General features: G+C 41.9%; 1 protein-coding gene across 1 annotated transcript; it reads right to left on the bottom strand.

Annotated features, from left to right (window-relative positions):
- Positions 1-914: 914 nt before the first annotated feature.
- On the bottom strand, positions 915-32,885 carry LOC310822295 (cholinesterase-like; the record flags this gene model as incomplete). Its single annotated transcript, XM_083694640.1, has 9 exons — positions 915-922; positions 29,899-30,056; positions 30,462-30,671; positions 30,832-31,142; positions 31,257-31,443; positions 31,532-31,683; positions 31,785-31,917; positions 32,136-32,352; positions 32,579-32,885. 9 exons carry the CDS (start codon positions 32,883-32,885, stop codon positions 915-917), a joined length of 1,683 nt encoding a protein of 560 aa, XP_083550766.1.
- Positions 32,886-72,089: the final 39,204 nt, after the last annotated feature.

The raw sequence follows: 72,089 nt of genomic DNA on the forward strand, positions 1-72,089 counted from the left end.
ATACACATTGTCATCTCAGTTGCTCCTGGGCAGATCGTAGTTGTGAAGACATGTGAAGTAATGCCAAAAGCCACCACAAGGTAAAAGAAAGAGCTGTGAAGGATGTTTGAAAAGGTCCATCCTTCTGTGGTGGAAACAGTGCTGACATTGCTGACATTGCAGACATTTGTGTACCCTCCTTATAACAAAATAATCACAAAAATTAAAATGAGAGGGAATGGTTTGTGATTGCAGAGTTTTGCTTAATCAGCTTACTAGATAGATTTCCACCTTGCACAGATTACAGAATATCTCCTATATTTGGCCAAACAGAGTTTATTAGATAGCAGATCAGATCATCAATTACAGGGGGATGAAGAGTGGAAATTGTTTAAATATCAAATTATCTTAATGGGAATAACTTGTGTTTTAGTCATCTACTCTCATACTTTTTTTTGTTTTTTTGTTGTATTTTTTGTTGTATTCATCACACATACTCTCATATGCACAGCAACATGTGACAGTGTGGTAAAGCAGCGGAAATGTTACAAGATTAAATAGAATAATTCTCATATTTGTGGCTCTATTCAAATGTATTTGATAGGCTGTGTGTTATTGTGTCACTTACACAAATGTACATTGAATGATTGCTTTCAAATAGTAATCCTTGGGCTGCTGATCAATCAGTTGTGCGCACAACTGAATTTTTTTCTGGGTGCTTTGCAACATTTTCTTCTGCACTATACTAGGTTTGTATTAGACTTCCCTTCTATGTTATTTGATGTGATTAATTAAATTAAATTAAATAGCATAGGTTAAAATGTGTCATCTTTCATCATTGTTTTATTGTGTTTTCATCGTGTGTTTGACATTTAAAACTGAATCAAACTTTAATCTCTTGTAAATGTCTATTCTCAATATCTCAGAATAGATCATCAGTAGCCTAGAGAAGATGATAAATTCGCTGAGATACATGATCACACCTTCCCCCCACACTGTAGGCTCAATCGCTGCTCATTACAGACCGATTCCTTAGAGGGAATTTAAGTGGGTTTGTAGAAATTACGGCTTTACATTCCTTTACATTCCTTATTTGTATAGCCCGCTTTAACACGTTCCATGTTTTAACGAAAAGTCTAGATACTGGTGATAGGCATAGTTGATGTCAACTCTAGCAAACAAAAATTGCATATCAGTGAACATTAAGCAACACATTTGACTTGTGCACACTCCCTTCTTCCTACCTCTGATAATAGCACATCTAATAATGGAACATCAAAACTCCCATTGTCACACTTAATTATCGACATGTCTAAATACAACTATAGAAGTCAAAGTGTATGACTGCTAATAGCCTACATATTCGTTGTATTAAGAGTTGCAGCCTTTTCTCATCCACACTAATGTAAAACTGCTTTCTCACAAAATTGGCGGCATGATTTGATATTTGGGTGATATGAAATAAAAGTGTACCAGCCAGTGATAACTGACAAATTGTCTTGACAGTTGAAGTTTATTTTTCATACTTTTTGACTCGTCATCTGTCAAACAGCAGAGAGATGCATTTACAAAACTGGTCAGCGACCAGTAACTAACTATCTAAACCAGCTAACAGTAAGGTTTGCAATAAACATGAGGCAAGTTTCTCAGTAACTATAACTAGCTATCTACCTTACTCAACATGACATGGAAAGAAACATGCTAGCTGGCCAAGTGGTTTGATATATCTCAACTATTGTAGTGGAGATTTGACTAACATTATGTATGGTGACCGTATGGTGACTGTACCCCACAGATTGCAAAAACGTCCAGCTCATTTAGCCTCATGTGTCATTGATTATATATAGTTGAATTTATGTGTAGAGAGGCCAATGTAAATGTAAAAAATCGACCAATAGCTTCTGTAGGTATCGGAAATCTGTTCTAACTGCCCTCGACCATATTACATAAGATAATGGTTATTTTATTTGATATAAACCACTTAATAATCATAACTATCAGCTCGAAGGACAGCCTGCCCTCCAGCTGACAAATGGAATGTTCACACAGCCTATTGTGACACCTAATGATACCAACCTATACCAACACCCAAAAACAGCAAGGTTCCAATCAGAAAACCAAAAATGATCACTCCCATATGCAGTACATTTAATCATAATTTATAAATGAGTCTATAATTGGTTCTGTAGTAGTAGCCTAGTAGCAAAAAACATTGGTAAAGGAGACAAATGCAGTAGGATTGCTACGAGAAAAAAACACCTCTTTACTGTGGGCATAAATTACTCACGTTGGTTATAACCACAGGAGTAGGCTATACATATAATGTGTTATATAGGCTATACATATAATAATATATTTATATAATACAGTATGCTGACATCTTCCCTTGCACATTTTCTAACACAATGTTAAAGACTTCAGTGTGTCATTGAGGTACAGCAAGCCTATCCAAAAGATGCCTACTGCTGGTTGTTTTGCCAAGGTGTAATACCGCCCAAAAATGTATGAAAATGGCACGTAAACCAAGCTCTGCCATCGTTGACAATTTCATATGTTAAACAGTGACCTACTGTATGGAGATCTCTGCATAGTGGATCACAAGTGTATTTTTGTTAGAACCTATTATTTTATAATAATAGGGAAATGTATGGTGTTTTGAAATTATGTAGATACTGTACCAGTGTTTCTCCTCAATCAATAACTGAAAGAATGACGTAAGACAAGTTTGCAGTGATACATAATGTTCCCCTCCTTCGTTAATACATCCTCACATCCCTCTCTCTTTCCCCTACCTCTCTCTCTTTACCATTCTTCTAACTTTATGGGAGATTAAACCTGCAGGACAGAACTCTGACGCAAGAACTCTGTGCCCTACAAGGGTTCACAAGATTAAGTTTCATATGGAAGGACACTCTTCCTACTGTAGTCTACAGAAAGTGGTGTAAAAGTAGAAATGCCAGAGATGTCTGGGCCTAGATTCAAGCCTGAACTTAGCCAGGCCGACAGGAAACAGAGGAGGTCTTCCTCTGTGTGTCAAGTGATATTCTAAATGCTCCCTGTAGGAATTGTTTGTGTGGTTTGTGAAAGCGGTAAACACATTAGGACCGCGGCGGCTCTGACGACTAGCTTTTTTTTAAACACAAGAAAACATGAACCAGGGATGGATGGTAGGGAGAGGAAAGAGAGAGGGAAGTCAGGCGGAGAGAATAGAATGTGAATTGCAAAACAAAATCACTTTTCTGCTTAAAGAGACTGCCCTTTAAGTGAATTCAGACCATTTTGTAAGCATTGTTTCTAGCATGAATGCTTCCATTCTATTTATATTACTAATCTAACTCTCACAGATAATATGCATTGTTGCTCTCATCTCTCCCTCACACACACACACACTCTCTCGCACGCACGAACACACACACACACACACACACACACACACACACACACACACACACACACACACACACTCTTTCTCCTCATCTCATTTTGACAGTGCATATTCACACAGCATTGAGTAATTTTGCATCTAACAGAGAGAAAAGCAAACACCTCACACCTCATACTAAAGCATCAGTGTTACAGTAGGAATCAAACAGCCCTTTCCTTGGGAAAAAAAACACTTTAACCATTCTTAAACACCTCCATCTGTTTTCTATGAGCTCATATGAGTGAGAGGTTGGCTGAACTGGCAGTGACCCGTATTACTCTGGCAACCACATGAGACAGATCTGTCTGATGGTATGTTTGTGTGTGTGCGTGTGTGAGCATTATGTTTATGTGGGGGCGTGGGGGTGTGTGTGTGTGTGGGGGGGTACTGATGAGGGAGTTACATTGTTAAAAATTATGTGAATGTTTGTGTGTGTGTGTGTGTGAGAGAGAGAGAGAGAGAGAGAGAGAGAGAGAGAGAGAGCTTGCCTCTGTGTGTTTGTTACACTGACTAAAGAGGAGCTGTATCAGAGGTGATCGAGGGGACACGTTTTTAAAAGGGTTGTGTGCCCTCTATCAATCATCTCTCACTCTGGCATGTCTGTCTGTCTGTGTGTGTGTGTGTGTGTGTGTGTGGGGGGGGGGGGGGGGGTGGGTGGGGGGGGTAGGGGTTAGCTTTTTACCTTTCTCCTTTCCTTCCTCTACTCCCCTCACTTCCTTTTCCTCCTCTTGTCCTTTTACCTTTCATCCTCCCCTGACTCTCTCTCTCTCTCTCTATCTATCTATCTATTCTCTGTGCATCCAGTCATGTTTGGGTTGAGGGCACCTTGTGTTAGTGGACAAAGCCCAGTACTGTTCTCTTTGTGGTTTCTCTTATGTTTCTCTGTAGTAAAGGTGGTAGAGCGGAAAAACAGCCCAGTGCAATTTCACAGAGGTGTTTAGATAATAATGTGTGTGTGTGTGTGTGTGTGTGTGTGTGTGTGTGTGTGTGTGTGTGGGTGTGTGTGTGTGTGTGTGGGTGTGTGTGTGTGTGTGCTTGTGTGGGTGTAATTCCTCTTCAATAGGAGTGTTTAATTCCCCCAGACATTGCTGTGATAGGCTGATTAATGACCCAGAGCCTGACTTAAAACAGCAAGAGACAGGATGAGGGCACAGCCCCCCCCCCCTCTGTCTTTCCATACCTTGTTGTCATAGTGTCATAGTGTCAACTAATTTTGGTCCTGGGCTGCATTGGACCAAATGCAACGTCACGTGGGCCGGAAAAAAAGAATACAACTAAACAAATGTCCACTGTTGTGCGCACCGGCGCCTCATATTATGACAATACTTGATATTACACTATACCCAGCTTACAATCAATGCCTCATTTCCACAGAGCTCAATATTACAGTGTCACAGTAGCTTTCTCAAAGTTAGATGAATGCCTCATTTTCAAGATGGGTTTATCTGTGGGCATCTGGAGGTTGGAACTAAAAATATAATTAATAATTAATTGTCCTCCACCGATGAAATCAGAGAGGGGACTATGATTCGGCCTCTGTCAACACAAAGCTGTTAGAAGCAAGACTGGTGACATTTGTGTTTGAAGTATAGGTATCTTATATCACTACAAAGTTAGTACAATCGTAGCCTAATGGCACCCAAGTCATTTTTCTCTTTGGTCACAGAAGGTGACCGCACCAAAAGAAAAGCCTTCCCTGTGGGGCGTTACATCATTCGTGGGGGACAAAATGTTTACTGTACACTTGTTTATATTTATATTTATAACCAATATATATAGAAATCCATTACAAGCTATAATAAGAAACTATAGACAGATATATACTGTATATTTATATTTGTATATTACATGTACCAAGTGCAATAAATAGCTGTAAGTAGGAGTCTTACTTTTTTTGTATGTCCTCTAATCAGGGGAGGGGGTGGTAGGTTAAAATAAAATAAAAAAGGAAAAGACATTATGCAAGCAATGGTTTCTGATATCACTTAATTGCTGTCCCATTTCAAAGCTGATCTATCCTTAAAAAATCAATGTTTTTTTTTTCACCCACTGGCCTGTTTAGACCTGACGGGCTGTATCTTTGGCACCCCTGTTCTGGGCGGATATATCAGTTGCCTTTGAGGTTTGTGATTTGTGGTAATTCACAGCCAATCATCAGATTAACTCTTTCCTATATTTGTTTTTACATTTCACAGCCATAATAGTTAAACTAGTCGCCAATCGGCCACCCAAAGTACATAAATGAAAATAATATATAAATAAATATACAAATAACTAAACAGGCCTCTCGTCCTGACAACTCTAATGTATTGAAAATAAATGGGGTGTTTTCTGTGTAAGGCGTCTGATAAACCCTGTTTTGGCCACTGGCGGAGGCTGCAGTGTGTGTGAGTGTGTGTGTTAGTGGGCAAGAGGCCGGTGAGGCGTCGCCAGGATAACCACTCCTGGCAGTTTGTGATTACCGATCCGCTCTCCCACTCCATCCTCTTTACTTCTCTGCTCCCCCACTCCATGACACACACACACACACACACACAAAAACCTCACAAACAGTCCTCTTAACCAAACTGCTCAGTCCTATATGGCGAACCCACGCCAGACCCAGGACAGAGAGAGAGAGAGTGTGTGTGTCTGTGTGTGTGTGTGTGTCCGTGTGTCCATGTGTGTGTGTGTGTGTGTGTGTGTGTGTGTGTGTGTGTGTGTATGTGTGAGTGAGAGAGAAGCCCAGGAGACCGGTCCACGGCCTGATGTATCGCTCCCCCAATCACTCAACTCTTACAGCCACTTTAACCTGCACTGTGTGGCTAATATTAGCCCCTCGGGGGCTGGACATGAACTAGCTTAATAGTACTATGGAGCATTATGAGGATGCATTAGGGCTAACCTGGAGCCTTGCAGGAATACAACCATGGATATTATGTTAGGGCTAACTTGGCACAACCGACAGGGTATATGTTTAAATCACATACGACATAACCGTAAGTCCCTTGTTATCACCAAGATCTCACCTCATCTTTCCTTTTTTATTTATTTTTAAGAGCAAGGATGTAGGCAGGGAAAGGGGGTAAATCTACCTTAGAGTCCACAATGAATCTCCCATTTCAAGAAACGCATGGAGCAATTAAGACCCAAAGGTCACACACACATAGGTTTCTATGCAGATCCATAGACACTCAGATGAGCACACAGCAAACACATGCAAACATACACACACACACACACACACACACACACACACACACACACACACACACACACTCACACACATTGTCTCAGCAAGACACACACACACACGTTATACACTCCTCTGATTGAGTGCATGTGTGTGAGTGTATGTGGACCCGTGTGTGTGTGTCAGCGGACATGTACGTGTTTTTGCTGTGTACTCATCTGAGTGTCTTTGGATCTGGACAGGGCAGTTATGTAAACTGCGGTGAATGTGTTGACTGTGAATATGTTGACGGGGTGAATAATTTCAAAAATGTACCATGGCAAAGTCATAAGCATGAGACTAGCCTGCAGCCACAGCCATAGCCATCCTCTCCATCCCCACTGTGGTCTGTGTTGGTGGGAGAGCATAGTATCACAACCATCCTATAATGTCTCATCCTACATTAACACACTGAAAACTCAACACTTACACAGGTGACTTTATTTTTTTTAACACAAACACTCTTGCAGAGTATGTGTCTTGCTGAGGCTTCAGAGAGAGAGAGAGAGAGAATGAGAGAAAGAAATTGAGAAATTGTGTGAGAGAAAAAGTTGTAGAAAGAATGAAAGGTATAGAGGGAGGGAGAGAGAGATTTTGGATGCCATTTCTCAGAGTGCTCTGTAGCGTGACACAGCCTCTCTACCGTCTAACCAGGCTTGGGTTCATGCATATGGATGAGCTACTGTACAAGGTAGTGAATTGCATGTTCGTTTGATTGCTGACTCCTTTTAAATTATTAACAAGGCAGTTTAAAAAATGGGAGCGTCACTCTGGCCCTAATAGGCCAGGATTCTCATTACTGATACTGCATATTCAATAGCCAGACCCACTGATAGGATTTTCGGCAGTGATATTTCTTGATTTATTTCTTGATTTATTTAATTTTAATTAATTTCTTAGCATTTATCCACCTTTTTCCTACCAATACATCCCTGGTATAAGGCCTTGTCCTGTAGTCTTGTCCAGGGCATGGCCTCAGAGTAGAGACAGGGGTTTCTGTAACAGGCCTTCTCTTGAGCCAGAGGGTGGACTATCAATACAACCACCCGTGCGTGTATGCGTGCAAACGAGCATGTGTGTGTGTGTGTGTGTGAGCGTGTGTGTGAACGTGAGTGTGTGTGTGTGTGTGTGTGTGTGTGTGTGTGTGTGTGTCTGTGTGTCTGTGTGTGCACACAGCATTATCATCATTGAGGTATTACACAACTTTGGTTAAAGCAACATGACCACTGTAAAATGGCACAGTGGGACTGTGGTCCAAACCACAGGACAACAATGAGGCTTATTGTACACGTCAACACCATTTTGCTCCCCTGTAAATCCTCCCTAGATCATTGTCAAAATTAGAATAGGTACTCAGTAGGCATGTCATGATTAATAAAAAACATGATAGAAAGAGTTGTTGACTCACAAATGGTTTAAATTAATACGTTTCCAGCATGGACCCTGAGAAATGAGGTGATGTCATACATTGTAATTTTTGATTTAAATAAATCAAGACAGACAATGCCATGGTTATGTAAATAATTGCAGCTTTAAGCTTACTGTAATAACAAAAGGGCAATTATCTCATTGACTAGTGAATCAATAGCCATTAAAACCATGTGCAGTCACATTGATAGGCCAAGCATGCATGTCAGAAAATCACACACACACACACACACACACACACACACACAGGTAGGGCTGAATATGTACCAGAATACACATGCCATAGACTTCTTCCTGTTTTCTCCTCTCCATAAACACACTCCGACCTTCCCAGTTCTCTCTAATCCAATTTATGTCCAGGGAATGAAATAAGAATGGATTTGCCTTGGCCCACTGTTTGTGTGTGTGTGTGTGTGTGTGTGTGTGTGTGTGTATATATATATATATATATATATATATATATAGAGAGAGAGAGGGAGAGGGAGAGAGAGAGAGAGGGAGAGGGAGAGGGAGGGAGATGTAGATACACAGTACATTACATTAATGTAATACAAGGGGGAGCAGAAACATTGCTTGTCAACCCTCCCTCCCCTCCCTTCATTCCCCATCTCTTTGACTCCTCTCCACATTGATCGCAAACCATTAGGTCTCTTATCCGTCTGCTCAGCAGCAGAGGTCCAAACCCCCATTCCATATCAAGTGTTCTCCCAGATCTGGGATGGGAGCTGATTCTTTCTATCCATTTTGTTACTTGTCCAGTTATGCTACTGCGTTTAAGCATTATTCATCTAGATTTCAGGTCTCATTGAAATCAAGAAAGGCCTGGCTGCAGTTTAGAAAATCCATTTCAAAAAGCAATTATAGCACAAACTACCGTATTCAATCCAAAATTCCAAAAACAAATATGACTTGATTTATTCAATCTTTCTTTCATTTTAAAGACTAAAAAAAAAAGAGTTAAAAGGGGAGTGGGGCAGTTCCCATGCCCTCTTCAAAGCATCCCTCCATCCTTCCCGAGAGAGAGGAGGAATACATAAATAAAAAACAAATATGTGTTTGTGTGTCCATTGCTCCAGCCCTCCTCCTTTCACTCCCTCCCTCTGCCAAGCTCCTTAACTGTGAGCTGCTCTCTCTTTTCAATATCGCTGATTAAAAATGTCTGATGCATCAACACGACTAAGCTGATTATAGATTTAGTTTTCCTAAGCAAAGGTTTCCAAAGAGAGGGGAAAAGTGAATGGGGAGGAAGAGAAACTCAGATCTTCAGAACTGCACTCTGTGGTTTGTTCTGAATGTGTGTGTGTGTGTGTGTGTGTGTGTGTGTGTGTGTGCAGCTCGATCTGTATGTTTGGGGATCTGGAGAACTGGGTATTAAGAAATCAACATCAAAACGTTTTGAAAGAGAGAGTGGGCCACGTGAAGGAGGTGTGAGTCTATGTGTTTGTGTATGTGTGTGAGTGAGTGTGTGAGCGAGCGAGCGAGCGTGCGTGTGTGTGTGCATGCGTGCATGCGTGCGTGCGTGTGTTATTGACAGTGCGTGTCTGCTTGCTAGGGACACTGGCTCAGCTGAGAGCCCAGTTCCTGGGGATAAGGAGGGCTCAGACTCTGAGCCAAGACACGCTTTGATCACACGTTTCTGTATTTCTTATGTCTCTTCCTCTCTTCCCTCTCTCTCTATCTTACCCTGGAAGTGCCGTGCGTACGCACATGCACGCGTGCAGAATGCAGAAAACATAAACTAGCTAGCCATAGCCACACCCACCCGCAGTGCAATCTGGGTTTTTTTACCTCTCAAAAATGTCCAGTACATTATAATATTATAATATTTTTGGGGGTGTTGATCGCTGTTGGCCCAAGAATTGGAACAGACGATGTATCATCTGATAGAAACCATCTGTGGGTAGAGACCAGGTAATAACATCCCCTCTTATGTCCCCTCCCCTCTACTGTTCATCAGAGATAGAGGATATGTATCAGAATTTGTCCCTGAGATACACAGACAGACAGATATGTTAATTTATTATTATCCTCAGTCTCTCCATCTCCCATCCCCTTCAATGACATACAGCTTCATCTAGTTATCAATCGAGAGCTGGGAACAAAATAAAGCCACCAACCATTCTCACTCTCTCTTTCTCATCCTCCTTGCTCTCATTTCTTTCCCTTTCTCCCTCTCCAGTGAAGAGAGCCAGAGCCATGAGGTCATTGGGTTATTTTGAGTCATAGACAATCTCCCGTTGTCAAAAGAACGAGATGGCATTGCCCATCAGACTCTTAAATATGAGTCAGTGAACTGTAGGGGTGGGGATGGGAGATGAAAGCATGTGTGTGTGTGTGTGTGTGTGTGTGTGTGTGTGTGTGTGTGTGTGTGTGTTCACAGGGTGGTGTGATGTGCCTAATGCAGTCATCCTCGATAGCTCTGTTGTATGCTAGCTTGCTAATTGCTCTGTTGCATGTCCACTGCTTGCTGTTCCTCGCCTTCAGGTGCTGCCGCTGGCAAGCTCTTCTGAGCTATGGAGAGCCGAGTGCGTAAGTCTTTCCTAACAGGACATAGCCTCTCCATTACCAATACTTCTGCTGTGCCAATCATGGTTGCACACAGTAACTGGGTGCCTTGTGGCACCAGGCTATACAGCAGGGCATCTCAGAGCAGCAGTGGGCCCCAGTGTGCCCAGAGTTTGTGGATATGCCCTGACTTCCACCATCCACTGTCCCACTGCCTAGTGGGTTAACCTTTCTGAGCTGACATGGCTTCGGCAGTAAGCCCCTAAGAAAAACCTGTGGTGAAGACCTGCATCATGCGGGCATCAATAGGCCGATGTCCTGGCAGTATTATGCAGAAGGTCATCATGAGCATATCATGCCACTGGAGAACGCAGGGTGGAGCCAAGACAATAAGCCAAAACAACCCATAGATCAGCTTGGATAAGGGTGGAACAATTGGCCCTTCGCTTGGGACAATAAGTCCCTGCGCAAGGGGAATTGCCTAGGGGTGCATAGAGTAGCTGAGCTATCTGTGACCTCCAAGGTTTCCCGGGCCAATCAGGAGGTACATGAGCAGTCCTGAGGGACAGCCGACATTCACTGCTCTATGTCAACAACCTTCCTGTCACTGACCGAATTGAAGAGAGCGTGACCCTCCTCTGCGATTGACATACGCCACGGTGGACATAACTGTTGTCACAACCAGTTGCTCGAGGACTCTCCCCATGGGGAAAGAGTCTCTCCACCACACCAGTGCTGCCAGACATCATGTGGAGATGAGCACTTGTCATTGCTGAGACGGATCCCAGTGGAGTGAGAACACCCATCGCTGGGAGTCTCGCACGTGGAGAAGGCCCAGCCGAATGACCTCAATCGATGGAGCCATTAGACCCAGGAGCCTCATAGGGTAAGATACCCCTGTAGCTGGGTGGAACACCTGCAGACACCCGTTTAGTGCCATGTGTCTGACTGGACACAGCTCTGAACAAGACTCTGAACAAGACTCCATGGTCAGATCTAAGAAGGTCACCGTTTGGCTGGGAATGAGCAAGCTTTTGACACAAGCCCCAGTGTTGGACCCGCAAGCTGTAGTCGGATTGAAGGGGTCCTCATCCTTCAAGCCGGCACATTAACGTTCTTTCTCTCTTTTTCGGCCAGCTTACTTTATTTTGCAATAGTAGTAGTAGTAGCAAACCCCAATTGTTGTGTCTTCCTGCTATCCTCAATGATCAATGTCTCTCCTCACCACCTCCACATCTCCACTCTCAGTGATGAGCCATCTCGTACACTCTCAGATCTCTACCTACACTGACAAGCCACAATCGGCGGCAGCCAGGCAGCCATCTCTCCACACTGTTTACAAATCTGCCATTCACCCCATGTATGCCCTTGTCACTACCATCTATACAGATCTGAGTTCAGTGTTACAGTTACAAACATTCCAGAGACCTAGAAACTCCCACACAGGGCAACAGAACAGTCTGTAGACACTGTCACCAAGTGAGTGGTAGTACACAAACTAAAGATACTCACTCACTACCTGTTTGAAATCTCACTTCAAAGAGACGGCAACAGCTCCGTCAGAGTCTGCAGTCCCCAAATACACAAGCTGTAAATATACCAAAGAGAGACATGGGGGAGGAGGGAGTTGGGGGGGGGGGGGGGGGGGGACTTTGGGGAGAGAGTTTTGAGTTTGTCTGGTACTCTAGGGTCTACTATATGATTAACTACGGCTCTTGTACTATACACAACTCACACTACTCACACTACTTACACACTACTATACAACCTCCAACACTAATAGAATGCAGGTAACTAGAATACAGATATAGGGGTAGGCCACTACAGATATAGGGTTGTGGACACAGGGACAATGACAGCTGTAAAAGATTGCTGTGTGTGTGATACAGTACTAGTGTGAAACAGTTTAATTGCAACTGAGGAAGAAAGAAAGCAAGAAAGCATAATGTATAAGAAAGAGGTGAAATTAATGTGAATACATGAAAGAGGTATATACAGCACTCCAAGACACACAGGAGGCGTGCATGAATCAATCTACCTATACACACAAAAGTAATAACATTTGCCCCTCCATTTCAAACAATTATCTCCCCAGCCATCGCAAAACTACAATGTATGCATAAAAACATGAGCTTGGAGAATTGTTACAAAACTTGTCCAATCATTCTAAAATGAATTATATTTTTGAGCTTTTACTCGTCATAAGCTATATACATTTCTCTTCTATCCTTCTGTTGTTCAATGTCAAGAATTCCCTGCTCACTTTGAAAGTCTTCTCATGTTTCATTTATTTTGTCTCTCTCTGCCCCTCTTATCCCCTTTCTCTCTCTAACCCACTCGCCTCCCTACATTTCTCCCTACCCTATTTTCTCTCTCTCTCTCTCTCTCTCTCTCTCTCTCTCTCTCTTTAATCTTCTGTCTTATTTGAATGATGTGTCTCTCCATCTCTGCTGACAGCATAGGTCATATCCGTTCTCACGTTGCCATGGTATTTATTCTGTGGCATTTTATGATTCCTTCTGAAGGGCCAACCAGATCAACCATCTCTGGGAATTAATGCAAACTGGGGGTGGGGACTGCCTGCCCAGTCTGCTGCTTGAAGGTGATTTCATCTTGTGAGGATGATGAATAATGTGGTGCTGAATCAATGCTGAATGCAGAAGTAGTGACTTAGCAGCTGCGAGGCCAGAGGATCTTCCTGATCACATTATGTGATCTGGAAAAGTGCCGGCCACTAGTTATAGCAGAAACAAGGGCTCAGAGTTTTCCCAGGTCACCCCTTCTCTTCCTTTACAACTGAAATCGTACCTGCAAAAAAGGTGGCATATTCACCAGCACAGACCAGCATGTTTATTGATTCTATCTTTCTGTCTACCTCTCTCTGTCGCTCTATCTTCTCCCTACATTTGCTCCTGAAATACTGCCAGAAAGTGTGCCAGCATGTGTCAAACCCCTGTTGATAACTCTCTCTGGCCAACCAAGGGATAACAGAGGAACAAAAGAAAGACAGGGAAAGAAAAAAAATAAGAGAAAAACAAAAAAATCATGGTCTAAAATTATCTCGGTTTTGGATTACAATTAGAGTAGGTCAGAGTTTAAAAGGTTCATGGTTGAGCGACGGTAGTGCGGTGATACCGCCATGGCAGTAGCAAGTAAACTTTTTCCACATTTTATTATACAGTGCATTCGGAAAGTATTCAGATTTAGATTTTCAGTATTCCACATTTTGTTATGTTACAGCCTTATTCTAAAATGGATAAATGTTTTTCCCTCATCTATCTACACACAATACACCATAATGACAAAGCCAAAATGGGTTTTTAGAAATGTTTGCTAATTTATTAAAAATAAAAAACTGAAATATCACATTAACATACATATTCAGACCCTTTACTCAGTACTTTGTTGAAGCACCTTTGGCAGCAATTATAGCCTCAAGTCTTCTTGGGTATGATGCTACAAGCTTGGCCCACCTGTATGTGGGGAGTTTCTCCCATTCTTCTCTGCAGATCCTCTCAAGCTCTGTCAGGTTGGATGGGGAGTGTCTGTGCAAAACTATTTTCAGGTCTCTCCAGAGGTGTTTGATCGGGTTCAAATCCAGGCTCTGGCTGGGCCACTCAAAGACATTCAGAGACTTGTCCCGAAGCCACTCCTGCATTGTCTTGGCTGTGTGCTTACGGTCATTGTCCTGTTGGAAGGTGAAACTTTGCCCCAGTCTGAGGTTCTGAGCGCTCTGGAGCAAGTTTTCATCAAGGATCTCTCTCTGTACTTTGCTCCATTCATCTTTCCCTTGATCCTGACTAGTCTCCCAGTCCCTGACACTAAAAAACATCCCCACAGCATGATGCTGCCACCACCATGCTTCACCATAGGGATGGTATTGGCCAGGTGATGAGTGGTGCCTGATTTCCTCCAAATGTGACGCTTGGCATTCAGGCCAAAGAGTTCAATCTTGCTTTCATCAGACCAGAGAATCTGGTTTCTCATGGTCTGAGAGTCCTTTAGGTGCCTTTTGGCAAACTCCAAGTGGGCTGTCATGTGCTTTTTACTAAAGAATGGCTTCCATCTGTCCACTCTACCATAAAGGCCTGATTGGTAGAGTGCTGCAGAGATGATTGTCCTTCTGGAAGGTTCTCCAGTCTCCACAAAGGAACTCATGTCTGAAGGATGATCAATGGAAACAGGATGCACCTGAGCTCAATTTCGAGTGTCATAGCAAATGGTCTGAATACTTATGTAAATGTGATATTTCAGTTTTTTATTTGTAATAAATTAGCAAACATTTATAAAAACAGTTTTCACTTTGTCGTTATGGGGTACTATGTGTAGATCGATGAGGAAAAATAATTAATTGGATCCATTTTAGAATAAGGCCGTAACACAATGTGGAAAACGTGAAGGGGTCTGAATTCACTGTAGGTATTTCATCTTGGAAAAACAACCACCAGGGGGCATAGTTGAACAATTCTAATGGATAGGCTTACAATGTGTTATAGGCCCCTTTTAGTTTTTACAGTCTATGGGCTGTAGTAAACTAAATTAACTATAGGCTGTCCTGATAGCAAACTCCATATATACGTCTGGGTACCCTCTATTGTTACACAATACAGTGAAGCATTTTTAGTTGGTGTTATTTAATTTGTGGAGCTAAGAGCTAGAGTATATAAAATATATTGAACTGACCCTGTCATTGCGACTGTTGTCACGGTTAGTCGGTTAGTCGGTTAGTAGTGCAAAAATAGTAGTGCATATTTTACAGTATAGCCTTTCATTCTTTTAAAATGGAACCCGTCCTACAGTATGGAAGGTAAAAAATCATTGGATCTGAAAGGCCATGGCACTGTCACAAAGTGGGAATTCAGACAGTGGCAGTGGTAATGAACAACCTTCCAAAGATGTCATGTCTTTCTAAGAATAGCCTCCATTTTTCCTCCTGTCCTGTTCATCCCATCTCTTCAATAGGCAATAGGCTCGCATGTGGGCTTAAAAAAATCTCCATCATAGGCCTAATGCAACCAATATCTACTATTGTAATCCAAAATAGTCTTTGAGTTCCAAAATTAGGAGCATTAAAAATATCATTCTGCACATAAGAACAGGAGTCTATCCCCCTCCATCCCAGAGCCTTGCATCGAAAATAAATTACGCGCAGGGGATCAAATCGAAAGTTTCCGGTATAAGCTCATGTTTGTAGACTAGGCCTACATTGTAGCCTAGTGCTGCTTTCGTGTAGATTAATGAATTTCCTTTGCTTTATTTGATAGCATTATTTAAAAGCAGCACACAGATTTGGGTTAGTTGGGAGCAGGTTTGGAGTCATGATAAACAAAAGAATGAGAGGTGCGTAGTTTGTGCGAGGTAGGCTACTGTTCAAAACCAGTGCTTAGTGCCATGAGGAAAATGTGCCAAAGTTTTGTTTCCAAAGGAAGCCCTATCAGACATTTTCCCGCCTCCCTTCCTGTCCTGTCTCTCGCTATGTAAGGGTTGTTGCCTCTCAAGGGCCATGTTGTAGTGTTTATTTGATTCATTAGGGCATGGTATGTTTGGCAAGCATCAATCAGAGTCTGGCACCTATCCTGTCCCAGTTAACCCACATTAGGCGCGCTATAAAGCTTTGATGATTTACATGAGTGATTCTTCGATTTGTGTGGTTAATTCATATAGTTACTAGAGAATTAACCTTGCTTTATTTAATAGCATTATTTGAAATCAGACCAGAGATTTGGGTCAGATGGGAGTCATGATGACAGCACAGTTTGTGCGAGTCAGGTTACTATATTCGTAGTCCAAGTTATAGTAGCGCCTGTTTAATTCAGTATCAACCTTGAAAGGAATCCCACTTAGCCTAAGCATTTCAGGGTTAGTTGTTCCCCATGATGAAATTGGGAGGGGACTATGGATCAGTCTCTTTCTGTTCGTATGTCACATGCTTTATCTCCGACACCACTGGAACAATTTTGACAAAACTTGATGAATGATGCGTTTTGCCATAGAGATTGTTTAGGAGTTTTGAGGTGATGCCAATTCATCTCATGATGGTGCGGCTAAGGTGATAGACCACCTTAAATCCTTGGAAATTAATCAAATAAGCATTACACGTTCCAGTAACTTGTCATTCAATGGTTTGAATAATTTTACAACATGTTTACTGCACACTTGATATAAATAGGTGTGTCAGCAATACTGGGAGTCAGTGGCTGATCTGCTGTCTTTTCACATTTCAACTGGACATGGTTTATTGGTTCAACTCACAATTTTATCCAATAAATTCAACACTTCTAGGCTATTTTTCATGTACTGATATGAGGACCTTTATACGCTCTCTCTCTCTATCCCTCTCGATTGACTGTCATTCGGTTGCTAGGCAATGAATGGTCTTTAACTGATAATGTCACACGGTGAGTGTTCTTTGAAAAGAGGAAGGAGAAATGAGTGATTGCTGGGGAGGTATCCAACATTATGGTATTTGGCTGGTGCTTACCATGAAATTATTTCTTACATAAGTACTCTGAAGAACAACTATGTGGTTGTTATTGACTGGAGAGTCATATTATGTTAACTAAAGCAGTAGTACAACAGGACTACTGAGGTCCTATTATCCTATTCACATCTTTAAGAATGTAACAATACAGCATATCCTGTCTATCTCCCTTTTCCCTCATACCCTTCTTTCTCTTAATACCCCCTCACCTCCCTCCCTCTCCTTCTCTCCTTCAGTGGGTACTGATATGAGTTGGAGCAGCAATGAAGAACTCCACCATTGTCTTACATGCTGGACTGGAGGAGTAAATTCTTCCCAGAAAACAACAGGAGGGGTGTGGAGGATAAAGGGCCTGGAACTGGGACCTGGGACTGTCTCCTTCTCTATGCTCAACTATGTTTAGAATCATTGGTCGTTAAAAAAAAAAATTAACTGATGTGAAACAACATGATGTATATTGTAAATATTAGTTAAATACACATTTGTTTACAAATATAATGCCAGGCCTTTTTAGAGGACAATCAGTTCGTAGTTTGGCTTCATGTGGTATTTGTACATTTTCTTTGGCTGGAAAGATAAATAGTCTAAATAGTGTAACAAAGCAAAGGTCAGAATATTGATTTAAAGTGTATCTGGTGTTGGGGAGAAGTTAACTGTTTTGCTTGAATCATGCAATTTAAAATCTTGTGATGCAAGAATAACTTCATTGTTTTGTGTGTTTGTGTGTGTGTGTGTGGGGGGGGGGATTATCTGCTTGATTATTGTGTCAGTTTTGAAGTGCATAAGCCTCTTAGCTTGTGTCCTTTCTGATGTTGAACATACCTTAATGCAAACAGAATAGCGATATGCATTCTCTCCGATCTAAACATCTTTTTTTCTTAACTGTATCCTGCATTTTTTATTTGCTGTATTTATGGGACAGATGAACTGGGATCCTTAAATGCCATTGCTGTTCATTTGAGCCACAATAACAAACACACACACACACACACACACACACACACACACACACACACACACACCCTCCTAATCAGTTTGGACTCTTCCTTCCCATGTGACCTTTTAAAAGTGACTCGGCGTAAGATGGCCTCTGGCTCCTACTCTGAGCTGTGTGTGTGTGTATGTTTGCATGCATGTGTGTCCACGTCTGTATGTGTATGTGTGTGTGTGTGTATTTGGGGTGTAGATAGGCATATGAAACATGACCCTCTGCATTTGTGGTGACATCATTGTGCTCGTTTCTGAGAACGTTTGGCATTTTCCAAAGAGAGACTGGTGTCACGGATGGGGATGAAAACTAATGAGACTGATGGAAAAGGGGCGGAGGAGTTATTTGAAATAGAGTACACCAGACAAGTCTAGACAATGTAAAGACCTTTTTACTACCTTGTATTGTTTGAATTCTCTTATATATTTCTGTGTATTATGAAACACATATGGTTAATGCGCTCTTTGAATAACATTTTATTTGTTTTCTCTCTACCCCTTTGGGTTAGTTTTCAGATTTTTAACTATAGCCCACACAAAACATGACACAGCCATTTGAGATAATGACACGTTATGATGGGACTTTTCAGTTCGTTGCGATGTATAATTTCATTTTTTTTTAAATTGTTTGCCCTGAATGTAGGATTATCCTTGGTATCCTAGGTACTTTATATCAATATGACTTCCTGGTTTAAAGTTTGTCAAAAAAAGAGTAATACGATAAATAACTTCACACTTAAAAAGATGGATCACTACAAAGCAAAAGTCTATTTGCCCCGAATGCTTCCATTAGAGTGAGCCGAGCATGGCCATCGGCAGCTGTGAGTACTAAATAACAAAGATTTTCACATAAAAACATTCTGAGTCAACAGTGCCCACATATTAAATAATAGGTACTGTGCATAGAAAAATAGTGAACCACACCTTTAACAAACACCCCTTCTGTCAACTCCACTGTTCTGATAGGTTGGTCCTCTTCTTACCATTTACTGTAGTCCTGAACAGTGGGGACATATTCTATTTATATTCACTAACTAAAATCAGTTTTTGAGAAGGTAGACACTAAGGGGCCTTGCACAGCATAAATCCTTTTCTTCCAACAATTTTCACTGTGGCCAATATGTGCTACTAAATCCATGCACACACGCACGCATGCCGTTTAGAGTTTATAGAGTTCACTCCAAAATAAGTGTACAGTAAACATGTTGTCCCCCACAAATGATGTAGCACCCATCCTTGTGTGGATTGGTGACAATTATTCAAACCTTTCACTGAAAAGTTATCAGAGCTTGCAGTGCCTATTTGATTCAATGCCAAGGATTTGACAGTATTATGTGAAAACAGTCAATTGACCAAAAGGTGCGCTGAGGTGTGCTTTCCTCTTTGCACCCTATTATGACATTTTTATGATAACAACAATTCACATTAGCCTCACCATCACAAGATAATTCGGCATCACCTCGAAACTCTAAAACAATCTCTATGGCAAGACGCATCATTCATCCACGTTTCGTAAAAATTGGGCCTCTCAGTGTAATTTTGTAAATGCTGCATGGCAAGACGTATCATTCACCTAAGTTTTGACAAAATGTTCCTAGTGGTGTCGGAGATAAAGCGTGTGACATATAAACAGACAGAAGCGTGTGATATACAATTGGACAGAGACCGATTTCATGGGGGACAACTACAGCCTGTGTCCAACCTAAGTTATAGTGGTAAAACAAGGAACCAATCAGAGACAAAACACTTAAATAATCAACTGCTTTTAATCAACTGCTTGGAGATAAGACTGATAATAAAGGGTAGTATAACAATTTGTATGGCAATGAATAACATATAACACAATATAATATAATATACAGTACATAATATACAGTGCCCTGCGTAAGTAATGGGACAGTGTTTTTTTCTTCTTTTGGCTCTATACTCCTGTGACGGTCGCAGCTACGCTCTGCCCGGGTCTGTGTTTGTTGTTGTGTGTGTTCTGTGTTTGTCTCCTTAATGTTGTGCAGCAGACTCCATATGGTCCATGGTCCGAAGGCTGCGCCCACTTCCTGGTTGATCAATCACCATTCCACCAATCAGCCCAAGCCACATGGACTATAAAAAGCCTGCTGATTCAGTGTTCTGGAGCTGTGCTAGCTCACCACCTTACTTGTATTTGTTTGATTTGAATTTGTTTGATTTGAATTTGTTTGATTTGAACACTTGTATTTGTGTGAGAGATTTTGAGGAGGTTTAGATTGAGGAACAGGTAACAGTATTTCACTTTATATTATTAGTCACGGATTCACACAAAGTCACCTTGTCACGTAGTTTGTTAATGTTAGAAACACTAGGGCTAGGGGCGACTGTGGGTTTATGTACTTTTGTTTGAGATTGTTGTTTAGTTAGTGAGGTTTTGGTTTATTGGTATTTACTTTTATTTTAGCTCAGATAGGAGCAGGGACTCACTCTTTTTGGAGTCCAGTTTTCTTTTGTGGTTATTGTTTATTTGTTTCTTTGATTTCCCCTGCGCCCATAGGGAACTGGCCTCCTTTTCGTTGTAGTTTGGGATCTAAAGACATTTCAATTTCCCTGTTAATAAATAACTTTAAATTTACCCACACCATCGGGTTTATGTTGCTTCTCTTTTCCCTAGCGAGCTAGGGTCGTAACAACTCCAAAGGCAGTGTTTCCCCCTAGGTTTTTTTCAGCAGTGGGGGGTTAAGGTTTTACACTCGCTTTGGGCGTGTGCTGCCACCGTTGCACCCCATCTAGACCCAGTTTGTATCATCATAATTTAAACTGATACGGTCGCTAAATGTCACCTTGCTGAACTGTGTTAGCTAGCAAAATCACATAGAAAACAACTATCATCTAGCCTATTGGCTACTAGCTGCATGAGTGGTTGATGCCCCGTCGCTTGCCCTAGTTGCTCAAAGTGGAGAGAGCACTGACAGTCTGTATACTTTATTGCATACCTCATACAGTGCCTTCAGTAAGTATTCACCCCCCTGGACTTTTTCCACATTTTGTTACAACCTGACTTTAAAACAGATTTAATTGATGTTTTTTGTTACTGATCTACACAAAATTAAATTTGTAGAAATGTTTATTAATTAATTCAAAATGAAAAACTGTCAATATGTATTCACCCCCTTTGCTATGACACTCCTAAAATTCGCTGAAATGCAAAAATGTCTTCAACAAGTCACTCAATTGAGTCCATCTGAGTGCAAGGATAATAGTTCATCTGATTTTGGAATGAACATCTTTTGTTTTTATAAGGTCTTTGGTTTGCATAGGAATCATTTACACAGTGTGTGGATTAGGCTGTCACTACCAACTCAGCAAATTGTATAATTTTCTCTTGATCCTGACAAACTCCCCAGTCCCTGCTGGTGACAAACATGCCCATAACATGATGCAACTACCACTATTCTTCACACGAGGGATGGTGTGGACACTGCATTGCATGTGCTGGACTAGCACTAAACTTAATGCTTTGTAGTAAAACCAAATAAACTAATTTCCAGCCACTTTCTTTGCTGTATCACTTGAATTCATTGTTGCAAACACAATTATGGATGTGATAGATTTTTTTCCATTAAGGGATTATTTTTGGCCACTTGGTTATAGACCAATTTTGTAGAGTGACTGAGATGTTGTCCCATCGACTGTGCTTTTTCCTCTCTGTCATTCAACTTTGTAGATTTATGTATGTCTTCCAAGGGCTCAGGGTAGCATTGCTGAACAGTTTTGTTCCTCTCCATTTGCTCAGTTTGTAATGACAACCTGATCCACACAGTGTGTATTTGATTCCTATGCAAATCAGAGACCCTATAAAAAACAAAGATAGTAATTCCAAAATCACATGAACTATTATCTTTGCATTAAGATGGACTCAATCCAACTTATTGAGTGACTTGTTTGTCATCAGTGCCATTTTTGCATTTGAGCAATACTGAATACGTATTGACTCAGCCTTTCTTTTATTAATTTGTAAACATTTCTAAAACATAATTATCACTTTGATATTATAGGCTATTTGTGTAGGTCAGTGACTAATCTATTAAATCTATTTTAAAGTCAGGTTGTAACACAACAAAATGTGGAAAAAGTCCAGGGGGTGAATAGTTACTGAAGGCACTGTATTTCATAAAATTCTAACATTCCACAGGAGCCGCCGCTAAAGATCTTTCAGTAGCAGAAACACTGAAATGTTTGGATTTGAATTCAAATAATTACTTTGAGATTAAAGTATAGATTCCCAGCTTTTATTTGATGGTATTTGGGTATATATTGTTTTCACCTATAGTGTCTGTTAACATGAGGACCAAAGAGCAACAGTGAAAGTCAAGAAACCCATTATGAGGCTGAAATATCAGAAAAGATATCAGAAACATAGGTAAAACTTTTGATTTACCAAAAACAACAGTTTGGAACATAATTAAAAAGAAATCACAAATGGCCTGGTAGGCCATTAAAAAAAACCTCAAAACATCTGTCCCACAGATCAGGAACACTCTCCAGAAGGTAGGCGTGAATGTGTAAAAGACTACCATCTGCAGAATACGTCACCAGCTGAACTATAGAGGCCTCACTGCAAGGTGCAAACTATAAACACTAGTTATCCAAAAAATGGATGGTCAGGTTACAGTTTGCTAAAAGTTACCTAAATGCCTGCTAATTATAAGTTTTAGGCAAAAAGACCTCAAAACAAACAACTGAAGATGGCTGTAGTACAGGCCTGACAGACCATCACCAGAAAAGATAGAGTGTCTGGTGGGGTCAATGGGTTGCAGACTTCAGGCAGTTATTGCATGCAAAGGATTGTTCATCAAATACTAAGCATGAGTACTTAATTTGGACATTATATGAATTTGTCCCATTACATTTGTTTTCTAAAGGTCATTTCTAAATGGTGAAACCAATATGTACACAGATACCACCAAATAAAAGCTGAGAATCTCTACTTTAACCTCATAGTAATTGTTTGATTTCAAATCCAAACATATGGGGAATAGAGCCAAAAGAAGAAACAAATGTTCACTATCCCATTACTTACGCTGTATAACTTTGGCATGATTTTTGAAACAGAGCACAATGCCATCAAGCAAGAGTACATCACAGAAAGAAATCCTTTTCTTACTTTTTTTTTTATTTCAGTCAGTCACAAGGGTCAAACACAGGAGTAATAGAGACAGGATAAAGCAGCAGTCACTGTGCAGCAAAGTTTTACCACCATGTAAACATGTCAGCAGATCATCTGCAGAGAGAGAGAGAGAGAGTGCAGTCTCAGTTATTTATTTACAAACAGCACAAGTAGTGATCTTATGAGAAAGGGAAGGGGTCTGGGAAGAGAGAGGTATTGTGGAGAGCTGTGATTGTTTTCTACGGACTAACAAGAGTGTTCCTCATGGATTCTATCTGTTTGACTTTACAGGTGGTGAGAACCATGTAGACTCAACCATCAAATATTGCCATCTTGAATTACCCAAAAGTTTTTTGCTACTATCTTGCAGCTCCCTACCTCTCAATGGAATCTATCTGTTGTGTTTTTACTACCAAATGTGAGAGCCCCTTGGATTATCCTGTATTGAATGTCGTACGGCCCAGTGAGGCACTCACCTTCCTCCCTGTTTGTCTTCAGGCCTGCTCAACAACTCTAAAATACTCTAAAAATACTTTTCTCTCTGTCCTTCACTGGTAATTCAGCCTTCACTGCGTTACTGTCTGATGGTCCTCAGCAGTTAAATCGCATTAAGTCTCCACTCTCTTGTTGCTGTTTGTTCTGCTGGCGAGAATTGTGTTTTGAATGTGTTTTCTGACTGTGGGTCCTAGCGCTGGCAGGTTTCAAGTCTGTGGTCGGGCTCTGGCTTGCTGTGAATACCATCTTTGGTGTTTTTATGAACGATGTGATTCTTAGTGGTCTTTTTGTTCCTACACAGACATTTCTATTTTGCTACCCTTTTTTTCTTCTGCATATTACTGGATATCTGGGCACAATTTAATACTGGAACATGCCTCCTTTTAATTCCCCTACAGTAGACATTGAAGAAGCTTCAGTAGAGGAGTCGCCCCTCTCGCTCACAAATTGTAATTCGGAAGACATGGCTTATGTGAAACGTTTTTAGTATATATGAAGGGAGACTCCTGTTAAGAGTCAGAGGAACCTTTTGTGTGTGAAGGATGTAACCGGCTCATCGAATTACAGGCAGACATCCTCCACCTCACAGAGGTGAAAGTGAGAGACAATTGTATTATTGCTCTCCAGGACGTGCTGAGACAGCATATATCCTACAGCTCGGCCCTTGCTGTAGAGGAGCTTTTCAGACCGGGTGCCTTCCCATTACTAGACCGGTCCCCAAACCAGTGGTCGCAGGTAGCAAGAAGAAAACAGGCAGCCGACTGAGGGTGTCACTCCCCAGGTTTTCCCCCATTGGTGACGACCTGGTGGAGCTGTCAAACTGCTTTGACCTTCTCTACCATGATGCTCCAGCTCAATCTGCAGGCTACGGCAGCTACATTAGTGGCTGAAAGCATTATGTAACACAGAGGATATTCCATTTGTAGACAATTTTGATCTGTTTTGAGACAGACAGGCATTTTTTAAGCATGACAGAATGCACCCAAACAGAAGAGGTGCAGAGATCCTATCTGACAATATGGAGAAGGTGTTAAAGTGGTGAGGGGACACTAGTCCGAGCCCTGTTAAGTTAACCCCAATCCATTTCCCTCATAGACTGCCAATAAAACCTGTTTCAGCACAGGCTAGCAAATTGCCCTATGCCTCAGGGGAACTACCCACCCTAGAAACACCAGACAATTTTAAAATGGAAATGGGCTTGGACTATTACATTTAAATGCCAGAAGCTGAATAAATAAAATGGACTTCATCAACATATGGGCTCAACAGGCAAACCCAGACATTTTTTTTCATATCTGAAACATGGCTAAAAATGTGTCAGTGCCTGACAATAATGTGTCCTTAAATGGCTATACCATATTTAGGACAGACAGAGAAGGGAGAGGAGGAGGTGTGGCTATTTTCGTCAAAAAATTTTTTTTCTGTTTTTATTTTCTGCTGTCCTCCACTGTCCCAAATCAACACTTAGTCCACACCAAAAGTGTGTGTTTTGGAAATAACTCTAAGCTGTCTGTGAAAGAGTGTATCGCGCACCATCTGCTCATCATAGTGCCCCTGATAACTTAGCCGCACTTCTTTCCTCCTATGTACATTCAGAAGTAGTAATAATAGGTGATTTTAACCGAGACTGGTTGTCTCAAATCACAGATAAAATCAAACATCTATGTGATGTATCACAGATAATCTCACAACCAACACAAGAATCCAGATACATCCACACTTCTAGACATCATCCTAACAAATAGGTCATATAAATATAAATATACACTCACCGAGCACTTTATCAGGAGGTGGTGTAATGGTGTGGGAAACATTTTCTTGGCACACTTTGGGCCCGTTAATACCAATCAATCATCGCTTGAATGCCACACCCTATTTGAGTATTATTGATGTCCATCCTTTCATGACCACAATTTACCCATCTTCTAATCGCTACTTCCAGCATGATAATGCACCATGTCACAAAGCAAAAGTTGTCACAAACTGGTTTCATGAACATGACAATGAGTTTGGTGTTCTTCAGTGGCCTTCCCAGTCACCGGATCTAAATCCAATAGAACACCTTTGGGATGTGGTAGAACGGGAGATTCACAGCTTGAAAGTGCACCTGAAAAATCTGCAGGAATTGCGTGTCATGCAATCATGTCATCATGGACCAGAATCTCAAAGGAATGTTTCCAACATCTTGTGGAATCAATGCCACAAAGAATTGAGGCTGTTTTGAGAGCCCTACCCAGTATTAGTATAGTGTTCCTAATAAAGTGTTCAGGACGTGTATAGCCAGTGGTGTTTTTTCTAATGACATCAGCGATCACTGTCAGATAGCCTGTATTAGGGATGAAATTTGCTCCACACTTCCTTACAAAAATACATTTTAAACATTTCAGTGAGCAAGGTTTTTTACATGATCTTTATTGGTCTAATCTTTCCCTTTTCAGCTGCATACCTGACCCCAATTTGGCTCTAGAATATTTCTCATATATATTTATACCTCTGGCAGACAAACATGCCCCCTTTAAATGACTTAAGAATAGACCTAATCCTTGGTATTCCACAGAACATTCAGATCTCCTTTTGTTGAGAAAGCAGACCTTGGCCAAAGTTAGAAAAATTGACTCAGTAGCTGATTGGCAGGTTTTCAGACAACTGAGAAATAGATGCATCTCATCAATTAATAAAGGGAATCCTGCTGTTGATCCTACAACATTTTGGAAAGCAATTAATGCCCTGAAGTGTGGAAATTCCTCTTCCTCCCTGCCTAAGGAAGTTTTGTCAGTCTCTGGCCTGCATTTTTTTGTGATGCTGATGCACTCCTCCCAAATAGGCATTGGCATTATGATAAATAATGTGTGAGCAAAACAAGATTACATTACATATATTTGTTCCATGTTTTAACGAAAATCAAGATTTAGCCAACTGGTAGTTGTTCCCCTTGACAACTGTAGCAAACAGACCTGTGTCAACAAATCTCACTTTTGGCATGTTTTTAGTCAGAGTCTAAAACCTAAAATCCAGTGTGACTGGAGCAAGATGTTCCCGAGCCAGCCAGGAGTTGAACGTTTATAGTGATATACTGTATGGTTGATGGGAGAGGGTCATCTCTTTCTTGATCGTTTCCGATTAACAAACAAATGTGTGACAATGTATCCAGCATCCCCTTTAAACAATCCAGCAAAAAGTGCTATTCAAAATAAATGCATTATTAGCCCACTGAAACCCAAAATAACTTACTCCTGTCTTGCATGAAAATTTGTTGCATTATTAAAGCTGACTCACGCTTATTCATGTCAGACTGTGCTAAACATTTCCCTTCATTTCACTTCTCTGTGCATATGAACATACTTATGTCCATGTAGCTGAAATGCGCGTTATCAACTGAGAAACATTATATCCTATGAGTTAATTAATATGGAATTTCACAGTGTGCCACATATATTCCATGTCTGACATTATTTTATTAAGTGTCCACAAAGACATTCATTATTTCTAAATTAAGGTTCATCCAAAGACATCATCACCCCCTCACAGCATTTTAGGCAGCACCCCTCATGAAATATAATTGCGCTAAAACATTTCCCTCGCTTCTCTGCGCTGTGAGAGAATGCTTGATGGCAGTATGAGAGTAGATTGGATTTTGTCCCATTGCTTAGTCCTCTTTAAAATAACCTAAACCATTTCGACTCTTCGCTTCTGCAATTCATGAGCTGCTATAATAAACTTGATTTTGCCAATCTATCTGATAAGGCAAACCATTCTCTTTGTCATAGCCTCGGTAGGCTAAAAAGGTTGGTCTAGCTTTTATACAATAGTTTGACTTAATCTTACATTTTGCCTGTATTGGATATCCGACGAATTTATGTGAGGGGACTACAGCCTAAAATGTTGTGAGGGGATGTTGCATGTCACATGTTAAACAAGCAATTCTGGTGACTTTTGACGGGAGAATGGGTGACTGGAATATTTATATTAAGGAGGACGGTTATTGACGGCTGGTGCCATTCAAGATTAGGGAGGACGACTATTTGTTTTTTTGTGTGAGCATTGTGTTTTTTAAATTGTTATTACAGCCAGGGACGGACTATTATTCCTTCTCGTGAAATAGACTTCCTACAGTACGTCCTTTCCCTTGAGCAGAGTGGGAGTGAGCAAGTGTTAATGTTAGTGTTAAAGTGTTAAACGCTCTTTGCTTTGTGAGCACGCTGTGGGGAGGCGGAATCAGGACAAATAGCCAAAATACGAGGTAGTGCGCGGTGACATATAGTAGGCACCTACTTCTGTAGAAATACTGTGACAAATATATGCAAATATATGCAACGCTTATCAGAGATGGTTATAGGCCTTGTGTCATAAACCTGAGATCCGATCATTTCATGCTTTTCACTCACACTAACCACTACGTTATTCTCCCATCAAAAGTAACCAGAAATGATTGTTTAACAATCTTTTCCTGCCTTGATACTATATATTAACTTCAAAACATGGTGTTACAGTAAAACTGCCCGGTTTGGCTCTGACGAAGTATATGTTCTCATGTGAGATCATCCTCCGTTAGTGATGTAGCAATTACAATTCACAATTGAAAATAATGAAAATAATCCGATGGTAATTGTTTATGCGCGCTGTGAAATGGGCACTGACAAATGTAAACAAACCATGGATGTTTGCGAGTGCAAGACGCATATCCCATCCTTCACAGCTCTTGTCGCCCCCTTGTGGTGACTTTCAGCAGCACTCCACACAATTTCTGAAATGTTGGCCTGTAACTATTTAACCCCTACCTACTGTATGTTTAATCTGACTGTTATCTCAGGTGCTATCCCCAAGATTTGGAAGGCAGCCCATGTGCTCCCTCTCCATAAAAGTGGCTACCCCTCCAACCTAGATAACTACCACCCAATATCCAAGCTATCTTGACTTTCCAAAGTATTAGAGTCCCCAGTCAACTCCCAGCTAAGAACCTTTTTATCTTCCCATTCTATAAAGTGCACCAATCTGGCTTTAGACCTGGTCATTGGTCATTGTCTCAGCTGCTATGTTTTTCTTAGACCATGTGTTAAATTGCCTAGACCAGAAAAAAACATTGTGCTGCCTTTTTTATAGATCTCTCCAAAGCATTCGATGCGGCCGACCATTACCTATTCATTCAGAGGTTGTCTGAAATAGGCCTGAATCAGGATTCATGTAACTGGTTTGAAAAAATTGTTTACAGACAGAACGCAGTGTGTCTTAACTGATGGTGTTAAATCAGGTTTTCTGGACATAACAAAGGGTGTCCCACAAGAATCGGTTCTTGGTCTGGTTCTTTTTACTATTAACAATATTGGATTATCTGTAAATAATTGTAACCTGCATCTATATGCTCATAACACTGTTGTATATGCTATTGCCCCCATGATTGACCGGGCTCTTTCTGAGCTACAGTCTGCACACACACACACACACACACACACACACACACACACACACACACACACACACACACACACACACACACACACACACACACACACACACACACACACACACACACACACACACACACACACACACACAGGAATACCATCCCTACTGTTTCAATTTCCAAACACAATTGACCTCAACCTTGTCTCAAGTAACTAGAAATAGTGAGTGTGTTTCCTTTTTGTCTTTGTGTTTGTGTTGAATGTTCTTGTTCCTGCATTGTGTTACAAGGGCAAACACAGAGATACTGTTGGAGTAAGTGGAAAGACACACACACACATACACACACACACACATACACACACACACAGTGAATGACTTCACTTTCTAAATCATTTGAAATGTGACTTATCTTTGACTAAATATTTGAATAACAAACGTTTTGACCTGAACATTCCCTTGGGTTGTGCCTCATATGCACGGAAAGCTGAAAACCAGAGATATTTAAAAAGTGAGGATATTCGTCATGATCTATCTTCAAACCAGAAAGGCCAGAGATTCTGTTTGTATAATGAGTTGAGTGCAGAGGTGTGTGTGTGTGTGTGTGTGTGTGTGTGTGTGTATCGAGCATAGAGCATGCAGGGGAGTACGACTGTATCATCGGTGCTCTGTGAAGTGTTGACTGACCCCACTCCCACGCAGACCTTCAGTGCTCTGGCGAGGAGGGAAAGATGTAGCAATGGCCAACCCAGCCAAGATGCTCCACCGCAGACTAGGGGAGGAAGGAGAGGCACCTGACGCATGTCTACCTCTGTGTGTGTGTGTGTGTGTGTGTTTGTGTGTGTGCATACCTGTGATTTCCTGTAGTTTAGGGACAATGCTGTTCCAGAACTGACACTGCTGAGCTCCCAGCATTCTCCCTGTTCGCATATGGGCAGAGTTTAGGGTGATGTATTCCTGTTGGTCCAAAGTGAAAATGGGCCAATCTGAATCCTCTATACTCGGATTCCTGCCAGGAAAAACAGCCAACCATGTTAATGTAAATATGACAGTAACTGACATTTATATAGGTTATTGGGTAATACCACATGAAAAGACACCATGATAAGGACTACATAGCATTAACAAATTAATTACATACAATACTGTACATTAATACACTGTGCCCAGTCATCCCAGTATTTATTATATAATAATGAAGTAATATAGTAACTTACAGTATGTAGCCAGAATAGTAAAATTGGTATGTAGTAATGTATCAATTACACAATAATATGTTGCTTTTTGATTAGGTGCATAATATTTAATTATTTCACCCTGCCCTGGGGAAATGAACCCATCTATAATGTAATAAGTACTGTGTAATGTAATTACATGGTTACATCAGTGTTGATAAGGTACACATGTATCGTACCCTGTCCTGGCGAGGTTGACCCAGTGCTTCATGAACCTCCTACTCATGACCACTTCCTCCTTTGTGTATTGTAGAGTGCTGTTCAGCGGCATTCCAAAGACAAACTCAATCTCATACCCATGCATGATGCCCATCCATTCTGGCCAGGGATTGGTGGATGAGCGATGGTCGAATAGGTACAGGTGGGCTTTACCCCCATGTTCCGTATACCTGGTGTAAAAGATCCGTTTTTCACTGTCTATAGGTCAGGTCCATTTGCATCCACTCTCTTGGTGTGTATACATAACCAAAGCCACTATCTACAAGCCATATGATATATATTCATATATAATGATATGCATTAAAGCCATGAGAGGACTGTTATCCTTACCTTCGGGCAAACTCTAACATAGGGCAGTTGAAGTACAAGTCTCCCACCATGCAACCCAGCGAATCACGATTCTTCATGAAACTATTCTCATCTGTCCAATCAGTGTACTGGAACACAGTCGCCTCCCTCGCAAGATCACTGAACCTACGCATCACTAGTACCACCCCTTTCACAAAGTCCTGCCTGCTGATCAGGCTCTGGTTGATAATGCCATATCCTGGCACCCGATTAACCAGAAAGTAAGTCCCCTCGTCTTTGTTTAGACCAATCAGCACCTCAGTCTTCAGGAAGTCACCAGTCTGCAGCAGGACCTAGAATGAGATAAAGAAGGATTACAATAGACATAACATTGTTGCTTATTAAAAATAAACACATAAACACACATGCACACGCACACACACACACACACACACACACGCACACACCTGTGGCATGTCTGGTAGAAAGTCTCCATCAACAACAGGGGTGAATGGTATGTCTATGAGCGAGGGGTGAGAGAGCACATTGAGCTGCTGGCTGAGGATCTCTTCAGGATCAGCTCTCTGCAGACACAGCTCCAGGTCAACTGAAGAAGACAGGGGGCAACCAAGAAGCTTGCCCAGGCTCAGAGACCTGCCGATGGAGAGGGGAGGAATTTACCTGTGCATTTGTGTGTGTGAGTGTGTGTATATACTGTGTGTTTGTGTGTGTGTCTGTTTACCTATTCCAAGCCTCTGCCCGAGTCACTGCCCCCCATGGAGCATTGGGTGAGCCACTCTGTAGTATGGCCCTGTGGAATAGACCATGACTACCTGGAGAAAGGATGTGTAGACCCACACAACCGGCTCCTGCACTCTCTCCAAATAGAGTTACCTGGCAACAATAACCAAACGTCTTCATTAGGCGCCTGATCATGGTCAGGAAAAAAGTAATAAATATATCAATAGAATATCAGAAACAAAAAAAGGTAAGACCTTTGAGGGGTCACCCGCAAATGCAGCAATGTTATTGGCTACCCAGTGCAGAGCCAAACGCTGGTCCAGCAGTCCACTGTTGCCATGGACATCTGTGTTCTCAGGAAGAGACAGGAAGCCCAGTGCTCCAAGTCTGTGTCCAACCAAAACAAAGTACACTTGTAAAATGCACAACATATACTGTAAATACCTTGCTTGAGACAGTAGGCTATACATAATTAACATAATGGACAGAATTACTTCTTGACATTTCTCAATAATAAGAAATAACAGATGTTGAACGATAAACATGTGTGGCTATGTGCATATCAATAAACCTATGGAAATCCATGTGTCCTGTCGCAGCCCTACCTGTAGTTCATGGACACCACCACCACATCTTCTGATTGGCTGAGGAAGCGCCCGTCATACAAGTCTAGAGAAGAAGTGCCTGTTGTGAACCCACCCCCGTAGATCCACACCATGACAGGAGCCAATGAGGAAGCTTTGGGGGGAGTCCAGACATTGAGGTAAAGGCAGTCTTCCCTCATTAGGGTGTTGGGGTTCCACATCTCAGCACCCCGGAACCCTGGGAATAGGGAAGGCTCCATTCTTAGGTAAATATTCCATCATAATCTCTTGGCACATAGACATTAACACAATGAAATCTCTACTAGGTAAGACTGTGTCCCAACATTAATACTAAAAGATAGTTAATGACACCAATGAGGAAGGCACTAGGAGCAAAACTCTACTGCATGTGCATGTGCCTGTGCATGTGTGTGTGTGTGTGTGTGTGTGTGTGTGTGCACTACCTGGGAAGGAATTATCCCAGGGTTGGAGGCAAGAGTTGGAGTAGCCTGTTGCATCTCTCACCCCTGTCCAATTCTCTGCAGGCTCCGGAGCTCGGAATCTAAGCTTCCCAACAGGTGGTTTTGCATAGGGAATTCCAAGGAACGCCCGGATGTATCCACCGCCTGGCACAGGAAGACGTGTCCCCCTGACTTCCCCGTGGCTAGTGGCGACTATAAGGTCATCCTGAGTGGCAGCTGACAGAGTGAGAAGGCAGAGCAGCAGGAGTGACACAACAATGGTGATGTGTGTGTGAATGTATGTCTCCATGGTATCACACACATTCCTGGGGAGGGAAACATAGAGTTGGATGTAAGGACAGGCATAAACAGGCATGTGTAACCTCTATATATGCTGTTTTACTCTAATTACACTGACCTGACCAGGAAAAATCTATGTGTGTTCAAGAACAGGAGGGCCCATCTTTTACTAGTGCAAAATTGTGTCTTAAAGTGAGAAAATATTTGCAAGAAGAGGGAAATCTGATCTGATTGGTATACAATATGTGGACAAGCCCGGATACAGTGCCCTGCGTAAGTAATGGGACAGTAAAGCATTTGGACATTATATAAATCCGTCCCATTACTTTTGGTACCCTGAAATAGGGGAACTATGTATAAAACGTTTTGCCATTTCTAAATGGTGAAACCAATATGTACACAAATCCCCTCAAATAAAAACAAAAGAAGAATTGCTTGACTGTCCCATTACTTATGCAGAGCACTATATATTAAAGTAAACCTGCCTAAGCATTTAACCAGGTAAAATAGATGAGCTGCTGTACCGTCATGAGCCAGATTATCCTGATTTAATTAAAATGTTTACCAATGTTAGCTGGCCACCCAGGAGGGTGAAATACTATCTCCTATTTGGCTGTGTCTTTACCAAACAAGAGAACAACTAGGGCCGAGGGAGGAATAGTAGAGGCCGGAAAGGGAGGGAGGGAGAGACCGGCAGCTATTAATGACACCTCAAATTCAACTGATTTCAGGATAAGAGTGTGTTAGGGAGAGTGGGCGAAGGGTGGTGGTGGTGGTGGGGGGGGGGGGTGAATAGACAATCAAATCTCTCCCTCTGACTCATTTAACACCATCCAGACACACACACGCACACTTCTCTCCCAACAGAATTCTCAGCTGAAAGAAAAAAATCAATGTCTAAAATTAGAGAGCCTGATTGCTCATTGTGATAGTCGGTATATCCTGTTTGATTAATATGGTCTGCCAGGCCAAACACACACACACACACACACACACACACACACACACACACACACACACACACACACACACACAGTCTATCCCAGAACCCTGAGAGAACCTTAGAAACAGAATTAATAGAACTGAGAAAACAGCTAGATAATGACAATGTCTGTGGAAATGCTCACTTTTAACATTCAAATCAACTGATCTACCAATGATGGTGTTCAGTAATAAAAGGAAAAGTGAGCAAGTGTAAGAGGCATGATTCCATCTGACCAAGGCTAAATTCAATAAAACACAACAACACAACATACTCTACAAAGCACAAACAATACCATTGAGGAGTCAGTAAGACAAAAGTCAGTATGGTGACATCACTGCACGATGCTTACCTAGCCATCCATGTCTGGTATCCCAGACTCAACAACCACCATGACAGCCATTCTTACAGTATATGACATGAGAGACTAAATACCACTACACACATGCGCACGCACACACACACACACACACACACACACACACACACACACACACACACACACACACACACACACACACACACACAATAACCACTTTCATAGAATATGGTATCAAACAGCGAGCTTATCATACACACAGATACACACATAAAAGCAGGAATACACAAATAATGTACAAACACACAGGTACGCACAAACACGCACACAGGCCTGCGCACCATCATGCACACTAATTTACAAGTACTCATACAAAAACACATACTGTATAGACATACCCCATGGGGAATCTCTCATTGTTGGGGTGAATAATGGCTATAGAAGAACTAAAATGTACTGTATTTGGGGAAAACTTCAACAGAGCAGAGGAAGGAAAACTCAACCTGAGTGGATGAATTGTCTCTTCTCACTGCCTCTCTCTCTGTGACCCATACAGCCAAGAACCTTGCGAAAATCACAGCGACAGCACACTCCTGTAGATTCTTTGTCTACAACATCAGAAGGATACGTCCATTCCTCACCAGTGAAGCAGCACAACTTTTGGTCCAAACACTTCTCTCGCCTTGACTACTGCAACACACTCTTGGCCGGACTCCCCGCCTCCACCATCAGGCCTCTGCAGCTCATCCAGAATGCTGCCGCCCATCTGGTGTTCAATTTCCCCAAATTCTCCCATGTCACTCCCCTCCTCCGCACCCTTTACTGGCTCCCGGTAGCAGATCGCATCAGATTCAAGACCCTGGTGCGCACCTACCGGGCAGCAAAGGGAACCGCCCCTCCATACTTGCAAGCAATGGTCAGCCCCCAAACTCCTGCCCGATCACTCCACTCTTCCACCTCGGCTGGCTGCCTGGCACTGCCGCCTCTACGTGGATGCAGCAGCCGCACTACAGGGGTCACGGCTTTTCACTGTCCTGGCGCCCCGCTGGTGGCACGAGCTTCCCACTGCTGTCATGACTACAGAGTTACTACCTATCTTCCGCCATAGATTGAAGACCCATCTCTTCAGGCTACACATAATAATAATTCTTCCTTCTTCTAGCATTGTGACTGCCAATAGCCCCTGGTCCTACCATAGATTACTTTTTCTTATGATGACTGATGGATAGAGGATTCACTTACTTAAACAAATGTATTTGTTTGTAAGTCGCTTTGGATAAAGACGTCTGCTAAATGCCATAAATGTAAAAAATGTAAATGTAGACACAATGTATAGACTCTATGTCTACCTGTATATGTACACAAACCCTTTGTGTGTGTGTGTGTGTGTATGTGTGTGAGAGAGAGAGAGAGAGAAAGAGAGAGGACCATATTAGAAATAGGCTGCTCTTTTGACCTTTACAGGTAGCCTATTATACAAAACCTCCTCACTCAAAACTGTAATTTACTTTAGACAAGAAAGTTAAATTGTAAATTATAACAGTGTATTAAAGTGTGACCATGATTATAACTATGTTTTGTTTTACAGATCAAAACCCACCATTCATATTAACTTGAGTTGTCAGAGACTCAAGAGAATAATGGTAGCACATTTGTCTGTACAGATACATCCAATATTCCTATATCCCTCTTACCCTATAAGTTGTATAACATGTATAAGTTATATCATGTTGTTCTGTGTGTGTGTGTGTGTGTGTGTGTGTGTGTGTGTGTGGTAGGTGTGTGTTATATTTAGTTTTTCAAAATAACTCATAATTAAGACAATGGTGTGATGTGTGCGTGGTAGGGGATAAGCAAATTGGGTCTCAATTACGTTATGTCAAAAAACACAATTGTGTCCATTCTATGTCTTTTTTTGGTCCTTTTGGGAATTTGGAGTTTTGTTGATAACATTATATAGCCAGTCAGTTTGTTGTATGATAAAGGGTTTCAAGTTTCACATTTCCAAAGAATAATGGCAGCTTATCTTGGTTCACCCCAAGCAGCAAACTGGAGCCTGGGAATACTAGGTTCCCCAAACACAGGCTGTCAAATAAATGATAAAAACAAAGCACAATACAGCATCAAAAGCTTTTATTTTCGCTAAGTCTAAAAGAGAAATGATAAGGTGCGTTTATGATCACAACAAGTAAGGCCACAAATAGCTGTAGAATGTAATAGAATGTAGATGGATCATCAGTGACTACAGATTAGGATAGGCTTAGAGAAATAGGGTTTCCCAGCAGTCGGGTAAATCAGAAAAGTTAACTTTGTTTCAACTCTAAGATTATAACAAAACCAATAAGTCACACATCAAATGGCATTTAAAGGGAGTCTAGCACCTATTTCTCAATGCCAGAAACACATAAAATAGTGACTTAGAACACCCCAAGAAAACATTCCCAAATTACAAACCCTTAAATCAATTTTTATAATATTACAATGTTGTTCCAAAAGTTGGGTGTGAGGTTTTCTCCAAATCAGCTCTTACTTCAAAAACAATTCCATAACGGCCCATGGTGAAGAAATAAAGCCATGCTCATCCTACGTATACGTGTGGGTTTGTCCATAGGTGTAACAACAGTAACAGTGTAGTGCAAGCAATTGCATTTATATTCATGCATCAATGGACATTTCATCCACGAGGACTTAGGCAAGAGGTTGGTCCTCAAAGTTGATGCTGTCCGTACCATCAACGTGGCTTCTAAAGCCTCTCAAACAGCCGGCAGCACCAGCAGAGACAGAACATTATCAAGGTCTTTAGTGAGCATGGAAGTAACTGGGTAAGTGAAAGAGCTAGCTTGCTACAGCTACGCTAACATTAGCTATCTATAGCTACCTCATTTAGCTCATGTCTTCCATCTAAATAACACTGATTAAACTTGTCAAATGTAAACATGTCCATGTCTGTTGATAACTGCTGGTGCTGGTCATAATTTCGATGGCCATGATGTAGTAGGTTAGCTCAATAGAAATAAGAAATCTGTGTTAAACATTGAAGTAAAAGACAGTTGGAATTATGTGTAACCTTGATGAAAATAGGGACAGACTGTTTGTGTTAACAGGAAGCATCTGGCAGAATCAACGGCCAAGGGACTCTCAAGAAACTGTTGCCAGAGATTGTACAACAACAAAAAAGATACGTTGTAATACTCTCTCAATTTCACACCAATGAGAACCAGCACCAATGAGAAGGTTTTTCATTGTACAATGGGGGTTGGTAAGGCTCTGAATGGTTGAATAATGTGTGATGTCAATAAATGGGAGGAACCTAGGTTCTAGGTAACGTTATTCTCTACTTCTTGGTTGGACCTAACTATAGCTACATGTATGTAAAAAGCAAAATAGCAATGTAATTAGCTAGCTAGCCCACGTTATGTGTCTTGACAGCCCCACTTAGCAAGTTCACCAGAGCTGTAATCAAGTGTTTTGCCCACTGACATGGTTACTGTTGACATTGGTAAGCCAGAAATGTCATGCAAACATGCAAGGAAGCCATTATTAGGCTGAAAAATCTATCAGAAACATTGCCAAAATCAACAGTTTGAAAACATAAGTAAAAAGAAATAAAAGCTCAACAATCACAAATGGACTGGTCACCAGCCAAGTTACAGATGCTTCACTGTAAGCTGCAAACCACTAATTATCCTCAAAAGGGATGGTCAGGTTACAGTTTGCTAAAAAATACCTTAAAGGTCTGCAGTGGTCTGGAAAAGGGTATTGTGGACAGATAAGATCAATATTATCATGGACCAGAGTGATTGCATGAGGAAAGTTTGGAGAAAAAAGGATCTGCCCAAGATTTACAGCATACCACCTCATCTGTGAAACATGGTGCAAGGGGTGTTAGGTTTGGGCATGTATAGGTCCCACTAGAACTTGCTAACCTGTCTTAATTGATGATTGTAACTGCTGACGGCAGCAGCAGAATGTATTTTGAAGTGTACAGAAACATCTTGTCTGCTCGAGTGCAAGCAAATGCCTCCAAATTCGTTGGATCATACAGTAAAACAATGACCCAAAACATACTGCTATAGCAACTAGGGAGTTTTTCAGGGCCAAAAAGTGGAAATGTCTTGACTGGCCAAGTCAATCTTCAGGTTTAAATCCAATTGAACATGCATTTCATTTCCTGATGATAAGATTTTAGGCAAAAAGACCTAAAAACTGAAGATGGCTGCAGTACAGGCCTGGCAGAGCATCACCAGAGAAGATACCCGGTGTCTGGTGGGGTCAGTGGGTTGCAGACTTCAGGCATAAAAAGTGGTGTAATTTGTACACAAATACCATCAAATAAAAGCTGAGAATCTACTTCAGAAATTCTGCACATCCTGCACATCTACATGATCCAAAGAAGATAGCCAGCAACAACACGTTGCACCACTGACATCTACATACTTTCATTGCAAGGTTGTAACCAGTCAAAAGAAGGGTGTCTCCACATACACTTTGTGTCAATCCTTCATTTGGATGTTCAATTGTGCTAAGCTTTCGTTTGCAATGCGTTTCTACTGGAGGCATAGAACAATAAAACATAATATTATATCATATACATATAATGTGCTTTCCTATGAACTAGACATTACATTATTTATGAAATGCAACATGAAAGTGCCTAATTTATTGAAAATATCCCATTGTTATCCTGAGCAAGAAAATAAAGGAATGCAATTATTTGGGTAACACTTTACATTAAGGTCCCATTGGAAGCAGTTTTATAAATGGTTTAAAATTAGTTCATTCAATTATAAACCATTTACAAACAGCTACAACTCATTAGTTTAGATTGTTCGATATTCACTTGGTGCTTGTCAAATAGGGAGCTTGCAAACAGGTGCCAGTTATTAATGGTTTATAAATGTACTTATAAATGCTTTGAAAAACAGCCATTTGCTATATTTTACACTGTATTTGTGTAATTAGGATTGTAATTACTCTTAATTAACGTACTCTATCTATCTATTTCTCTATCCTACAATTACCATTGTGACTACCCTCGTTCAGATATGGTTGAAACTGAGACCCTCTAGTTATTGATTAATTCCTGGTTTGGCAAGACCTCATTGGACAATAGCGATAGCAGACCAGTTCGTTATTGCTTTTCAATAGCAGTCATACAAAGTTTGCCCAAATATCATAATAGGACAGTGCAGGTTCTCCAATCCTCTCTGGGTACACTTTTATACTAATTGAAAACAATTTGAAAATTGATTATTTAACAACAACAATGATATTTAATGATAATTGTTAGTACTGTAATAATTAAAAAAGATGGTTCTATACTCAAATGAGTGCCAGGAAGGGGAGGTGTGGGGGGTGCAGCCTCACCGCCTGTCAGCGGGTGTCTTTTTCTTTTCTTTATACAGATCTCATGTTCTTGTGATGGTGTGTGTGACAGCATGTGGAAGTCTATGTGTGTTATCTCGGCTACTGTTTAAATTGAGTGACTGCTGTTCGATTCTCCGCTTTTCACTTGCACTAACCACTGTGTTATTCTCCTATCAAAAGTCACCAGAATTGCTTGTTTAACAGGTGATAGGCAGAATGTTCTCTTGGTCACAGCATTTTAGGCAGCATCCCATTGTGAAATATACTTCCTACATCCCTGGCTAAGGATCATAGTTTGAAGCAATGATGGTCAAACTCTGTAGATTTCGATTTAATGGCTGCTACTAGGACACAATGTACAGGTGACTCTGTCTTTTACAGCAAATGAGTTATCAAGTTACAGTTCAGCATAACTAGCATTTAAACCATTTATAGGGCAGTACTCTTATTTTGAAGAGGAAAATAACTTAAAAAAAAAAACATAAAATCCAGAATGGGTTTGAGAAGCAAACTCTATCAGTGCCAGCGCTTTCTTTACTCAGTATTTGGTCATATATATATATATATATATATATATATATATATATATAAATAATGTAATTCTATGTGAGCTTCCGTTGTTGCACCACAATCCAAATAATGCTAACTAGCTCAGTTAGCATTATCAAAAATCTGGAGTAGTTCTACCTATATTTTATTCAACCAGTATTTGTTTGCTTTTTTGCCAGCTTTCTCAAAATAAGCTGCATATTGGTTCACTGAAGCTGGTGGTTGGCAACTGATGACAGCCAGCCAATTATGTCAGCTAGCTACTAAGATATGGTAGTGGGGCCAATCCTGTTTGGCCCCTCTCTGTCAATGAAAAGCTATGTGGGGAAAATTGAGCGCATGCTCAAAATATGCCTCTCCGTTGAGTCAAAGGCCAGCTCAAGGGGCCGAGCTCCACCGTCCCTAGTGGTTCAAAAAGGTCCTGCAGCCAGAGAAAGATAAAATGCCTGGAGTTTAACAGTAGCACTGAGCCAGCCAGCTCAGCAAAAAACAGCAAATTTAACGCATATCAAAGCTTCCATACTCAAGCAAAATAAACTAAAGCACAGCCGTGAATGTTTCATTAACCAAATATATTTTTTTAAATCTATTCGATTTGCTAACGGTAGGATATGAAGATACAATTATATAACAGAGCGATGCTTAATTCACGTAACAGCACCATCTGCTGCCGGACCAGAATGACGAAACGCAACTGATTGTATTCCACATTCAGACTTGAAGACAGTTTTAAAACTTGTTTTAAATGTTTTACCAGTATTAACCCCCCCCCCAAAACAAACATATATTCTACAACCAAACTACAACCAGTTTCACCTCAGAATAAAACAATAAAAAAGGACATGTTATATTTCACCCCTTTAAGAGAACTATAGTTTTACCTTGAGAAGTTTGTCTGTTGAAATCAGTCATTGTTGCTTGCTCTTCAGGGTTAATGCCTGTGAATACCTGGTATGTGTGGGATGAGGAGCCCATTTATAAAATCTGTTGATGTCTGGGCATGTCTTAGCTCTCATTGTATTGTGGTTAGACTGGTTTGGGAAGGGGAGATACACTGTCTATGGGGTTTTCATTGAAAACCTTGGGTTACAGTATGTAACAGTATCGGTTCTCTGAAGGAGATGAAAGAGACATCTCAATATAGATAGCCTATTCGCTGAAACCCTATTAAACCCTATTGACCCCGCCCCAGCCCAGCCTATAAAGGCTACTGCAATGCACACCCATTTCATTCTGCGAACCACCTCTTTACGAGTCTGTACCAGAGGGGCAAACAAGCTCTGTATGCGCCAAAGAAGGTGCAGTGACATCCAGGAGGTAGAAACTCATGAAAGTGTGAGGGGGAGCCCAACTGGCTGCAGCAAAATCTCAGAAACAGAGATTCCCTTGATCAGAGCCCAAGATGTAGCAATTCCTCTAGTCAAAAGCACCCAGACTCCCAAAGGGAGATGCAGGCTTTTAGAATTGTACGCCTCCACTATACAATGAGAACAGTTCAGTAGCACGACTACTGAATGACGGGACATTCTACATAGAATGACGGGAATGAACGAGGCATCAGGACATATCATCACCCTAGAGTCTCCAGGGGCAAACTGAGTGCATGAAGGATGAAACGAGAGTGCATGGAGGTCGCTACCACTCTTGACAAGGCTAGCAAAGCCGTCTTATACGACAACCTCTCAAAGTTACCAAAGGCTTGATCAAGGCCCCTGTAGTCATTTCACCCCCGTACATGGTGGCCATGTAGCCTTTAATGGCTGTAAGAAAGAGAGGGCTGTGGGAGTGGAGCACTGAAAAGGCACCACACCACGCCTGTAAAGCCAACAGTGGCTGAATCACATTTGAGGCCAAGCCCTCCAAATGTAAATTGGACCTCTCTTCACGGTAACCCATAGATCCATCAATTGGCAGGTGGAATATTTGGCCCTGGGATTGGGATAGCACGTCCCTGCACAATGGGAGGTACCAAGGTTGTGCGTAAAGAAGCTGTGCAATCTCCGCCCGCTGAGGTCTCCCTGGCCAATGTGGGGCAAACAAGAGAAAATATAGACCGCGCGACCTCACTCTGTTCAGAGTGAAAGAAATGAGGCTGACAGGGGGGAAAACGTAAAGGAGTGCGTCTGATTACTAGTGAGCCAGCGCTTCCATACCCAGAGGAACGTTACGGTCCTTTATCACTAAAAACAGACAGCAATGCGTGTTGTCCTGTGATGCGTAAAGATCTCTGTGGCCCTGCCGACCTCCGGGTGGAGTTGTCAATCCCCTGCAAAGGGGTCTCCACGCAACAGAAAATCTGCTCCTGAATTTAGTCTGTCTGGTACATATGTTGCTCTGAGAGACGCACTATGGCCAGGACCTGCTAGGAGTGCGTCCCTCCTTGGCGGTTGATGTACGTCACTAAGGATGCATTGTCTGACCTGACCAGGACATGAAGTCCCTGTAGGAATGGATAAAGTGCCTAAAGGCCAGTAACAGGGTGCAGACCTCAAGAATGTGATATGGGCTCATTGAGTATGACCATACGCCACTCATTGAACATCCTTTGTTAACTGCCCCCATCCCTGTAATGATGCATCTGACATCTCAACCCTGCGTGAGAGGACTCCCCATGAGGCAGCCTCTCCACAGACAGGAGGGGTCTCTCCACCGCTGTAGTGCTGTTATGCACATCTTGGATACAAACACGCAACTGCGCCAATGCAGAGAAGAATCCAGACGGAGTGCTATTACCCATTGCTGGAATTCTCACATGAGAAGGAGGCCAAGCAGGACTACCACTATCAGGAGGCCATGCGGCCAAGTAGCCTCAGACACATTCAGTACGAGACTGTTGTGACTTGACAAACACCTCGAAGCATAGGTGAAAAGCTTCTCACATGTCCACAGTGGGGGCAGCTCAAACTGAGATTGAGACCAGTCACCGACAAGGTTTGTCTCTTGGGTCAGTGTGAGCGAGCTTTTGGCATGAGTTATCCAGAAGCCCAGGACGAGCAGGTGCGACACCAGGAGTGCTGTGTGGTGGAGGACCTGCAGTCAGTACCCCTGGTCCACAGCTCCTTAGACTACACTGCCAAGTAGACAGAGGAGGCCTGTGGAGCACATAGAGTACGTCGCCCGGGCAGCGGCTCTGTAAATCCTGACGCGGGTGGCAGCATTGAAGCTCTCAAGCTTCAGGGTGGCCATGGTGGAGGAGGAGGAACTTGTTGCCTTGGGGTCCAAGTACTCAGCTAAGGAGGTCTCCACGGGAGGGAGGGAGTTCCAGCCCACTGACTCCTCATCACTCATGTCTATCACAATGGTGGTGGAGAGGGGCTTTAACCCAAGTAGACTGAACCGATGCAATCTGGGTAGCCAGGCATACATGTGAATGGGGCTCACCTGCAAAGGTGAGACCATCCAGCCTGTTTTTTAATTACATTAAAAAAATAAAATAATAATAATAATAATAATAATAATAATAATAATAATAATAATAATCTGTTCCAGGCGTGATTGAAAAGGGTTTCAGCGAATGCAGGGGTGCATATCCTATAGTGAGATGTTGAACCGAGTCAACTGAAAGAGAAACAAATGTACTACCCACCCCACCAAACCCTGTTGTCTTTAGTATCAGTTCTTTTTTTTAATTATGAGGGAGGGGTGAAGGGTGGTGTAATGGGGCATTTCTTGAGGGAGAGAGAGTGTGTGATAGTGATAGATATACAGATTATTGTAGCAAAACAATTGTTAACAATAATTATTTTACACTCATGCAATTAGGTAAAGTATATCTACATTAAAATAAAAATCCACATTTTCAAAATCAATGTATTTCAATGGTTATGATGGTGATTTCTTTTCACAGTCGTCTAACCGTGTAACCGCATAACTGTCACAGCCGTACATAGAATTGATTCACAAAACATTACACATACTGGGGAGACGTCTAGACCTACTGTCTAGGCTGTTTCATTACACATACTGGGGAGACGCGTTGTTGACCTACTGTCTAGGCTGTTTCATTACACATACTGGGGAGACGCGTTGTTGACCTGGCTGTTTCATTGAAAACATTACACATACTGGGGAGACGCATTGTCAAGACCTACTGTCTATGCTGTTTCATTGAAAACCAAAAGTCTCCCCTCACACTCACACTCATTTGAATACATTATTTGGGTTTACTGTAAAGCATTATATCAAAGACCCCAACTCACACACAGACACACACACACAAACACAGACACACACTCATGCGCGCACACACATGCACATTTGACAAACCTTCAGAATTTAACTTTTAACATTATATAGTAATGACATAGTGGGTAGAGCCTTTAATGGTCCACTGTCCCAACTGCAAACAGCGATGTTAGAGTAGCTAGGTAGAGTTTTACATTCCTGCCCGAACCCAACAGGTCCCGATGGGTTGGGCCTGACAGCTGATTTGGGCCGGGTATGTTGGCCGGGTATGTTGATGTGGCTGTGGCTGTGGCTGTGGCTGTGTCAACTCGCGGGGCTTTAACATTCTCTCTCTTTTTCGGCCAGCTTGCTTTATTTTGCAGTAGTAGTAGTAGTAGCAAATCATAGTAATAATAATAATGATGAGAAAATTAAGAAAGAAAGGATAGTGCTGGTTATGGTCTAGATTGTTCTAGGTGCTATTCAGAGAGGGTATAGAATCAGGATGATTAAAGTCTTCAAAAAAGGCATGTGCAGGAATACCTTTCAGTTGTAGCTAAGGTGAGTTTTCCAGCAGTCTCTCTCCAGCAAGTGGATTTCTCCTCTCCTCACTCCGTGGCACTGGTCAACTTTTCTGTTGTGCGCAATGACAATATGCTCTGGATAAACGCACAGCCGTTTAATAAAATTCTGGGGGGTTTCGGACTCATAAATTGTCTGTGATTTTGGACTCGGGCCGGCTCTGACTCTATTTCAACGGGCCTGGGTTTGGTCGCACTTGAATTTTCAGGCCTGTTTAAAGTTCTATGCTATGAGAACTGCACCATGTGGCCAAGACTGATTGGTGTGAATATGATTTGATGGTAAGCATTGTAAATGTATTGCATTACTGAAATTGATTGTTTGAATGTGTTAATGATATAAAATGACATTGTGTAGGTGAAACTGATGTTAAGGCCATAGGGGGTCAGATGTCCAGAAGTTACCTTTGAAAATTTCACATTACATTTATACTGTCGTCATGTATCTGGTATTTTAACAGTTTTGTAGAAAAGGCTACCTCCATGTAAAGGCCAAAAGAGCAGCCTATTTCTAATATGGACACATCACACTCACACTCACACTCATTTGAATACTTTATGTGGGTTAACTGTAAAGCAAAGACCCCAAAATATAACAAATTACATACAGAGCTAAGCTGACTGTCTATGTCTATGACTATACTGCTTCATTGAATTACATTTGTCTTTGTTATCAGTTCGTTTGAACACCAAAAGCACAATGGTTACACTAGATCAATGGTTACAATAGGACAAGGGGATAAAGGTTAAAATAGTACAATACACTGGAAAAGTGGAACATCACTGGAGACAGCGCTGCAAAAATGAGAATGGAAATATTTGGCTGTTAAATGTACTCCCACCATAATATAATGTAATATTCGTAATTATTTCACTTTCCCCATCATTCCAGAAACAGAGACGATGTGTAGAACTGCGCAGGTTAGAAGATTACAATTAAACCCCCTTGGTATACAATGTATAAAATGCAGGTTCATTCAATTTGCTTATGCATAGACATGCACTGTTTGTCACAACCTAGATAACCAGTTCTGGAACTATCACCCAGCGCTTGGGTAGTTTTAATTTAACATGGCAGTCAATACGAATAGAACTAACGACCAGCGAACGCTTTAATTTGCACCAGTTTGGGAATGAATCTTGCTTTTTAATGCTGGTAACCCGTTGTATAAAAGCACAAAGTTGTCTGGGGACAAACACAGCTGTCTAGGGACAAGCATAGCAAGTTTATATTGGAAGCTCCATATAGGATACTTAAGCAATAATACATGAGAGGCGGCTTCGCCTCATGGCTACGCCCATGTTACAGCCATGATGAAAAATGTCATAATTTATGGCCTCTCGTGTATTATTGCATAAGTCTCCTATATGGAGCTTCCAATACAAACTTGCTATGTGTGTCCCCAGACAGCTTCGTTGTCATGGCATTCTTTGATAATGATGCAATGAGTTTACCATCGTATAGGTGGATAACCCCAGGGAGGTTATCATTCATAATCCCAAGGGTTCATAAAACAGGCAAAAAAGGCTGCGGGACAACGATCAAACAAACTAGGGGGCGTCACCATCAAAGGGAAAGCAAAAGACAGGGAACCATACTCACATACAAACACAAACACACATACACACATATACACACACACACACACACACACACACACACACACACACACACACACACACACACACACACACACACACACACACACACACACACACACACACACACACACACACACTCATTTAAAATGAATCACGCACAAATACACACACTTGATGTAACTGAGTAAATGTCAGACACACCCCATGGGGAATCTCTCTTATGGCTGGTGTAAATAATGGACAAAGAAGAACTGAAATGTAATGTGGTTGGGGGAAAAGAGAGGGAGGAAAACTCTCCCTCCTCACTGCCTCTCTTTTCCACCACCCTATTTTCTCATGAAAATGCACACTGTCCTTTTTTAAGCCGTAGCTGGTTATCATTATCGTTTGTTCTTTGAGTTATGCAGCTTTATGTAGCTTTACGACTCAGGATTCAAGCAAGTTAACAGTCACCTCACTGACTTTAGACTATTGAAACTCTACTCTAAATCTCTCCTCATCTGACCCTCTGCAAATGACAGATGCATTAGATAGGGAGATGCAAGAATAGCATTGCTTTTAAATATGCCCTTACCGACTGACTATATAACTAACCAGTTAACTTATTGACTGATTGATGAACAACATTTTCTAACTAACGCACATTGCATCGGTATCCCAAGAATAATCCCAGACTTGAAATTTGGAAAAGTAAGTATCACAACAGCAGAGCAACACATTTGCACTATCCTACACAAAAATAGATCTCATCCATAGTAGCATTACTTCCTCATAAAGAACAAAAAGCGGGCATGGGAAGCTCTCAACATATTAATTCCAGAATGACAGAGGACGCCTGGTTTACATGAGTCCCAGTTAAGGGTCTTACATGCAAACGCGGACACACACAAACAAATAAACTAAACTGATTGTAAAAGAAACATCACAATGAACACAGCGCAGCCCGACTCACCCTGACAAGCGCAATTTCTTCATTCCTTCAATCCGTCCTAGAGGTGTTACTGCTACACTGGCTATTACAAAGCGTACAGTTCATTGTCCCGTCAGTAACGTGATTGATTTTCCGCCGGTCCGTCCTGTCTCCGTTCCCCTGCATATTTATGTTAGCGGGAAGCACCTGCGTTTCCTGTGTTTCCTGTGTTTCACTGAGTGTGTTTATACTCTTCATAATGATGTAGCAATGAGCCAATTTCATATTTCATTAAATAATGAGGTGGCACATGAACCATTGCTGCTGGATCAGAGTTGGGTTGTATAGGGGTGAGGTCAGGGGTAGTGATATTGCTTTTGTGGCTTCTAGCCAAATCTCTGCTTTGAATCTACTCTCCCTATAAAGTATTGGAAAGAGGAAGAATTTTGTATTCCTTTAGCTCTATACTCCAAAAGTTTGGATTTGAAATCAAAGAATTACTAGGGATTCTCAACTTTAATTCAATGTTTTATTTTTTTCAGTCAGTAGTATTAGAAAATTGGCTTGACAGATGTTTCTAGTTAGTCAGATGTGTTCTGTCACAAAATTTGTGCAGGCACAAGAGAACTGTCAATGTCTAGTATTAATTCTAGCCTTTACGTTTTCCTTTAGAGTTTGCTATTGGTGTCTGTTAACATGAAAACCAAAGAGTTATCATTGCAAGTCAAGGAAGCCATTTTTGGCCTGAGAAATCAGAAAGAAACTGTCATAAATATATACAAAACCTTAGGCTTGCCAACAACAACAGTTTGGAACATCATCCAAAAGAGGAAAAACCCTCATGATCTCAGCAATTGTAAACGGCCTGGTAGGCCAAGGAAGACTTCTACAGTGGATTACCAAAGAATGTTCACCATAATTAAGAAAAAAACCAAAACGACTGTCCCACTGGTCAGGAACACTCTCCAGGACGTAGGCGTGAATGTGTCAGAAACTACCATCCACAGAAGAGACTTCACCGGCAGAACTATAGATGCTAAACCTGCAAGGTTTAAACCATTAGTTAGCAACAGAAACGGGATGGCCAGATTATAGTTTGCTAAAAAGTACCTAAAAGAGGCTACAGAGTTCTGGAAATTGTGGACAGATGAGACAAAGATTAACATGTACTAGAGTGATGGCAAGTACAAAGTGTGCAGAAAAAAAAAATCCCTGGCATACCACCTCATCTGTGAAATATGATGGAGGGGGTGTCATGGCTTGGGTGTGTATGGCTGACACTGGAACCGGCTCCTTTGTCTTCATTGATGATGTAACTGCTGACGGCAGCAGTAGAATTAATTCTGAAGTGTACAGAAACATATTATCTGCTGAAGTACGAGCAAATGCTTCCAATCTCATTGGACGGCGCTTCATAAGACAGCAAGACAATGACCTAAAACATACTGCCATAGCAACCAAGTCGATCTCCAGATTTAAATCCAATTGAACATGTATTTCATTTGCTGAAGAGGGAACTTAAGGCAAAATACCCCAAAACAAACAACAACTGAAGATGGCTGCAGTACAGGCCTGGCAGAGCATTACCAGAGAATATACCCAGCGTCTGGTGGGGTGAATGGGTCACACTTCAGGCAGTTATTGCATGCAAAGGATTGTCGACCAAATACTAAACATCAGTGCTCTATTTGGATATTATATGATGCATTTGGAGCCCTGAAATAGGAATGAGAATCTCTACTTTGACCCCATGGTAATTGTTTGACTGCAAATCTAAACTGTTAGAGAATTGAGTGTTACGGATGGGGGTCACGCTTCCCATTGCCCCTAGGTGTCTCCTTCCGTCCGTCCACTGTGCCACCTCAATCACAAACTCATCACTAGCACCTGTGTGTAATTGTCACTCATGCTATATGTACCCTCACTTCCCTTCACTCCCTGCTTAGTCTTCACCGTTTGTTGGTCGCTTCGTGAGCGTAAGTTATAGGAGCAGACGAGTACTATTGTGTCTGTGATCTCCCCTTTGATTTCAAGCATTGAGTCTGTGTTTTTGTATCCTGTTTTGTCTACTCTAAGTAAAGATCCTTTTGTTGGTACCATTAACTACTCGTCCGCCTCCCTTTCTCTGCACCGCACCTGGGTCCGCTTACAACACAGAAACCTTACAATAGAGTTTAAATATGGCAAAATGCTTCCTCTTTCCAATACTTACAGAGGGAACTGTATAATGTTTTGATATTAATAATTCAAAATGTTATTTTACAAATGAACGTCTTGATGTAGGTTTTTGCTATGAAAAGCTCCCAACTTCAATTGGTCAATATTAATTAAGACGTAAACACCATGCATCAATGGAGGCTTCTCAGAGGATGAAGGGGAGGACCTTCCTATTAAGTGATTTCAGCAAAAAATAAATATGTGAAACAATTCCAAAAGTATCCCTTTTAGATAAAACTACTGTTAAATATATTCACATGTCACCAAATACCTGATTAAAACACACTGTCTAGAGTAGTCTCAGCAGCATCCTCTAGGGTAGCACCATGAAGTAGCCGGAGGACAGCTATTTTCCGTTCTCGTCTGTCAACATTGACTTCAACACAAAACCTTGGAGGCTTGAATTTCTCAATCCCTTCCATTGACTTACACAGTACATATGACGACTTCTGGAGGATGTCCTCCAACCTCTCAGTGCTCTTGTAGCATGAACTAACATCTTTTCCATCCAATCAAAGGGTCAGAGAATTAATCTTGTAACAGTTTTTAAGAAATTAATTCCTTCCACAATTAAGGAGATGGATTAGAAAGAGAGAGAGCAAGTTATATTTCGTTGTATTGTTTTTTCTTCTGAGTTTTCCTTTCATTTGCTTAGCTAATGCAGCTAATTTAGCAACAACCTGACTGAAACTCAAACAGAGAGGAATGCTTTTTATGTTAGGTAGCTTTTATTTATTGCAACCAGGGCCCATCGGTGTAACTGCTAAACTGCTTGTGGTTTTCTGTGATTGTAAACATGGATTGGAATTGTAGGTTACGCACATTAGTTGTAGTTTCTTTACTATTGTTATATGGTGACAACGTAAGCTGTGTAGTGGTTATGAAGATTTAGCTTGGAGAGGTTTTTTTGCTTGTTCACAGACACCTGTTGTGCACTGATGTCCCCAGGTGAAGGGGAAAGGTGAGAGGAGGAGAGTGCATGGATGCGAGAAGGAATTATACAACGAGCAAAGTGATGCTGTATGTTGCTGCTATGAAACTAAACTGTGTGTGCGAGTGATCAGATCAATTAGAAGCAGGCAAGAGTGAACAAGGTGGTATTGAATGTGTCACAGTCACATTGATTACTCCAATGTAACTCTTCTCCTGTGCATGTGTATTCTAAACTTTAATTTGTAGGCTAGGTTGAAGCAATCTGAATCTGGCAAATTTGAGTATCACGCCCGGGATGGGTATGTAAATAGCCTAAACCTATCGATGTTACATTGAGCTGGGTCAATGGAATATGAATAACTGTCATCCAATATGCTGTAATAGAAATAAGGCCATGCTCCAATAAAAAAATCATCCTCCCTAGTCTTGAATGGCACCACTGTCATACATACACCCCTGCAAACTGCTGTGCCAGAAGGATCCAGACCTCTTGGCTTTACCACACCCTTATACAGATAGCGTCCCAGACACAAGTAGTGTCCCACACACAAACTTCACTGCCAACAGGTCAACTGGTCTACTGTTTGAGCCCTGTATCATTTCAACTAGAAGAAAGTGACTCAAAACATGTGTATTGCGTTTTGAAATCATTGAAAGTGGTGTACCTAAGCTAAGATCTGGTGTTTGAATGGTATTTGAATATACACCCAATAGTGTTATGATACACTGAATGTGATTGAACACCCTATTACAGTGCAACAAAACACCCAAAGTGGTTCTTAAATCTGAATGTGGGTGTAGAGACAGTGTTGCCGGAGATTGCTTTCGAAAATTCAAGTTTATTAGGCATACATAGGCCAGGATCACTACAATTAAAAATAAATTCATGTTTTACATGTTTATACTGTATCAACATTTTTGCCCTTAATTGACCAAATTTACCAAGCTGTTCTAGAGGAGCCTGTGGACAATTTACAGGCAAAGATAATGTTATATTTGTAATGTGGAGGACAAAGTTGGAGGTCAGTCATCTTAAAACATTGAACCCAGGACCTCATTATAGAGGAGTTGTAGTGGATCCCATTGAGCTTGTATCTTCTTGATGGAAGACAAATATTTAGATTAGATTCAAAGATTCAAGATTCAAGATTCAAAGTGTTTATTATCATATGCACAGTAGAAAACATGTTTCCCTGTACAACAAAATTCTTGCTTTGCTGTCCGCAGAATGCCAACCAATGTAAAATATACAATACAAAAGAATATACAATATATACTAAACAAATGTACAAGACAGCAAAATTTAAGGCATAAAATAAAAATAGCAGCAATAATAATAATAAACAGTGCAAACGTAGCAGTGCAATTATGCAAACTGGTTATGAGGTAGTAAGGTTATATTAGTCTTAATCTCCTATGGGTTGTTTAGGAGCCTGGTGGCAGTGGGAAAGAAGGAGTTCTTCAGTCTGGTGGTCCTGCATTTAACACTTCTGTACCTCCGGCCTGAGGGTAGAAGTGCTAGGTATTCTAATGGCAAGATTACTATTGAGGGCTCATGAAGTATGAACTATATTGGCAAACTTCTCGTTGTTGTTATCTATCATCCCCCAGGCCAGCATGGTGACTTATTGGAAGAGATGGATGTCTTTCTCAGCTTCTTACCTGAGGATGTCACATCACTCACACTACTGGGTGACTTCAACATTGTGTCAGAGAAGTTTCACTCATCTGGCCTTCTTAACCTTCTCTCCTCGTTTGACCTTACTCTTTTCCACTCTCCTCCAACTCATAAGGCGGGCAATCAGCTCGACCTTGTCTTCATCAGATCCTCCCATACCTCCAACCTTACTGTTACCCCTCTTCCAGTTTCTGATCATTTGTATCCTTCTCCTTTCCCCTCAAATCCACCCTCTCCCAGTCAGATTCTACCCATAGTGTATCTACTCATCGCAACCTGTGAACCCTCTCTCTCACCTCTCTCTCTTCCTCTGTCTTGTCCTCTCTACCCTCTGTTGAATCATTCTCCCTTCTATCTACTGATGCTGCCTCCTCCACCCTCCTGTCCACTCTTTCCTCATCCTTTGACTCTCTCTGTCCACTGACCACAAGGCCAGCACGATCCTCTCCATGCGCTCCTTGGCTGTCTGAATCCCTGCAAGCTTGTGGATTAGGGAAATTGAGTAAAACTGGCCTCCCTGATGACCTTTAACCCTATCTCTCTCTCCTCCTCAACTACACCCGCCTCTGCATCAGCTGCTAAAGCTTCTACTACCATTCAAAAATAAGATTCTCTGCCTCTGACCCGAGGAAACTCCTCATTTTCCTCACTCCTCAACCCCCCCCCTCCTTCCAACCTGTCTGCAGATGCCTTTGTCACCTAGTTTGAAAAGAAGGTTGATGACATTAGCAGCTCCTTCACTCAACCTCTCACCAACACGGCTACCCTCGGTCTCTGGTTTATCATCTCTTTACCCCCTCTCCACTGATGATATACTAAAACTTGTCACATCCAAGTGGGAAACCACCTGCCCTCTCTATCCCATCCCCTCACCCTTTCTGCAATCCATCTCCAAAGACCTCCTTCCGTTCCTTACCACCATAATCAGACTACCCCAAGATGGCGCCGAGTATGGCTGCCGTGCTTCGGGCTCTTGAACGACAATGCAGATTTTTGCTTATTTTATTGTTATTTTACCTTCTAAAGTAGCCTGCTACCTTAGATATGACAGAGATGCACTACTGCACATGAGAGAACTGATGACTACGTACCCAAAACCAGAGTTTTTTCACTGGGACCCATTGCTCACTCCAGACGCTGGCCAAACAATAATAATGGCCGGGTCACAACAGAAACGCGTCGTTGTCCGAGAGGCTGCAGGGCTGGCATGCTGGTGAAGCTGAGATGTCACGGAAACAAACCTCCACTCCCCAGCATTCTACTAGCGAACGTCCAGTCACTAGACAACAAGCTCTGCGAGCTAAGAGCAAGGATTGCCTTCCAGAGAGAAACAAGAGACTGTAACATCATTTGTTTGACCGAAAACTGGCTTACAGAAAACACGCCGGACCAGGTGATTGTTCCTCCGGGTTTCTCCGTTTGCCGCGCGGACAGGTCAGCAGAACTTTCTGGACAAAGCAAAGGAGGTGGGGTGTGTTTTATGATCAATAACACTTGATGCAAACCAGAGAGTGTTCATACCCTTAAGACTTTCTGCTCCCCGGACTTAGAATACCTAGCACTGTTGTGTCACCCTCACTGGCTACCCCATGAATTCACTGCCGTTGTGGCAATAGCGGTGTACATTAGACCATCAGCTAACACAAGTACAGTGCTCAGCGAACTTTATGACTTTGTCAATAACACAGAAAACAAGCACCAGAGGCCGCTCTTATTGTGGTGGGTGATTTCAACCGGGCATCGCTGAAACAAGCAATTCCCAAACTTTACCAACACATCGATGTAAACACACGTGCCGGAAGTATTCTTGACCACTGCTACACCCCCTTCTGTCATGCTTACAAACCCCTCCTTCGACCTCCGTTCGGCAAATCAGACCACTCTTCCATCCTGCTTCTGCCCGCCTACAGACACAAGCTGAAACTCGCTCCACCCACCATGAGAAGGATCCAGGTTTGGTCCAAGGAGACAGAGGCTGTTCTACAAGACTACCTGGACAACGTGGAATGGGAAATCTACCGTGAGATGAATGACGACCTACATGGGTACGTGCAAGGAGTCATGGGATTCATACAACATGGAATTCAGGAAGTTGTCCCCACAAAGACTGTCCGGCTGTTTCCAAATCAGAAACCATGGATAAATAGCACAGTCAGAGCTGCACTCACTGCAAGAGATACAGCCTTCAAATCCGGTGACATCACCAGCGACAGGAAAGCCCACTACGACCTCCACAGAGTGATCAAGGTAGCCAAACGGGAATACAGCAATAAGATAGAGTCACAAATATGCAGCAACAACCCACGCAGCATGTGGCAAGGGCTACACACCATCTCAGACTTCAAAGGGAGACCTGGCTGTGCAGCTACTATAGCTAGCTCTCTCCCGGACGAGCTGAATAGCTTCTACGCCCGCTTCGAGAACTCCAACGCCCTCCCACCAGAGAGGACACACACCGCGGACAGCACTGCCAGTGCCCTGGTCATCACCAAAGCAGAAGTGCGCAGGCAGTTCGGGCGCATCAACATCCGCAAAGCGGCCGGACCAGACGGCATCCCAGCCCGGGTGATCAGAGTGTGCGCAGTGCAACTGGTTGGTGTGTTCACGGACATATTCAACCTCTCCCTCTCCACAGGAATAGTGGCCTCCTGCTTCAAGTCATCCACCATTGTCCCAGTGCCGAAGAAGAACAAGGTAGCATGTCTAAATGACTGGCGCCCTGTTGCTCTCACTCACATCGTGAGCAAATGCTTTGAGAGGCATGTCAAGGCCCAGATCTGCAGCATACTCCCTCCCATCCTGGACCCTCACCAATTTGCCTACAGGCAAAACAGATCTATTGACGACACCGCACCACCGCACTCCACTCCGCCCTCACCCACCTGGAGAAGAGGAACACCTACGTGAGGATGCTGTTCGTTGATTACAGTTCAGCATTCAACACTATTGTCCCCTCCAGGCTTGACACAAAGCTGGGGAACCTAGGCCTCAACCCCGGCCTATGCAACTGAATACTGAACTTCCTGTTGGACCGACGACAGGTGGTGAGAATGAGCTCAAAGACCTGACCCTCAACACAGGAGCCCCCCAGGGCTGTGTCCTGAGTCCCCTCCTCTACTCCCTGTACACCCACGACTGCGTGGCCACTCATGGGTCCAACTCTGTGATCAAATTCGCTGATGACACCACAGTGATTGGCCTGATCACAGACGGTGATGAGACGGCCTACAGGAGAGAGGTCGACCGCCTGGCCCAGTACAGCCAGGAGAACAACCTCTCTCTCAACATCGACAAGACCAAGGAGCTGGTGGTGGACTTCAGGAAGAAAGGCCGGGAACAGGACCATATCACCATCAACGGGTCCGCAGTAGAGAGGGTCAACAGCTTCAAGTTCCTTGGCGTCCATATTTCTGACGACCTCATCTGGATCTGCAGATCCTTCTCTCCACCCTCTCAGAGCTGGGAATCTCTGGCTCTGCACTCTCCTGGTTTGCATCCTACCTGGCCGATCACTCTTACCAGGTGGCGTGAAGAGTGTCCCTGTCCTCTTCAGATGCACTCACCACTAGGGTCCCCCAAGGCTCCGTCCTAGGGCCCTTACTGTTCTCCCTTTATACCAAATCTCTTGGCTCTGTAATTTCCACACATGGATTCTCTTACCATTGCTACACTGATGACACTCAACTCTTTCTCTCTTTCCCTCCCTCTGACACACAGGTGGCGACACGTTTTAATGGTCAATGCTGAGCAGGTGATTAAATGTACCTCAGTAGCCAATGAAAAAAACGATCTTGTTTAAAACACTTTTTAAAACAGGTTAGTCTTTTTAAGACACCTTTAATCAGGTGTGTTGCAATACTCCTCATTGGAAATTTAGGCAAAATATAATGCCAGTAAAGAGCAAGTTTCTATGAAAGATGTTAATGCTTTTTCCTCTTTTGTTGTCTTTTGTGTCTTTTGTGTAGGGTGAGTTCCACTACCCTACATATTATTTGTATATGTTTTTATTAAAGACACTACAGAAGTTTCATTGCAAATTGATTGAGTGTTGAGTGTATTGTTTTTGAATCCTATGATGTAATTTCAATCAATTTCTTACGCCAACATTTTGTTTGATATGCAAGATGGCCGACACCATGTGCTTTTCAAAATGTCCAAACTTAATTTTTGTGTGTGCAAAATTTTAACAGTTGATTTGATTGATTGTATGGATGATAAAACAAGTGTTTGTTTGTGTTTATGTTATAAACAGACATTTAGGGAAAGTCAGGGAAGGAAGGGGTTTCACAACGGCAGAGTTATATTTTAGTGTCACATCGGGCCCGTGTACCTCCTGTTGGGATGGCTAGTGTTATTGCATGATTGGGGAAGTTTCACATTTTTAAGCACCATTCCTTATATCTTTGCCAGCTTGTACTGTGTCAGTTTATATTTATTTATTGACTGTAACTCAAATGATTAAAGGTTGGTTAGAGCACCATTGAAACACAGTTTATGTTTGGAACAGTCTTAACTTTTGCTGTCGACCCCCACCCCTGCTTCTTAATCGCCAAAGCTGGGGCTAGGGAACAGAAAGATATGCATTTAGCTGTTGCCCAGATCTGTGTGTGTGTGAGAGTGTGTGCATGCATCCATGCGTATATGAAGCATATGTAGGGGTAGAGGGAGGGAGAGCATAAACAGTGTATTTCAGAAGAGAGCCGTCTACAACTGACAGTAACCAAGAACCATTGGGATTAGCCAGTTAAAAAGAGAATTGATAGGGATTTGATTTGAGCCTTTGAGAGAATGTTTCTCTCATTCTAATATCATCAAAACAAGTCTGGGACTAGAGCTCACATCGCCTCAGACTTAATTTCAGAGACATCTATTTAAAGTCAATCTCTCCAATATTAACACAGTAATGAAAACATTTTATGCATCTCATGTCCTCTTATGTGTAAAATAATAAAATGGTAGATATCCAATCCTTGTGTCGTAAGCAGGGTCTAGGTTAATTTGTGTTTGTGTACTGTATATATTGTGCCCCTTTATATGCATGCTTACACTATATATGTTTTTAACCTGATTGTTTACATGTATCTGCCTGTGTGTTTTGTGTAAAGGATCATGTGTTCACACACCAAGACTAAAGAGCCTGACAGCAAACTCCATACTGCAGCTCTTGCACACCTGTATATGGGAAACAAGTTGGACGTACTGAAAGCTTAGATGTCCTGTTTAACACATAACCTGTTGAACTGTGATACCACAGGGAAGGAGAATTGTGAAATTTCCTAAGGGGAAATGAGAATGTTAAATGGTAGTACTGGGAGTATTGGGTGTATAGGGAGAGGGTTCAATGTTGCTCTAGAGAGAAGACCATAGAAATGGAACACCTTTGCCTCTATAATGAACGAGACATTTCACCCTGGATTTGAACTGCAGACCCCTCTGATGCTCTGCAGAACAGCAATTATCAGTCCTACACCTTGCACACATGCACATGCAGATGCAGAGACACACACACACACACACACACACACACACATAGGTGATATAGATAGATAAATAGATAGATTAACTTTATTTTCTCATGGGAAACTTCAGGTGTGTCAGACAGTAATACACAATACATGCATAACAGCTCAATATATACAATAGATTACAAATGCAGATACAGTTTACATGACAAACACAAAGTACAATTTACTGAATGTAATCAGTGGTCATTTAAAAGTCTTATTGATGTTGGCACAAAACTGTTAAGGGCTCTCTTGGTCCTTAGAGGCAATGACCTATGTCTACATCCAGATGGTAATATCTCATACTCTGTTAGGAGGATGGGTCTGGTCCAGTGATATCTCCTCAACCTTAACACACAATATTATTAACATATTTTGGTAAAGGACTATTTTATTGATGGCCATATTGTTTTGACAGTTTTGCTCAGGGTCATAATGCGTGTCCGATAGAGATTACATTGTATTGGATAAAGTCAGTGGGGTGTGTGTGTGTGTGTGTGTGTGTGTGTGTGTGTGTGTGTGTGTGTGTGTGTGTGTAGGAAGCTGGAGAGACAGTTGCTCCTCTCTTATACTGTTTGACCCATTTAGCAGACAAATGTGTGTCAGATCTGGTCTTGTGGTGGCTCTGTGCTGAAAACGGCAAGTAGTATCTGGACCAGAGCTGGTCCAAATGTGGTTAACCAGTACTGGGTGAGAGTTGGCATTTTGCTCATGGGCCAGCTCTGAGATGTGATATCTGGTCCTGATACCTTCTTGTTATTACTGGGCCTCTTTTGGTCTAAATTTGGTGGACAAGTACTGGGTGACAGTTGGAACTTTGCTAATGGGTCAGCCCTTGTCGTAGGAACATGGCCCTAATATGTTCCTGTTGTTACTGGGCCATCTTTGGTCTGAGTGTGGTTGACCAATACACGGTGACAGTTGGAGCTTTGCTTATGGGCCAGTTCTTGTACTGTATGTGATGTATGGCTCTAATAAGTTCCCATTGTTATTAGGCCATTGTAGGTCAGAATGTGAGGGACCAGTACAGGATGAGAATTGGCAGTTCGCTAGTTGGCCATCTCATTTTGGGGTTTTACTAAAAATAAATTAAGCTTGTCATACTTCCTGCACATTAAAGCCTGGGCCACACACAGTTCAGATCTTGTCAGTTGAGCTAAGAATTTAGAGCTATGGAACCACAAAAGTTGGCGTGGGCACACAGAAGTAACATCTGAGATTCATAACTGGATGCTGCAGTTTTTCAGATGTATGAAGATTTTAGCAGTTTTACAGCTGGCCACAGTCAAACTTATCAAAACCAGTCAAGATGAGAGTAAATGGTCTTTATTGTTTAGAAATAAACAGACCATTCGGGGAAATCTACTCATCTGATCTGAATTTGACTGTAGCACACTGACACTCATCAAAACCAAAAAAATTAAACATACTGTACAAACCATCTGAAGAAATCGAGTCTGGTTTTGATGAGTCTGTCAGGCTGGCCAGGTAATAATAAAAAAATACTTAAGAATTAAACTGACAATCTGACCAAATCTAGTTTTCAGTTATGAATATTCTGTGTCCTGTATTCTCAGATTTTGTCATATTGTGTGTGTGACCTCTCCAGTTTAAGTGATACCAAATTCTAAATTGTAAAGCAAACTGACAAGAGATATGAGATCAACTAGAGATATGTCTAGATTTCAGTAGAAAGACCATCTATACAAAATCTACACATATTTAATCCTGAAAAAAATAGATAAACAAACAAACTAGTATCACATCAGCCTCCTCTGACTTCCAACCCCCCCCCCCCCCCCCCCAAACACTTGACACTATTTATAGGATACACCCAATTACACTCAGGTGTTGCCAATTAAGACACAACACACCTAAACTGTGGTCTCAGTGTAATTTGGTGGGAGTTCTTTGGCAGGAGGCTGAAGGCTATGCATTTGAGGTTATGCATTTGTTTTGACTGCGTTGCTGGTATGCTGGGTAGCAAAATGTTCTTAGAATTAGTCATTTTCACTTTTTTATCATTGTCATAAATGTTTTTCAGTTAAATTTGTAGTTGACCTGACGAGAATGGATTTTGTTAAAGTTGTCAGTCCAGCCAACTCAATTGCTCTGATTTCAACTACACATTATACATAGGTAACAACAAACTGCTATGTGATATTATTTCTTGTCAAAATCGTCACAATGCATAATAAAACTGCGATATCTTATGCCTACACTTACCGGAAAACAGAGCATGCCGACTGGCTGGGTGTGGTAATATAATGAATGTATTCACTGAATATTCAGCATGAATATAACGTTTCCGAACACACGATAGGCTATCACAGTAACAGCAACTAATGCTAGACTTCTGCATATAAACCACCCAAAATAAAGTAGGTACTACTTCTTGATGCGATGCGAACTAATTATGTTTTTGTGTGGTGAGTGTGTTGAGTCTGTATTGTTCCTCATAATTGCTCAAACTGTTTGCCTCCCCTTAATGGATACATTTGTGACATTTAATATTATAATCAGATGGATCCTTATTTGAAAGGTAGTCTTTGGGCCATGAGAAACCTATGCTGCATTAATGACATGTCGGAACTAGGAAACTCTGATACTTCCAACTTGGAAAGTCAGTGTAGAATGATGATATCTGAGTTTCCCACTTGGAGAGTATCAGAACCAACCAATAGGAAGCTCTACACAAATAAGTTACATTCCTTTTAACTCTGAGGTTCTATGTTTCCAACTTGTCATAAATGCAGCATTATCCATGGTTTAGATTAATTTAAACAAACAACTATTGCTAACACCAGCTAATTCTAGCCCTCGTTAACAAATAAATGTGCTAGTGACATTCAATCTAGCTTTAAATTGCCCAACCAAGTCTACTCAAATTGCATAAAATAAACACTTGATTATGTGTTTTTCCATAGCAAATTTCTATTAGCAGTTGCTACAATTAGCTGAAGTTAGCATCGACTATTCAAACAAATCTAAATGGTGCTCTCCTGGCACATAGGTTACTTTCAGAGTAAGGAATCACTGACTATCATGAAAAGGTCATCTTTAATTGAGTATCTTGTCAAAAATAAGCACATAGTGAACCCAATTGATATGTTCTATTTGGAATAAAGGAACACAACTATAGTTACCACATAAATGTAAAATCTCTGACAATGCAACCATGATCTGGTTACCATTCATAAGTCTGGATCACAACACACTCAACAGTACATCTACAAATGGGCCTGTTAGGGTTGCCAAAAGGAAAACAAATCTTGGCCACAATACAACCATAAGTGGGCTTTATCTGGTTGCAGTACAGTTGCCACATGTTGACCACAATTTGAGTTGAACAGGGTCAGATATGGATGCCATAACTAAGCCAGGCCGTTGACACAAATAGGCTGTTTCATGAATTGATAACTTGGCTATATCCACACATACTGGCTTAAGATATGTCCTTTTCATGGCAAAGACAAGGCTCTCAAACTGCAGCCAGAGCTGGCCCACATCTGACCTGGGGAACAAAGTTGTACCTGGGCCACATCCAGATGCTTGTAGAAAACAGATGTGGGTCAGATCTGTGCTATCATATCTCTGCTGACTGGGGAGGAGCTCCAATTTTGCAGAATTTTAATAAAACACCTAATTGCCTAGCAACCTGTTTAGTGTCCCTCCTCACATGTTGTTACCAAGGATCTATACACATAAGTGTATATAGATCAGTGGTTCTTACTCACACACACACACACTCAAACACACAGGTTTGTACATCCTCTGTGTATCCAAGGTGTTGTTTTTATATTGCAACCATATTTCATTTTGGCCTACTTTTCTTAAATTGCCTATGGGGTTTTGTACAGGGAGAGAAGAACGTTCAGATTTATATATGAGATTGAAGGAGAAGAGAGGTGGGAGACATGTTTGGTCTTATTCACTATGTCTGCCTGTCTCTACCCCTCCCTCTCTCTCTTTCCTCCCTCTTGTTTAATTGTTGTTATGACTCAGACATAGGAACGATGTAGGAAAACGAGGAGTAGGGAGGATGGAGAGAATGGGATAAAGAGGAGTTAACAACAAGAGTCTGAATAGAGAAAGGTGTTGGAGTGAGTTATAGTCATAATAACACAAATACAGCCAAGCGCTAAGAAGAGTGAGTGGATAAATGTGGTGTTAGAGTGAAGCAGGGAGTATACATGCGCACGCACGCACACGCACACACACACAAACAGGTGTACAGGCTACAATAGATGATGTGTGCAGGGAACACCATGTCATATACTGTACACTGTTGCAGTGCAACACATGTATACTCTATTTCCATCATTAATTTATTATGTAATTTGACAGACCCAATGTTGACAAGTAATGGGACAGTAAAGCTTTTTTTCTTCTTTTGGCTTTATACTCCAAAAGTTTGGATTTGGAATCCACCAAAATTGACACCAAAAGTAATAGGGCAATTGGATTGACAGGTGTTTCTGGTAAGTCAGCTGTGTTCCTTCACATCATTTATGCAGACATAAGAGAGCTGTCAATGTCTAGTATTGATTTTAGGCTTCGCATTTGCCTTTGGCGTCTGCTATTGGTGTGAAATTAGAATGTATAACGTATCAATAGTTATGCATTCTAATTTTTTTAGAATGCAGTTCTAGTTTTTTTTTTTTTTTTTTACAAATACAGGCAGTTAACGCTCATATACAGTTGTAGACGGATTTGGTGGTGCCAGCTATTTGATTTAAATGTGTTTATATGTAGCTGATACAAAGACAGTGATCGTCTGATCTTCCAGTGTGAATGGTGATCAATTCCCCCCTCTCTCAGCCCTGAACACATATTTACAGATGAATGTAGGTGCTCTCACACCTATGTCCTATTGTTGGGGATGATATTTAGGGACAAGGACAGCAAGATTTTCTTTGAGTTTCTTGGATAAGGCCTATGTGCTAAGTGTTAAACGTATGGTTAAACTTCCATTTGTTTACGACAGTTATATGTTTCTTTGAAACTGTTAGATTGGTTAAATTGTTGATACTCTATTCTTATTCTTCCTATGTGCATTAATGTGATGCTGTGCGCTAGATAAAAGTTCAGTTAAAACAGTGCAACATAATCGTGACCAGGTTATCCCATTAATGTCTAATGTTCACATGCATCGTTAACAACACAGAGTTGAGTCATCGGCTTCAGGTCTTGGCTTGATTGTAAACTCCTCATGATTCATTGTAACTTGAGAGCATGGTAAAATTTTGGGTATTCTTAATGGAATCTGCAATCATCGCTCTTCTGACCGGATGGGCGCTCTGGGCAGTTTCGGTTTATATTTGATCACCCCCAGGAGGGCGTCGACGCAGCTGCGCGCCTCTACGTCATCCGTCAGGGGAATCAATCGGTGGCAGACTACACGGGGCCTCGCCGATAACATCAAGGACTGGCTCCTGAAGAACCGCCCCTCATCCTATCAGGAGCTGGTTACCCTCGCCCTGGAGATGGACGACTGCCTGCGGGAGAGGCGTTTTGAACGCGGACAGGAGAAGACTCCATCTCCAGGGTTGACAACCTCCCTCGGCCCGTTCTCTTCACGGTCCTCCCCGAGCCCCAATCTCCACGACACCCACCCTGACCACCCCCACCCCCAGAGCAGCCATCCCCGGAGCAGAAGAGGAGCCAATGCAGGTGGGCAGGTCCCGTCTGTCCGCAGCAGAACGCGAGCAGCGGTTCCGGGACCAGCGTTGTCTCTACTGCGGGCAGACCGGTCACTACATCCGGGTCTGTCCAACCTGTCCTCGACCTCCCGACTTGTAACCCGAACGGTGCTGGTTTGAATCACGCTGGGGACGCTCGTTTTTTTTTGTGTGCTAATTATTGCTAATTGTTGTTCCTTATGCTAATATTTGCTTATGCCTTCCCCTGACAATCTACCCTAACCTTTACCACTCGAAGTTAATGCCTAACCTTAACCAGTCAAACTTAATGCCTGATACTGCCTAACGGCCATGTCTAAAGGAGATATTCTCAGATATTATTTTATTGTATTTGTGTACATATTGGTTTCACTATTCAGAAATTACACCACTTTTTATGCATAGTAGTGCCTCTATTTCACCGTACCCAAAAGACATGGGACAGATTTATGAAATGTCCAAATTACGCACTCATGTTTAGTATTAGTATTTGCGACCCATTGACCCCACCAGATTGGGTATCTTCTCTGGTGATGCTCTGCCAGGCCTGTACTGCAGCCATCTTCAGTTGTGGTTTGTTTTTAGGTGTTTTTGCCTAAAATCAGGAAATTAAATGCATGTTCAATTGGATTTAAATCAGAAGGTTGACTTGGCCAGTCAAGACCTTTCCACTTGTTGGCCCTGAAAAACTCCCTAGTTGCTATGGCACTATGTTTTGTGTCATTGTCTTACTATATGATGAAACGCCATCGAATGAATTTGGAGACATTTGCTTGCACTCAACAAGATGTTTCTATACACTTCAGAATTCATTCTGCTGCTGCCATCAGCAGTTACAATCATCAAGAAGACAAGTGAGCCAGTTCTAGTGGCAGCTATACGTGCCCAAACCTAACCTAACGTGCACCATGTTTCACAGATGACATGGTATGCTATTAATCTTGGGCAGATCCTTTTTTCTACAAACTGTCCTCTTGTAATCATTTTGGTACCTGATAATATTCATCTAATCTGTCCACAAGACCTTTTTCCAGACCTCTGCAGGATTTGTAGGTACTTTTTAGCTAAATGTAACCTGACCATCCTTTTTGAGGATTACTAGTGGTTTGTACTTTGCAGTGAAGTGTCTGTAGTTTGCGGATGGTAGTCTCTGACACATTCACACCTACCTCCTGGAGAGTGTTCCTTATCTGTGGGACAGTTGTTTTGGGGTTTTATTCAATTATGGTGAGCATTCTTTGGTCATCCACTGTAGAAGTCTGCCTTGGCCTACCAGCCTGTTTGCAATTGCTGAGCTCATCAGTGCTTTTTTTTTCTTTTTAATTGTTTACGGATCAAAGTTCAACATGCTGACACTGGTTGTCTCTGGTCAGCGAGATGAATTTATCATTGGCACAAACGTGATCAAATCTGACCTACAGAAGATTAAATAAGATGGCATACTGGGAACTGTGGTGGAAGTCTAGGATTTATCACTCTGTACTTTAGCTCTTCGGAGGTAAGAATCAAGAAACAAGTCCTGAGTAGCCACAATATATGAGTCCGGTATTTATTGCTTGCAAACAAGAGACAAGAGTGTAACAGCAGCCCAGCGTAGATCCGGGGGTCCGTTCAGCGCAAGTCTGAAGAGACAATGATCAGGTTTGTCTTTTATACAGTTTGAACATAATAGTAGGCGCCGCCAAGGCCATCGGCTGATGACTCTCTTACTGATCAATCAGCGCTTTCTTACTGATTAATCGCCGTTCAACATTTCACACCTATCGGCAGGATGCGCCTGTCCCCCCATTATTGCTCTCTCTCACCACTCCCTCCGAGATCACCGCTGTTCATATGGTAAATCATGCAGTGCTTCTCAGAACAATGGCTATAGAACTTTAGAGGTGTGGCAAGAGAAAATGTAATCACAGTAGTTACACAAGTTGTATCAGTCATGTGAAAGTGTATAACCTGAAAATAGTTCTATGAATGTATTTTCCATAACAGAACTCAGTTAGGCAAGCCATCACTGTCCTTCCCAGACAGGAACACCTAGTGTCAGGGAAGTTGCCAAGAGGTGTCCATGTGTTGCCAGGGAGCACTGTTATAACAACCCAGCTCCAAGAGAGGTTCTCGTGGGAACAGTCATAACATCCATGAGGGGAGATTGTTGGGTCCCAATGAAGGTTATAAACCCATCACCGAGTCCGGTTAGGCTACACCACAACACAGTTAGTCAACGTCTCTCCTTGCCTTGCTGTGGAGGACCTCACAGTCACTCAGGCAGCTGCTGAAGGATTGTGGGCTGTGTGATGTGGATGTTAAAGTATGTGAAGTCTCTGCAGAGTTGAAAGCTAAGATGGCAGACATGCTAGTGAAGTACCAAGACATGTTATCAAAGCACAAGCTGGACTGTGGAGAGGCAAAGGACTTTGTCACAGATGACCATCCTTTTAGAATTCCCTACCGTCTTGTCCCACCTGCAGACTACCACAACCTGAGGGAGGTGTAAGAAAAGGGAATCATCACCAAGTTACTCAGTGAATATGCCTCACCTCTGGTCAAGGTTTGGAAAAAGAACAGAGATCTGAGGATCTGCACAGACTTCTGCTAGCTCAACGCCAAGACAAAGATGCATCAAGATGACTGCCTTGCCGCCCTTGGTGGAAATTCCTATTTTAGCACCATGGACCTGACATCAGGGTTCTACAATGTCCCTCTTCATTGAGTCTGACAGAAGATACAACTGTGCAACAGTCTTGTTTCTTTGATGCGCATGATGCTCAGCGTTTTTGGTGACCACAACTATTCCAGCCTTCTGTGCAATCTGGACGATTTGCTGGTCTTCGCATCGTCTTGAAGAGGAGGCACTGAGGCGCATTGAGGTTGTCTTTGGCCGTCTGAGAGCTAACAATCTGAAGCTTGCACAGAACAAGTATCACTTTTTGCATAAGTCTGTGAGGTTTCTGGGCCATATCATCAACAGCAATGTTGTCTCAGTTAAGGTGGAAGATAACAGTCATTTCCAGCTTCAAAAAGTGATAATCGAGGATGGCCATACACCATCTTGGAAGATGTTACAACCCGGCTCGCTAGGGGAAAGGGAAGCAACATAAAACCAGATGGATTTGGTAAATTATAGTTATTTTATTAACAAGGAACTTAAATAGATTTATGAAGGTAACCAGGGTGACACAGAATCGGCGGCTACAACAAAGGAAAAAGGGCCGGCAGGGGCTGTTTAACTCAAACAAACAAATATAACCAAAAGAGAGCTCATAAAAGGCGAGCAAAACCTAAACATTCATTATTTAAACAAAACCAAAGCGAAAACAAAACCTCACTAGCCTAATGCAGCGGACAAAACTTAAATACAGGCAAGAACAGCCACCTCTACTCCTCGAGCGTCTAAACAAAAGAATCCACTACGTGTGGTGCAAGTCAGTACAACAAAACTAAACTTGGCCCAATTCAGTAGCAATAACAAATAATAATCGAGTGCGCTATGCACAGTATCACAATACAAACCGAAATCCTTCTAACAAGTTTCTACAAAGTCTCGCAAGGGAACTGTTCACACACACACACAGCCCCCTGACTGACAAGCTGGCCCCACTTTTATACGCCCCGCGCTAGGTCCCGATAGGCGCGCTTGTTGGGACGTATCCAATCCGGATCCGCGCTGGCGATACCGACGGAGTGGGCGGAGCCTCGGAATCTTGTAGCACACCGCCTGCTTGACAGCACAAGAAGAAACATACACGGGCAGGCGTCGGCTGCGGCCGTAACAGAAAAGGATAAGATCCTTCCTGGGGATGGTCAGGTACTACCAGCACTTAATCCCAGGGTGCTCCCCCATAGCTAAGCTCCTCTTCAGCCTGACTGCTAGACTGAAATGAAAAGTCAAAGCTACTGGAGGCCATAGGAGAACTGACACCTTTCGCACACTGACCCCCCAGGACTGGACCCCTGCTTGTGACACCACATTTGAGGAACTGAAGAAGGTGCTCATCCACTGTGTGGTGCTGGCTCATCCAGACATTGACAAGCCATTCTTCCTGTCCAACGACACCTCTCTGGATGGCCTGGGCTCGTTCCTCTCGCAATTTACAGATAGCCTTCGCATACTGTATTAGGCAAGGCAAGGCAAGGCAACTTTATTTATATAGCACATTTCATACACAAGGCAGACTCAAAGAGCTTCACATAAAACGTGCTTCACATAAAACAATAAAATTAAATAAGAACATTAAATAAGAAAAGAGTAAAGATATGAAAGTGCAAAAGTTAAAAAGCTAAAAAAAATGCATTATAGTAAAAAGTGCAAAAATTAAAAGTGCAATGTAGTTAAGAGTTTAGGTTGGTATTGGCGATCTAACAATAGGAACGTTATTTATATCTTGCGTGCTTTTCAGCCCTGTCTGTACTTACTTTATCTCCTTGTATGACCCAATCACACTCTTCCTGTATACTTTCTGGTATATTTTTGGGTATTTTATGCAAGCACTTAAAGAGTCTGTAAATTGACAGTACAACTCCAGGTTTTACTAAACCTTGGTTAAAAATACTCTGGAGCCTCGTCCGGTTTCCTAAAAACCCCGTTCCTATGTTGTCTCACACAACACTTTTAATTTTAAAATATATTAAAGTGCAGAAATTAAAAAGCTAAAAAATGCATTATCGTAAAAGTGCAATGTAGTTAAGATTTAGCAGAAAGATGAAGTGAACATGAATGTTTTTAGCCTTGATTTAAAAGTGGTCAGAGTTGGGGCAAGTCTTACATTTTCAGGAAGTTTATTCCAGCTATTTGTTGCATAGTAACTAAATCCTGCTTTCCCATGTTTTGTATTTACTCTGGGAACCATGAACAGATTGGTCTCCGATGATCTTAGTGGTCTAGAAAGCTTGTGTAGCAGAAGCATTTCAGTGATATACTTTGGCCCTAAGCCATGTAGTGATTTATAGGTGAGCAGCAGTATTTTGAAATCAATTCTCTGACATACGGGGAGCCAATGTAAGGATTTAAGAATTGGTGTAATGTGTTCAAATTTTTTGGTCTTGGTAAGAACTCTAGCAGCAGCATTTTGAACAAGCTGTAGCTGCCTAAGAGGTTTTTTTCCGGAAGACCTGCAAGGAGACCATTACAATTATCTAGCCTACTAGTAATAAAGGCATGTACAAGTTTTTGTGGACATGAGTCCTCTTAGTCTTGCTATGATTTTAAGGTGATAGTAGGCCGATTTTGTTACTGATTTGATGTGGCTGTCGAAATCAAGATCAGAATACATAATAACCCCGAGATTTCTGGCTTGGTTTTCAAGGACAGAGCGTGAAGGTGTTGGGTAACTTTCAGTCTTTATTTTTTCTCGCCGAAAACAATTATCTCGGTTTTGTCCTTATTTAATTGAAGGAAATTTTGGCACATCCAGTCTTTGACTTTGATCAATGCACTGGCACAGCAGATCTATGGGGTGATAGTCGTACGGTGATAGCGTTATATAGATAGATAGCAATGGTAGTCAATATTATTATTTCGCATGATTAGCCCTAGTGGGAGCATGTAGAGGTTGAAAAAGACGGCCCTAGGATTGAACCTTGAGGGACTCCGCACGTCACGTTAATTGGTTCCGATACATAGTTCCCTATACAGTTTTCCAACCTGTCCAAAAGTATTGAGTGGTCAACAATGTTGAATGCTGCACTGAGGTCTAATAGCATTAATATTTAAATTTTGCCAGAGTCTGTGTTAAGACGGATGTCATTTACAACTTTAATAAGAGCAGTCTCGGTGCTCTGAAGAGGTCTAAAACCTGACTGGAAGTTGTCATAGCAGCCAGTTGAGGTCAGAAATGATTAAGTTGCTGGAGGACAACTTTCTCAATGATTGTATATATGAAGGGTAGATTTGATATCGGTCTGTAGTTAATGATAGAGGCATCTAGGCTCTGCTTTTTTAAAAGGGTTTTAATAACTGCAGTTTTCAAGGCTTTTGGAAAATTGCCTGATTGGAGAGAGCTGTTAACTCTTTGCAGTATTTTTATTGCTAGACAGTCAAAAACATTCTTAAAGAAGCTGGTAGGTAAAGCATCGAGGCAGCAGGTGTATGGCTTTAGTTGTGTCACCGTTTCCACAAGAGTTTTAGAGTCTATGACAGTAAAGCATGGTATTATTGCAACGTTACTTTTGTCTAAACAAGGTGGTGATCCAACATTTTTGTTACAAGCAGAAATATTTATGGCGCATCTAATGCCTTCGATTTTATCAGTAAAAAAGGATGCAAACTCGTTGCATTTCTAGGTGGAAAGGAGTTCAGGGGGTATTTGTGTTGGGGGGATTGGTTAATCTATCAACGGTTGCAAATAGGGTTTGTGCATTATTAGTGTTGCTGTTAATGATATTGGAGAAAAAGGTTTCTCTAGCACTTTTTAATTCTAAATTGTAGGCACGGAGGCTCTCTTTATAGATGTCATGGTGAACATGAAGTTTTGTTTTCCGCCAGAAGCTTTCCGGCACTCTCTTTTCTGGGCTGTTACAGAAGCAACATTTCTCCAGGGTGCTTTTGTCACACCTGAGGTTGCTGTCTGGTGACTCTGGCGCCCTCCTCTGGCGATACGGGGCCAGTGGCCTCCCAATCTACCAGTATTGGTTTCACCTGTGTGTTCTGTCCCCTGTTTGTTATTTATAGCCTGTGTGTTTCCCCATGTCCTTGTCAGAGATTCTCCCTGTCTGTCTGTAAGTACCCTGTCTGCCTGTCTGTACCCTGTCTGCCTGTCTGTACCCTGTCTGCCTGTCTGTACCCTGTCTGCCTGTCTGTACCCTGTCTGCCTGTCTGTACCCTGTCTGCCTGTCTGTACCCTGTCTGCCTGTCTGTACCCTGTCTGCCTGTCTGCCTGTCTGTTCCGCCATATTCAGTTGTTACCCCGTTGTGCTAGTTATTCCACTTATTAAGTGTGTACCTTGGTTTATGGAGCTTGTTTTCTCCACCCTTGTTTTACCCTTTGGTCCCAGTGTTTGTTTGTGTGCCGTTCCCCAGTTTTATGATTAAAACCCCCATTGAAATATACTTTATGCTGTCGCCTGAGTATCTCTCCGCACTTGGGTCCACCGCACTACCACCCGATAACAGCTTTTTGCTTACCAGAAATTGTTTTAACCTTAGCAGGTGCAATGACATCTATAACTTTCATAATTTTGGAATTAAGGTTATCTACAAGATCAGCAGAACATGGGGTGGGAGGTGGTAGCATGGAGATGGCACTTTTAAAGAGTGCACTAGAATGTTCATTGATATACTGTTTTTTGACAGTGTTTGATTTGATCTGTATGTCAGGAATGAAGGATATATCAAAGAAAACACAAAAGTGGTCAGACAGGGAAGGATCAATCACAGAAATATCAGAAACACTGAGACCCTTTGTGATAATCAAGTCCAGGGTATACCGCTTACAGTGAGTAGCCTCTTTCACGTGTTGAGACAGTTCAAATGTGTCCAGAATAGCAAAGAATTATTTTGCGCTCTTGTCATTCAAATCATCAGTATGAAAATTAAAGTCACCAGTTATAACTAGACAGTCAAAGTCAGTGGAGATGCTAGACAATAATTCTGTAATGTCATCGAAAATATTTGCTGAATATTTTGGTAGCCTGTAGATAATTAATAGGAGAACTCTGGGGGAACATTTCAATACAGCACAAAGGTATTCGAATGATGGGAAATCACCAAATGACATCTGTTTCCCCTGAAATACATTTTTAAATATAACAGCAACCCCTCCACCTCTTTTTCAAGATCTACCTACATTCAAGAAGTTATAATAAGTCACTCAGTCGCAGCTAAGCTAACTACCCTGCGCATAGACTGGAGTTCCTCACCCTCAAATGGTCTGTGTGCGTCAGTTCAGCCACTGGCTCAAAGGTACCAAGTTCACAGTCTGGACATCAACCCTCTCACATACATCTGCTTCTAGATCAAGCATGTTCCAGGAAAACTGACACTGACGCTTTGAGCAGGGACCCGTTTGTGAAGCGACTCTTGTCGGAGCCATACTCAAAACTGCTAGAGCAAGTGTGTGATGTGGGGGATGGATGTGTACAGGATGCATTTAACTGACGTGTCAGCCCCAGGTGTTGGAGAACCCCTCTGTGTGCACTGATGGAAGTATCCATGTCTGAGAATGAAGTGTCAACCATCCTCTCCGCTCATGAAGACTGGGAGTCTCAACAGAGGGCCTCAACAGAGGGCTGTCACCGTGGCGGACCATATTTTAGCTTTGACGGGCCAAGACACATTCTCCTCCTTGTCCTTGGAGGATCTTAAATCCCAACAGCAACAAGATGCTGCCATTTCTAAGGTGATTCACTTTGTTGACAGGAAGCTCAGACGTGAGTGCCACAATGAACATTATCTGGCTCTGAAGATTCTGAAGTAATGGGAAAAGCTCACACTACTGAACGGAATCCTGTACAGAGTTTCCAAAGACCCGCTGACTAAGCGCAAAAGGTTCCAGTATGTACTGCCTGAGACTTTAAAGAAGGAGACTGTGGGGGGACATGCAGCATTCGGCCTGTAGAGGGAGCTACAGGACCGTGGCCGGGGTTGTGTCGGCGAGACTTTTGTTGCACACCTGCTGCGAATTAAGTCTCGTCGGCGAATGTTTAAGATGTGTGTGCTTCTGCCATTTCAGTAGGGGAGCTAAGCTGGAGAAGGCGAGGCGAGGAGAGCAGAGCCGAGAACCGAGACAGGAGAGA

Source organism: Argentina silus (genome assembly GCF_951799395.1).
Source record: "Argentina silus genome assembly, chromosome: X".
Lineage (NCBI taxonomy): Eukaryota > Metazoa > Chordata > Actinopteri > Argentiniformes > Argentinidae > Argentina > Argentina silus.